Raw genomic sequence first — 72,089 nt, forward strand, 5'->3', positions numbered from 1 at the left:
ATATCATTTTCATTCGGTAATGAGAAATTTTATATGAAATCTACATGCAATATTATTTCATATAAGTTCAACACCTCGTTAATCCATTAATTATCAATAGGATTAGTAGCTTCAAATTCACAATTAATTGCCACATTTTCTATTAACCGTTTATTTAATAGAATAATTAACCAAAGGGGGCATTTTTGTCATTTGACCAACTTTAGTCAAATTCAAACTTTGACTTTTCTTAGTCAAAAAGTCAACTTTTTGACTTTTTACTAATTTTTCCGTCTTGACTAATTATAACCTCCCGAGTATGAATCTGTATTCATTTCTCTAAAATTCAAATCATTTGAAAATAAATTTGGTCAAAGTTCAAAATCAACATGTTGACTTTTTGACCGTTTTCTAAACTTTTCAAGCTTTTAAATATGAATCTATATTCATATTCGTTTAAATATGATTTAAACACAAAACTTAAAGTTTATTTTTACTGACTTATATCTTATATATTTGTCAGTTTCTCTTTCTTTATCTTTATTCGAACAATTCAAAATACTTCAACATACTTGTTCTTAGTTGAATCCATTTGAGCTAGTAGAGGAACCTAATGGACCTATAGATCATGGGCTCCAACGATTTGAGATTAACTGGCTAAACTCTTTTAAACCATAGTTAATCAACATTCGTTAACTAAAGAGTCATTCCACTAAAGACTCTTAGTTGCACTCCCCTCACTATAGATATATTTCTGTCCACCTGATATAACCATAATGGGTAAGTCGATCTTTCACAGATTGTTCGTAATCTTGGTTGGGTCAAAATACCGTATTACCCCCGAGATTACATCTTGCTCTTTAAGATCCACTGATCCACTATTGAACAATTGGTTTAAGGTCCAACCTATAAACCAGAATCCTTCTCGGGCCAATGAGAAGGTGGGACCCCTATTTCAAGACTTGGATTCAGTCCTTAAGGGAACAACCTATCTAATATCCCAGAAGTGGGTAGGAGTGAATTCCATCTTGCACCCTATGTCCCTAGCTATCCACTCGGTTTTACCCCTGAAATGGGAGGCTTATTAGGCCAGCGATGTTGAGCTGCCCTCACCTATGCAGATCTAAGGATACTACCGAATGAACAGAAGTTCATAGTTAGCTCAGGATTCAGATCAAGTTACCTAGGCCATCATAATTTGAAATAGTCAGTTTATAGTTTACGGTGTTATAACTAAATGTGACTAATTCGTGGTTCTAGTCTTATGCAAACCATTTACATAGAACGCCCCTACTCCCATGTCTCTACATGAACGATTCAGGATTACATCGTTTGTACTAACTACGGAGTGGGTAGCATCCATAGTGTTTATCCAGAATAAGGCGCCCAACCTTATTCATACACTATAGACCATTTGGGCTATTAATTTGAACTTAATCTATGTTTATATCTTTACATAAAGTTCAAGTATATATGAAAAACTAGTAAATAGCATCGGGACCTTAAATTTATTGGTTTTAAGAATATAGTATTCAATAATAAATTTTATTGAATCAAATAACAAAGTATGAGTTTTAGGACACAAATTCCAACAAACTCCCACTTGGACTAAAACTCCAAGTAAGTTAGAATTTTATAATGAGAGAAAAGTATATATACATGAGTACAGTAAAAACATATATAAACTAGGGCATAATCCCAATAAGTCTCCCACTTGTCCTAGTTTACAAACCGCGTAAACCTAAATCATGTAGGTGGCTCTCAAACACTTTAGCCGTGAGAGCTTTTGTAAACGGATCAACCATGTTTTGCTCGGAGAAGATTTTTGTTACTATAACGTCTCCTCGATGTACGATTTCCCTTATCAGATGGTACTTTCGTTCAATATGCTTTCCTCGTTTATGACTTCTAGGTTCTCGTGAGTTTGCAATTGCACCATTGTTGTCCCAGTATAAGGTGATTGACAGATGCATATTTGGAACGACTTCCAAATCTGTTAAGAACTTTTTAAGCCATACTACTTCTTTGGCTGCTTCACAGGCAGCTACATATTCAGCTTCCATAGTGGAGTCGGCAATACAAGATTGTTTTATGCTTCTCCATACTACTGCTCCTTCGTTCAGAGTGAAAACTAATCATGATGTAGACTTTCTAGCATCTTTATCAGATTGAAAATCGGAGTCGTGTATCCAGTAAGGATCAGATCCTTAGAACCATACACAAGCATGTAGTCTTTTGTTCTTCTAAGATATTTTAGAATATTCTTAACGGCTGTCCAATGATCACGTCCAGGATTGGACTGATATCTACTAACAATCCCTACTAAATAGCAAATGTCAGGTCTAATACATAACATTGCATACATCAGGCTCCCAACAGCAGAGGCATAGGGAATGTTACTCATATCCTCAACTTCTTGAGGTGTCTTTGGACATTGTTCTTTTGATAAATGAATTTCATATCTGTATGGTAGCAGACCCTTTTTGGAATTCTGCATCTTATATCTTGACAACATTTTGTCTATATAAGATGTTTGAGACATGGCTAGAGTTTTGTTCTTTCGATTTCAAACTATTTAGATACCAAGAACATATTGTGCATTTTCCAAATCTTTCATCTGGAATTGTGTAGCTAGCCATTCCTTAATATCAGTTAGATGACCTACGTCATTCCCAATGAGTAGAATGTCATCTACATACAGAACTAAGAATGCTACAGTAGAATTGCTGATCCTTTTGTAAACACAAGGTTCATCAATATTCTGTTCAAAACCATAAGATTTGATCGTAGTATCAAATCTTATATTCCAGGATCTAGATGCTTGTTTTAATCCATAAATGGACTTTTGAAGCTTACAAACTTTTTGTTCTTGACCTTTTTGTATAAACCCCTCTGGTTGGACCATATAAATACTCTCTTAAAGATTACCGTTCAAAAAGGCTGTCTTGACATCCATCTGCCAAATTTCATAATCATAAAAAGTGGCGATAGATAAGAGTATTCTAATCGACTTTATCATGGCAACAGGAGAGAAAGTTTCTTCATAATCTATTCCCTCCTTTTGTGTATAACCTTTTGCCACAAGTCGAGCTTTGAAAGTCTGTACTTTACCAGCTTGGTCTCGTTTTCTCTTGTAGATCCATTTACAACCAATAGGTCTTACATCATTTGGTTGATCTACTAAAGTCCAGACAGAATTGGAATATATAGATTCCATTTCGAGGTCCATGGCTTTGATCCATTGGTCACAATCCACACCATTCATTGCCTGTTTATAGGTCAATGGATCCTCTATGCCATCATTAAGTACAATGATTTGAGCTTCACTTAAACCCAAATAGCGATCAGGCTATCGTACAATCCTCCCACTATGACGAGGTTCTCTCAACTCTTGATAATGATGTGTTTGACCAATATTCCTAGTTTTATCTACTACTTTAGTAGATGAACTAGGTCTATCTGTAGCATTCTTGAAAATTTCTTCTAATACTAGTTTACTGCAAGTTTGATGATTTCTTACGTGGTCTTCCTCTAAGAATGTAGCATTTGTCGATACAAATACTTTATTTTCTTGAGGATCATAAAATAAACCACCTTTTGATTCTTTTGGATAACTTACAAATAGGCATAATTTTGAACGATGTTCCAATTTTTTAGGATTTTCTACCAACACGTGTGTTGGACATCCCCAAATCCTAAAGTGATGTATGAAGGGATGAAAACCCTTTACAGCGGAAAATATACAGAAACTCAATTTTAATTAGAACCTTAAAAATACCAATACATTGGCATAAAATATTGATTAAACATGCTTTAAAAAATTACAGAGAATAAAACTTACGCTCGTTGACGACTCTGAATCTGCCAATCACCAAATTTTTGGGGCACCACCACTTGAAAACCTTCCTATTCTCTGATTGAGATGGTTTGTGGGAACCAAAATTGGAATAAGGGAATGGAGAGATTTTTTTTTTTTTAGAATGGATAGACTTCTTCGCAGAACTCTCTCCCGTTTAAGAGAAAAAAAAAAATTTGTTACGCAAAAAATTCCCTCTTCTTCAGTCGGAAGAAGAGGGAAGTTAGAGAGAATAATTGGGAACGTGGGAAAACCACCCACGTTCCTTATTAATTTAATAAATTAATATTAAATTAATATTAATTAATTAATTAATTATATTAATTAAATAAATAATTAAATAATTAATATTTCATTTAAATCTTATTTAAATGAATATCTCTCACATAACCTATAGTTTTAATTTAATTAATTTAATTAAATCAAATTTAATTAAATCAAATTAAACAAAACTATTAATTAATTCTCCAATTAATTAATTTCTAAATTAAATATCTTATATTTAATTTAATCCATAATTTGAATCATATTCAAATATAAATTTCTCTCATAACTTATAGTTTTAATATGTATCATATACACATTAAATTTTAACTTATAGTTTTAATATGAATCTAATTCACATTAAACTGATATTTGAACTTATTCAAATATTTTATTCTCTCATAATTTAATTTTGAATCATATCCAAAATTAAATTTATATAATAAAGTCTAATTAAAATATAAACTTTATATTATAATGTATCAATATACATTATATTAATTCCCAAAGTAAATTTGAACATTTCAAATTACAACCAATATAAATAAATCTCATTACTCTTTATGAGCTAGGAAGGGGACCTAATGGACCTACAGATCAGAAGCTACAACGATATGAGATTAATTGGCTAAACTCATTAACCACATTAATCAATATTCGTTAACTGTGTGTACACTCCACTAAAGACTCACAGCTGAACTCTTCTCACTGTAGATATATTTCTGTGTCCACGGATATAGACCAATACCAGTAAGTTAGTCCTTCACAAGTGTTCGTAACTCCAGCTGGGTCAAATTACCGTTTTACCCCTGGGTTACCTCTAGTCCTTAAATACCAGTGCTCCTCTAATGAACAACCTGTTTATGGTCCAACCACTAAACAGAAACCCCTCTCGTGCCATTGAGAGGGTAGGGCCCTTTGTTCAAGTCTCGGAGACACCATTTAAGGGAACACTTATCTACTTACCCTAAAGGTGGGAAGGAGTGAATTCCATCTTGTGTGATTATGTTCCCAGCTCTCCACTCGGTATTGTCCCCAAAATGATAAGAATATTGAGTCGGCAATCTGGCCACTCTCACTCGTATAAATCAAAGGACAATCCCTCGCAAACAGGAGTTCATAATACACTCAGGATTAAGACTAAGTTACCTAGGTCATCCTAATGAAATAGCAATCCAACTAGTTAACGGAGTTACATCTAGTGATTACTATTTCGTGGTCCAGTCTTATGCAAACTCATTGCATAGGATACCCTCACTCGCATGTCACATACATGAACGCATTTGATCAATGTGTCTGTATCAAATACAAAGTGAGCCGTATCCATAGTGTTAACAGGATAAGGTACCCAACCTTAACCCTATACTATAGACTCTTTAAGCTGATCTTGAACATTAATCCCTGTATGTCTCTACATACTGTTCAAGACTCATCAAACAGCTTAGGATGTTAGTTTATTGGATTTGGGTTATTAAGACAAAACTAATAAAATAATCAATAACACTTATTGAAATTAAATAATAAAATACTTTATTAATGACGGTCAATTGATTATATTTACTATCTACGAGTTTTAGGACATAAAACCCAACAAACTCCCACTTGGACTAAAACTCTAGTCCTTATGGGATGTACATAGTAGAGTAATCCTCAAACATTGGAAATGGTAAAATGTACAAGTATATTACATAAAACGTATATATACAAATACAATAAACTAGGGCATCATCATACCCATTACACATCTCCCACTTGCCCTAGGTTACCTAATGTACATATCTCGTAGACCTAGACTTTCTAGATGACCCTCGAACACTTTAGCCGTGAGAGTCTTCGTAAATGGATCAGCAATGTTGTGCTCCGAAGCGATCTTGGTGACGATCACATCCCCTCGTTGCACAATCTCCCGTATCAGATGATACTTCCTCTCTATGTGTTTCCCTCGTTTATGGCTGCGAGGTTCTTTAGAATTGGCTACTGCCCCACTGTTATCACAATATAGAGTGATGGGCAAGTTCATATTTGGAACAACTTCCAAATCATGTAGGAACTTCCTAAGCCAAACTGCTTCTTTTGCTGCTTCACAAGCAGCGACGTATTCAGCCTCCATTGTAGAGTCTGCAATGCATCCTTGTTTGATGCTACGCCATACTACAGCTCCCCCATTTAGGGTGAACACTGATCCCGATGTGGATTTCCTAGAATCCTTATCGGTTTGGAAATCAGAATCAGTGTATCCTGTAAGGATCAAATCCTTAGCTCCATACACAAGCATGTAGTCTCTCGTTCTCCTAAGATACTTGAGAACAATTTTAACCGCCGTCCAATGGTCTAACCCTGGGTTGGACTGATACCTACTGACTATTCCCACTGCATAACAAATGTCTGGCCTAGTGCAGAGCATAGCATACATTAAGCTGCCCACAACTGAGGCATAGGGAATACGTCTCATATCCTCAACTTCTTGAGGTGTCTTAGGACTCTGTTCCTTAGACAAGTGAACTCCATGCCTGAAAGGTAATAAACCCTTCTTAGAGTTCTGCATCGAATATCGAACCAACAATTTGTCGATATAGGTTGCTTGAGACAGTGCTAGCGTTTTGTTCTTACGATCCCTTATGATTTGGATCCCAAGAACATATTGTGCCTCTCCTAAATCTTTCATTTGGAATTGGGCTGCTAGCCAAGCTTTAACGTCAGTAAGGTAACCCACATCATTCCCAATGAGGAGGATATCGTCCACATAAAGTACTAAGAAAGCTACTTTTCCTTTGTTGATTTTCTTATATACACAAGGTTCATCAACATTCTGGTCAAAACCATAGGATTTGATTGCAGTATCAAACCTAATGTTCCAAGATCTTGATGCTTGTTTCAACCCATAAATGGATCGATTCAGCTTGCAAACTTTTTGCTCTTGACCTTGGGTTATGAACCCTTCGGGCTGAGACATAAAGATACTCTCTTCAAGAGAGCCATTCAGAAAAGCAGTCTTGACATCCATTTGCCATATTTCATAATCATAAAATGTGGCGATGGACAAGAGAATCCTTATAGACTTTAACATAGCAACAGGAGAGAAAGTTTCCTCATAGTCAACCCCTTCCCTTTGGGTATACCCTTTTGCCACAAGTCTAGCTTTAAAGGTCTGTACCTTCCCAGCTGAATCTCTCTTTCTCTTATAGATCCATTTGCACCCTATAGGTTTTACCCCTTCAGGTAGATCTACAAGCTCCCACACTGAATTGAAGTACATAGACTCCATTTCAAGGTCCATGGCTTTGACCCATTGGTCCTTATCTACATCATTCATTGCCTGTTTATAGGACAATGGATCCTCAACACCATCATCTGGTATGACAACTTGAGTTTCAGTTAAACCCAAATAGCGGTTAGGTTGTGATACAACCCTCCCACTGCGTCGAGGCATTCTCAACGATTGAGAAGGATGAGATTGACCTGATGTGGTGGTTTCATCAACCCTTGATGAGGGACCAACTTCATCAACAACCCTTGTTGATTCATCAGTAGCTTCACTTAATACTAATTTGCTTCGTGGTTTATGATTTCTCATGTGGTATTCTTCCAAGAAAGTAGCATTTGTCGATACAAACACTCTATTTTCTTGTGGATCAAAGAATAGACCACCTCTCGTCTCTTTAGGGTAACCAACAAATTGGCATAACCTTGAACGAGGTTCCAACTTCTTGGGATTTGTCACTAATACGTGTGCTGGACAACCCCAAATTCTGAAATGACTTAAACTAGGTTTACGTCCTCTCCATAGCTCGAAAGGTGTTTCAGAAACACTCTTCGAGGGAACATTGTTCAAGATATGAACTGCAGTCTCTACTGCATACCCCCAAAACGAGCTAGGCAATTGAGCGTAACTCATCATTGAACGAACCATGTCTAACAAGGTTCTATTTCTCCTCTCTGATACACCATTTTGTTGAGGTGTACCAGGTGCTGAGAGTTGGGATTGGATTCCATGTTCTATCATATAGTCCTGAAATCTCAAATCCATGTACTCTCCACCTCGATCAGATCGAAGTATTTTAATCTTTTTACTTAATAGATTTTCAACTTCAGTCTTATACTCCTTGAACTTTTCAAGAGCTTCAGACTTATGCTCCATTAAGTATAAATAACCATACCTAGAATAATCATCTATAAAAGAGATGAAGTATTCAAAACCCCCTCTAGCTTTTACATTCATCGGACCACAGAGGTCTGAATGTATAAGTTCTAAAGGCTCTTTGGCTCTATAACCTTTTCCAGTAAAAGGTCTCTTTGTCATTTTACCTTCAAGACAAGATTCACATGGAGGTAATGAAACATCTTTTAACTTGTTTAGAAGTCCATTCTTTACCAATCTCCCGATCCGATCGAGATTTATGTGACCTAATCTTAAATGCCAAAGATAGGTATTGTTATTTGGAGAAATTCTTTGCCTTTTATTTTGAGTATTAGCAGTTCTAAACATCTCATGATTTAAAACTGCTTTTGCTTCATTAGGTCTTAATACATACAAGTTGTTTTCAAGCTTAGCTGAACAAATATGTACACCATTCTTATAAATGAACGCTTCATTCATAGAAAAATTAATTGAGTACATATGTTCAATAAGACAAGAAACAGAAACTAAGTTCCTTTTAATTTTAGGAACTATGTACAAGTTTTCCAAAAACATGAATTTATTTCCGAAAAACAACTTAGCATCTCCCACTGCACGAGCTGAAATAACATCTCCCGTTCCAACCTTGAGTGTCATCTCACTGTCCTCAAGCTGCTTGAAGGAACTAGTTTCTTGTAAAGAAGAACAAACATGGTTAGTGGCCCCTGAATCAAGTATCCAGGCATTTTGGTCATTTTCCACTAAACATGTTTCCAAGACAAGTAAATCATATTTACCTTCCTTTTCTTTCTTCTTAACAAGGTACTTAGGGCAATTTGTTTTCCAATGCTCATCAACATTGCAGTGAAAACATTTCCTCTTGATGGCTACCTTAGCCTTCCCTTTGTCCTCAACAGCAATAGTAGGACCTTTCCCTTTCCCTTCTTTCCTCTTTTGAATTTTCTCAGATCCAGAAGGTGAAGGTACAAACCTCCTCTTAGAATGGGCAACATTTACCTCTTGTTTGATCTGAATGGACGGTTGTCCAAACATCTCTCTAAGAGAGTCCATGATCTGACGTGCAGTGACCATGATCTCATGTTTCTTGCTTAGTATGTCAGACATACTAGCCAAGATGTGGAGGCGAGCCTTGTCTTTGGCCTTTGTCCAACGGTCATATGCATCCCTAACACTTTGGGATGCATGTTTAGTGGGGAAAGGAGGACATTCCTCCATTAAGACGAAGCTTAGATCAACGATAACTAAAATCATATTCAGTTTCGATTTCCACGTCGCATAATTTTCACCGGTTAATTGATCTTTTTTAAGCAATGCAATAATTGAGGAAGACATGCTGAAATAGCAAACAATTGACCATATTAGTTATCTTTGTCTTAACCCATTACATAAAACAATCCAATCAATTCAGCAAAAACAAACAATCAAAGAACCCTAATAAAACTAATGATTTAGTTTTTGCAACGATACTTCAGAAGTTTAGAACAAAAATCACCGAAGGGTGATCAATTACTCTTCTTCTGAATTGAGACAATCTCAACTAATTACTAATACCAGAATAACTCTTATTCCTATAGTTCTTAGCTATCGTTGTTCGGTCAAGGATTCATTAACTAACTTAATTCATCCCGTAAGTGTGACCCTACCATTTTCAGATCCCAGAGGTACGCTTCAACAGGCTACTGTTTAGGAAAGACAACTGTTGAAGATTAACCTAAGAAATCCTATCCATTTCTGGAGTTTGCGATGTTCCGACTTATATGATCAAGCCCTCCGAAGGGATGGTCGCTCCAGGACGACACGCAGGCGGATCATAGAAATCTCACGGTGCAACCTAATGGAGGAGACCGTAGGATACGTTGACACGCGTCCTTCTCCCACTTACTATGAACATTTCCCCTATTCACCTTGTTATTGACCCATACAAACACTTTCCGAAAGGAGGCCGCGCCCAGGGCGACACGAAGCCGAGTATGGATCTCACGTGTGAACTCTTAGGGACGTGAAAGCAAAAATAAAAATTGATATATCATATATACCATTTTTCTCCCACTAAAATGTTCTATTAATTTAGGTTTAGTTGCACTTAGCTAAATTCCGGCTAAATGAATCTAACTAAGTCTATTCTTATTATAACACTTATAATAAAACTTTACACTAAAGTTTCTAGGTGTATTAAACCATTTAATTTACCTAGTGACATCTTATGCTAATAGGAATAAGGTTAATTCAACGCCGGTTCCGGGTCAGTTCCCAGGTAGGAGGTGTTCCGTAAACCGTCAACTTAAGTACCCCCAGCCTTAGACAGAACTTTACCGGTGGAGTTCCCTTATAACCTTAAATCCTATTTGTCCTATTTAGTTTCATTAAACTAAAAATAAGACTTAATTCTAATCCTATTAGAATTAATGTGATCTTAGGTCTATTTAATTTTAAACATGTTAAAATTAAACCAAATTAATCCTAAGATCCTACGTTTGCATGCAACTCTTTATTATAGGTTGACGGTTTCTAATAATCAAATTTTATAACTATTATAAAATTAGTTAATTAGCCCTATAATCATACATACTATGGTTTAAATAATTAAAAACAAATTATAATTAAATAAAACCATATTACATGCATACATTATATTAATATAACAATTATATTAAACTATGGATGTAATATGCACAATGCAAATTAATTTTCATCTTTTATTAATATAACAATTATATTAAAAAAAATATGAAAAACAATCAAGCATACACAATACATTAATTTAAATATAACAAATTATATTTAACTAAGTAATGTCATGCATCATGCTTATTCAATTTCATATATTTAAAATATCAACATATTTTAAATTACTCATGAAATTCATAATCATGCATTAAAACCATACATTATAACATTTATAATATATAAAAATGCATGAACATGCTTAACCTAAGGTGGGATTCATCTAAATGACATCCATAAAGCATTAAATAACAATTGAACCTGTAAAATTGGCCTCTAGGATAAAATAAAGCAATAATTACAATAATAAAGCCTTAAAAAATCCTAAAAGTGCTTTCAAAGCTCCAAAACCGGCCTCAAAACCTTCAAAAAACTTCAAACCGGCTAAAAAATGCTTGAACCGGCCTAAAATAGGAAGAACCGGCCCAAAACCCCTTGAACCGGCACCATATGAAAAAATCGGAGCCGAACCGAGCCGACCGCGCCGAGCCGTCCGTACAGCCGAGTGAACCGAGCCGTCCGTACATCCGAGCCGAGCCGTCCGTACACCACGAGCCGAGCCGTCCGTACACCCGAAGCCGAGTCGTCCGTACACCCCGCCGAGCCGTCCGTACACCCGAGCCGTCCGTACAAGTGCCGCCGAGCCGAGCCGCGGGCTCCGTCCGTACATCCAGTGACGTCACGATGACGTCATCCCTTCTTCAACCTCCAGCCGCGGATTTTTTTTTTTTTTTTTTTTTTTTTTTTTTTTTTTCTCGGTTTCCGTACAGAATCGAAAAACTCTCGTTGATGGCCTTCCGGGTGTCCGTTTTGGGCAAATTTGGTGTCAAAAAACTCAGAAAAACACCCCGAATCCAAAAATTGGACTCTAAATTACAGATTTACAAATTAAAATGCCCAAAAACGCAGGGGCCTTTACATTTTGATCTTATCAAAACAGTAAATCTATGGCCAAAATTACAGAAACATTCAATTGCAAAAACCACATTCATAATGCAGAGATCCCACCTAACCAATGCAAATTTTTAAAATTCTCAATTAAAACTGAGATGGCTCTGATACCAATTGAAGGGATGAAAACCCTTTACAGCGGAAAATATACAGAAACTCAATTTTAATTAGAACCTTAAAAATACCAATACATTGGCATAAAATATTGATTAAACATGCTTTAAAAAATTACAGAGAATAAAACTTACGCTCGTTGACGACTCTGAATCTGCCAATCACCAAATTTTTGGGGCACCACCACTTGAAAACCTTCCTATTCTCTGATTGAGATGGTTTGTGGGAACCAAAATTGGAATAAGGGAATGGAGAGATTTTTTTTTTTTTAGAATGGATAGACTTCTTCGCAGAACTCTCTCCCGTTTAAGAGAAAAAAAAAATTTGTTACGCAAAAAATTCCCTCTTCTTCAGTCGGAAGAAGAGGGAAGTTAGAGAGAATAATTGGGAACGTGGGAAAACCACCCACGTTCCTTATTAATTTAATAAATTAATATTAAATTAATATTAATTAATTAATTAATTATATTAATTAAATAAATAATTAAATAATTAATATTTCATTTAAATCTTATTTAAATGAATATCTCTCACATAACCTATAGTTTTAATTTAATTAATTTAATTAAATCAAATTTAATTAAATCAAATTAAACAAAACTATTAATTAATTCTCCAATTAATTAATTTCTAAATTAAATATCTTATATTTAATTTAATCCATAATTTGAATCATATTCAAATATAAATTTCTCTCATAACTTATAGTTTTAATATGTATCATATACACATTAAATTTTAACTTATAGTTTTAATATGAATCTAATTCACATTAAACTGATATTTGAACTTATTCAAATATTTTATTCTCTCATAATTTAATTTTGAATCATATCCAAAATTAAATTTATATAATAAAGTCTAATTAAAATATAAACTTTATATTATAATGTATCAATATACATTATATTAATTCCCAAAGTAAATTTGAACATTTCAAATTACAACCAATATAAATAAATCTCATTACTCTTTATGAGCTAGGAAGGGGACCTAATGGACCTACAGATCAGAAGCTACAACGATATGAGATTAATTGGCTAAACTCATTAACCACATTAATCAATATTCGTTAACTGTGTGTACACTCCACTAAAGACTCACAGCTGAACTCTTCTCACTGTAGATATATTTCTGTGTCCACGGATATAGACCAATACCAGTAAGTTAGTCCTTCACAAGTGTTCGTAACTCCAGCTGGGTCAAATTACCGTTTTACCCCTGGGTTACCTCTAGTCCTTAAATACCAGTGCTCCTCTAATGAACAACCTGTTTATGGTCCAACCACTAAACAGAAACCCCTCTCGTGCCATTGAGAGGGTAGGGCCCTTTGTTCAAGTCTCGGAGACACCATTTAAGGGAACACTTATCTACTTACCCTAAAGGTGGGAAGGAGTGAATTCCATCTTGTGTGATTATGTTCCCAGCTCTCCACTCGGTATTGTCCCCAAAATGATAAGAATATTGAGTCGGCAATCTGGCCACTCTCACTCGTATAAATCAAAGGACAATCCCTCGCAAACAGGAGTTCATAATACACTCAGGATTAAGACTAAGTTACCTAGGTCATCCTAATGAAATAGCAATCCAACTAGTTAACGGAGTTACATCTAGTGATTACTATTTCGTGGTCCAGTCTTATGCAAACTCATTGCATAGGATACCCTCACTCGCATGTCACATACATGAACGCATTTGATCAATGTGTCTGTATCAAATACAAAGTGAGCCGTATCCATAGTGTTAACAGGATAAGGTACCCAACCTTAACCCTATACTATAGACTCTTTAAGCTGATCTTGAACATTAATCCCTGTATGTCTCTACATACTGTTCAAGACTCATCAAACAGCTTAGGATGTTAGTTTATTGGATTTGGGTTATTAAGACAAAACTAATAAAATAATCAATAACACTTATTGAAATTAAATAATAAAATACTTTATTAATGACGGTCAATTGATTATATTTACTATCTACGAGTTTTAGGACATAAAACCCAACAATGTAAACTTCCTTTACGGCCTTTCCATAGCTCATAAGGTATTTCAGAAACACTCTTAGAGGGAACGTTGTTCAAAATATAGATAGTTGTCTCTAAAGCATATACCCAAAAAGAATTTGGCAACTGAGCAAAACTCATTATAGAGCGAACCATGTCTAACAAAGTTCGGTTTCTTCTTTCTGATACACCATTCTGCTGAGGTGTATTAGGTGTAAAGAGTTGTGATTGGATTCCATGTTCTATCAAATAGTCTTGGAATCACAAATCCATATACTCTCCACCTCGATCTGATCGAAGTATCTTTATTGTTTTACCTGATTCATTTTCAACTTCAGCCTTATATTCTTTCAACTTTTCAAAAGAATCAGACTTGTTCTGAATTAGGTAAATATGACCATACCTAGAATAATCATCAATAAAGCTGATTAAATATTTGTATCCTCCTCGAGCCTTAACATTCATTGGTCCACAAAGGTCTGAATGTACGAGCTCTAAAGGGGTGGCTCTAAGACCTTTTCCAGTAAAAGATCTTTTAGTCATTTTTTTCCTTCAAAATAGAAATCACATGGAGGTAAAGAATTATCTTCTAACTGATTTAGAAGTCAACTCTTAACCAGTCTTCCAATCCTATTGAGATTTATGTGACCAAATCTTAAGTGCCATAAGAAGGCATTAGAAGAAACTTTTTGTCTTTTATTTTGAGTTTCAGCTGTTCTAAACATCTCAGTATTTAAGACAAAATTCGTTCGTGTTGGTCTTAACTTATATAAGTTGTTTTCAAATATAGCAGAACCAATGTGAATACCTTTTCTTAAAATGAACGTTTCATTAATTTCAAAAGATATTTTATACATATGTTCTATTAAACAATAGATAGATATCAAATTCCTCTTCATTTGAGGTGCATACAAGACATTCTTGAGTAAAATATATCTATCATTAAAAAACAACTTTAAATCTCCCACTGCTTTAGCGGAGACCATTTCTCCAGTTCCAACTTTGAGAGTGATCTCGCCTTCAGAAAGCCTTTTTCAAGAACTAGTTTCCTGAAATGAGAAACAAATATGATTAGTGGCTCCTGAATCTAATATCCAGGTAGAATTTTCATTTTCCACTAAACATGTTTCAAGTACAAGTAAATCATATTTACCTTGTGCTTCTTTCTCTGCTTTTTTCTGAGCAAGGTATTTTGGGCAGTTTCACAGCCAGTGCCCATTTTCTCCACAGTGGTAACATTTACCTTTTTCTGTAGTCTTCTTTACCTTGTTCTGCTTGGGAGTCTTCCCCTTTCCATTCTTCTCAATCTTTCGATTGGTTTTTTATGGTCCAGATTTAGATTTAGAGGACAGTCCTCTTTTGAACTTTCCTTTTATAGTAGCAACATTTGCTTCTACTTCTTTTCCTTTACGCTTGGTAAGATTCTAGAAACTTAGAGCTCATTCAAAAGGGTTGTCAAGTTAAATTCTATCTTATTCAGGGACGCATTTTTTTGGAATGGTATGAAGCTCTTCGGAAGAGACTCTAAGATGAAACTAACTTGATTAGCCTTATCGATGGCACCACCATTTACTTCAGCAATATTGAAGTGCATCATCATGTCCAGGACATGTTCTCTAACAGAGGTCCCCTCCTTCATACGCTTAGTGTAAATGTATTTGATTGCCTCATGTCTTAGGGACCACTTTGGCTGCCCAAACATTCCTTTCAAAGAATCCATAATCTCTTTAGCCGTGGCTAAGGATTCATACTTCTCTGCTAAAACATCTGACATGCTAGCAAGAATGTAGACACGGGCTTTCTCATTTTCTTTTATCCATCGATCATATACTTTCCAACTAGCTCGGTTTGCATTTGAGGTTGGGGTTAGAGGACATTCCTCAGTTAAGACAAATCTTAAATCATCAACAACTAGCATTGTGTTAAGATTTGATTTCCACGCCGCATAGTTATCACCGTTAAATTTTTCAGAAGCTAACAATTGAACTATCAAGCTATTCATGCTGAAAAGCAAACATACTTTGTTTAGTAAACTATAATCTAAATAAACCAATCATTTTAGCAAAACTTTTAATAATAAACCCTTTTTATTATGTTTTGCAACAATAATTCAAAGGTTCAGAATAACCTCTACCGAAGGGTGGCCGATTACTTGTCCTTTGAATCAAGACAATCTTGACCAAATGCTAACTCACAAATATCTCATATTTACTTAGCATTTAGTTACCGTTTACTTCGATCAAGAATATACTAACTATTTTAGTAATTCTTGTAAGTGTGACCCTCCATTTTCGGTCCTCAAAGATAAGAATCATTATGCTCCCGAAGGTGGAAACACAATATGAAAACTTATCTAAGAGACCCTATCCAAATATGGAGTTCGTGATGTTCCGAATCCTATAATACAGCCCTCCGAATGGCACGTCGCTCCAAGGCAGACAAGCAGGCGCATTATAGGAATCTCACAGTGCGACCCAATGGAAGAGACCGTGAGATGTATTGTCATATATCCCTCACCCACTTACTATGAACTACTTCCCCTATTCACCTTGTTCATAGCTCATGCAAACACTCTCCGAATGGAGTGCACTCCTATGCATGGCCCAAAGCCCTACATGAACCTCACGGTGTGAACTCTTGGGGACGCTAAAGCTAAAAGTACGATACTTTTCTCAAGCTAAAGTGTTCTAAAATTTTGGGTAAATTATTCAAGATTTAATTTAGGCTAACTTAAACAAATCCTAAATCTAGGTAAAACATCTAAGTATAACATTTATACTGGATTTTAACCTACGATGTCTAGGTGATAAACCAATTTTATTACTTTACACCTCTCACGCATGCGCATAGAACTAGGTTAACTAGGCTCAAGAACCGATTACAATCTCCAAGTAGAAGGTGTTCCGTAAACGGTCAACTTAAAAACCTCCAATCCTTAGTCATCTTATCTGACTTGTTGATAAGATCGAATCAGGTGAGCCTCTTGTAACTTAGTTTTACAAGATATCGACCTAAAGCTAATTTATGGAAGATATGGTATTAACCTAGGTGAGCATGCATCTTATCTTTATTATAGATTTTAAAGTCCAATTTCATTTTATAACAATTATAAAACCATTAGACTAACTTATAATCATTCAAAAACAAACTAATATGGCTTAATAATTGAATAATTTTGTTAAATCATATTTAATAAAATTAATTCAATTATCTTTTAAATTAATCAAATTAATTTAATCATTAATTAATCATATTAATTAATTTCCATATTAATTTTCTCTACATGCATGTACATGTTAACCTATGGTGGGATTTTAAAACTATATGTCATATAATAAGCACATACAATTTTAGTAATAATTAAACCATACATCACATGCAAGATTAATTAAAACACCTAAAAATAGATAGATTTTGGCTCTCTAAATTAAGTTAAAACTAAATTATTACAATAATAATTTGATGGAGTACAATAAACGCATAACAACCTTTGCACGATCGTTGAGTAGGCAGACGACATTCACGGGTATAGGCGATTCGCATACCATATGTGATCGCTGAGCAAATCATACAGGATTGCTTAACAGACCATATGCGATCGTTTATAGGTGCCAGCGACACGTGTACCATACGCAATCGCTTAACATATACACGATCGTTTAAGCGCTTAGCTTTACGCGTACCTTACGCGATCGCTTAGCAGATATACGACCATTTCAGAGGTAAACGATCGTTTAGCGCTATCACAACACGTACCTTACGCGATCGCTTAGCGGATATACGATCGCTTCTTACGCAAACGATACGCGTACCTTACACGATCAGTTAACATATAAACGATAGAGTCATCTTAAAACGATATGCATACCATACGCAATCGTTTAGCTGGTAAGCGATGGATTCTTCTTTAAATGATACGCGTACCTTACGCGATTGTTTAGCTGGTAAGCACAATGTTCACTGGCCCAAGCGATACGCATACCATATGCGATCGTTGAGAGGATGAACGATAGGCTTGATGCATCTTCTTCTTCCCGCAAGTAAGATTACAGCCTAATCTCAACTCTAATGACTCAAATAAATTACAGACTCTTTGCAAAAATAAATTAAGCCACCAACAGGGCTAATTACAAAGATTAAAGCAAATAAATAACTTAATTTAGAGCCAAAACCAAAACTAATCTATTTTAGTTCAACCATAACAATTTATCACATAAATTGTAAGAACCCACCATATGCATATGAGTAAAGCTAAGCATGCTCTGATACCACATGATGGAAAAACAAAAACCAAGCAGAGACATGCAGCAGCGGAAGATAAAGATCATGCTTTACTCTATATGCATCTAAACGAGTTAGAAGCTAACATGCACATATTATGCAATGGACCTAAACAAAGAGAGAGGAAGGTAAACAATGTTCTTACCTTTGTAGTTCACAACCTCTTTTTTAATCCAACGTTTCTCCTCTGCCTGAAAAACACGAGCTAAGACAACCACCAAGTTGACCCACTATGCTCAGGACCAAGAACGGAGTTGTGGGACTTGGTTATGGGAAGAATATTGAGAGATGGGAGTGTATCGCTTTGGTGTTATTTTTTTTTTAGAAAAAACTCATATCATTCTCATTCGGTAATGAGAAATTTTATATGAAATCTACATGCAAATTACATGCAATATTATTTCATATAAGTTCAACACCTCATTAATCCATTAATTATCAATGGGGATTAGTAGCCTCAAATTCACAATTAATTGCCACATTTCCAATTAACCGTTAATTAATATAATAATTAACCAAATGGGCATTTTGGTCATTTGACCAACTGTAATGACCCAAACTTTTAAACTAAGTTAAGTTCATTACTCAAAAGATAAACACAAATAAAATACACACTTTTAAATTTACATCAAGATGTTTACAAAAAAAAACATAAGGTTATTAAAATTAACAAAAATAATTTGAAAACATGACCCACGGGTTCTAACAATTTTTAAAGAAACAAAAACAAATAAATCGGACAAAATCTTACGTAAAATGGTTAAAATTTAAAAATACAGTGCGGAAGTTGAACAGTGTCCCCATATGGCATGCCACGGATCTCTCGCTATCACTCGCCAGTTTATTAAGTTCTTTACCTCAACCTGAAACATTAAACATAGAAAAGAGTGTATATAAATATACTCAGTAAGGGACCCACTACTAGTCTCACTGTGTGATCTGTTAACTTTTCATTAGAAACATAAACGTAGCATCGTGTGTCCAACGAAGCACACCTGAGTGGAGTGAGACCGTACAAACACCCCTAAATCGTGCGAGCAATCCCATGAGGACACCCTTAGTCGTACGAGTGGTTTCGTCGGAATACCCCTAGTCGTGCAAGCGACCCCGTATACATAATATATTGTCCCCTAACTGTGCACGTGATCCGTAGGTACAACCCTAAATCGTGCGAGTGATTCCGTAGGAACACCCCTAGTCGTGCGAGTGACCCCATAGATAGGATCACGATACAGGTGGGGTAAGAAACTTATCAATATATAAAGTTAACAAGCACCATAACCCAAAAGAATGTGACATCATTATAAGCATCATAACATAACATGCATATTAACCGTAACATCCTTAAGCATGTGATTAACAGATCATGTATCATAATAGTCATAGACATAATAGTCATCATTAACAACATATCATCGGTCATCACCATCAACTTAACCTCAATCATAATCTATAGCATCGCCTTATGCGTCTTAGCTACCGTCAATGCATAATCGTAAATACATGCAGTCTTTTAAATTCAGTTTGAAGGTCCAGTAGTAGAATCTCTTACCTCAAGATTTGTTAAACGTTTAGTCTCTATCCAGCACAGTCGAAGCTTTCCAATAACCAAACCCCAAAGTTGAGGTTGAAACCTTATTGATAGAATTCCACAGATTATTTTCCAGGGTATTATCCAACTAAACCTTAAAGGGAAAATTTTAAATTAAAACCAAATTAAATTAATTAAAGTCCAAAATCTCCATTTAATGGGTATTACTCAAAACCCATTAAGACTTACCAAATTAGGTGGAAAAAAGACTAAAAATTAAGACTGGCGGCTCAAAATGGCTTGAATAGAGAGGAACTGGCTCGGCTGAGGCAGAATCGGCTCGCGGCGCAGCTTGTAGGGAAGAATCGGCTCGCGGTGCGGCTTGCAAGGAAGGATCGGCTCGCGGCACGGCTTGCAGGCGACGTGGGGGTTCGCGTGCTGCTCGGCTCGGGTCGCACAGTTCACGAAGAAACAGGTCGAACGGTTGACACGGCTTGGGCGACTGACGCGAACCGAATGACGTTTCGACGATGGGACACCGACAGCGAGCGATGATGAACGGAGGAGGCTTCGACGGCTCGGTTAACAGCAACCTTTGCGACAGAAAGCTTCGACGACGACAACAACATCTGTTTCGGACGGAGCTTCAGGGCGACCGTCTACGGAGGAGGAAAACGAGAGGGTAGCGGTGGCGGCAGTCGATCGGAGAGGGGCGGCGACTAGGGTTAGGGCTTTTTCCTTTAGGTTTGTGAATAGGATGAAGGCACGTAGAACGAGGTATTTATAATAATAACAATATCACTAATATTATTATTTTTCTTTCCTTTCCTAAATATCTTTCTTTTCCTTTTTGAATTCTTTCACAAAACAAATCTTCTCTCTCTTCATTTAAAACCCCACGTCCAATCAAACCTTTTCTTTCTCCTCATAAATATCTCTTAATAAAAATAATTATATTTTTCATTATATAATTATTACTTTAAACTTATTTTTCTTTCTCCACAACATCTTTCTCCAAGATAATATTCTTCAAATAAATCTCTTTATCTTCTTTCAACAATACAACATCTTTCCTAAAATAATTATATCTCAACAATTATCTTAATCTTCTTCTTTCCAAAATGTCATATCATTTCCTTAACAAATTATATTTTAACAAATATATCTTTTCGTTTTCCATAATAGTTATATGTATATAAATCCATATATACATAAAATTCCAATATAAAAGATGAAACCACTTCCCAAATTTAATTAAATAAGCACTCAAGATTATTTAATTAAACTCCAATTTCTAACAATTTATTAATAAATCGTTAAAGCAACGTCCATTCTTTTGAACCTAATTACACAAAATTAAGATAATAATTTCCAAAAAAAAATTATCTAAATTTTCAGGACGTTACAGGTGCACCATTGATCCTAAAAAGAAATAAATAGTCCAAGGTCCAAAAACTTAAAAACGAAGTTCATTATCCGCACAATAGTGTTAAATAAGAAAGGGATAAAAGTTTATTATATATTGTATATTATATTACACAATTTAAGAAAAAATTTAATACAACGAAACAATTAGTTGAAGGAGATGACCGAAAAGTTCACAGTATTTTGAAATATGTATGAGTATATAATGATCATATAATAACAATATTTGAAATATGCACTAGTATATAATATATATGAGTCATTGCTTATTTATTTTTATAAAAATGAAAGTATACATAATGTGCACAACATATAATCATTTTAATAATGCAATCGTATGCACTGAGAAAGAGACAAGAAGTTCATTAAATATTTTATATATTTAAAAAATAAGTTATTTAACCGCACACTAGTATTTAAATAATAAAGGGAAAAAATTCTTTATATATTGTATACTATGTTTCGCAATTCAAAAAAAAATAATAACATCAAACTAATAGTTGAAGGAGATGACTGAAAAGTTCACCATGGATTTTTTTTTATTGAAAACTTGAACGGATAAATAAACCGAAATATGCACTCACCGAATAAGTGGATGAAAAAAGGATGAAGACGCCGAATAAGAGACGACCGGAAAAATAAATATTGATCGATGAGATATAAATCAAACAAAAATTGGATGAAAGACATTGAAAAGTGGACGAAAAAATGGTGAAAGATATCGGAAATAGTAAATCGTAGATAGAAAACATTTGTTTAACATGCAATTAAGATAAATACGTTACTTTGTGAAAAATATTTAATATATTATTATCAAATTTAACTAAAATATATACCATGATTAAATTATATATCTAATAAATGATATAATATAAGAAAAATTAAATTAAATTAAATTAAATTATTATATATTAAATTTATTAAATAGGTAAATTTAAGATTCATAATAAATACGATATAAGTTAATTATGGTAATACATAATTTCAAATATATATATATATATTTGTAATTACTATGAGGAATAAAATGGTCATAAATCTTGATTTTGAAAACTAATAAGATTTTGAGATATTGGTGTAAAATTATATGTAAAGTAGGTCTTCTGTCTAAATTTTTGAAAGATTTAGAAGAAAAACCTAATTTGGCAACGAAATTTCAGAAATATCTTAAATTACCAATTTTTTACATGAATAGGAATTTTCTTTTTTTTTTTAGGACTATTTTATCCTTATGATTAACAATATATGTCATTTTCAAATTTAAGAATTATTTATTTCCTTAATTACATTATTGTTATCATAATTATATACATTACAATTTTCTTATTTGTATTTTTAATTAATATGTAATAATTAAATAAATAAATAAACGTTTCTCATTTTTTTTCTCATTGTATAAATGCAATTTCTTTCTAATCAAATAATATATGTTTTAATATGAAAATATTATTAAAAATATATATCTTCATTTAGTTTTTCCCATTTTTTCCTCCGTCATCTTCTGCTCACATTTGTCGGCATCTATATTAATTCGTCGATCAATTTTTTGATTACCTTTCGCAGGATATATCTTCCCTATTTAATTTCTTCACCCCCGAAAGTCCTCAACCATCATTTTTTTTTTGTCAGAAATTTATTACACAATCGGATCTTTCTTCCACCGCCGGAAATCCTCAACCGTCGGAAACTTTAATTTACATTATAGAGCTTCACCGCCTTTTCTATTTGACAAATTCATCCGCCTTCACATATACCCAATCTACTGTATTTTAGATTTAGAATTTCTATTACATTAGTTATTTATATTCTCTGTTTATGTAAATACATACTCAATCTACTGTATTTTAGATTTTGAAGTTCCGCTACAGTAGTTATTTATCTTCTCTGTATATGTAAATATATACTCCTTCATATTAACATAGTACGTACATTCGTTTGGATGGACAGTATTGCAATATATTTAATTATATATATACCCCTTATTATTTACCATAATACATTTATTTTGGCATATAGTAATAGTTTCATATATTTGTAATATGTTTGTCAGGATGACCAGAATTATATTATACTTCGATGGATTTTTCAATGAATCGCATAATTACATTAGTTTTAGTGTGTCTGAGATTGTCATCCTTCCCCTTAATGTAAAACGTGTTGTTGGTCGACCGAAGGAATTCTCAAGAAGATTAGAATTCCTTCAAGAATAGAGTTCAAGAGACACGTTAAATATAGCCGTTTTGGACGTGTTGATCATAACCACAAGAGATGCAAGTTTTCCTTATTAAACTAGATTATTCTTCATTTATTATGTTTTCTACTTATAATTAAATTTTTTATATTGTAATGTTGTTAAAATTTTAATTTCAATTATAATACATTTCCTAAATTTTTCTTACCTTTATATTCCTATATACTTTATAATATTGTAAATATACTCTCCATTATTTTCCTATATTTCAACCACATGATATTCTTTCAACCATAATGTATACATTATTTGCTTTAGTTTTTTAGATCAAACTTTGCAGTTCAAAACGTTACAATATTGCATTTAATATTGTAAATTCAGTTAACTTCAAATTATAATGTATAATATCCTAATATACACTATTTTATTTAATATATACCATCTCAGTCGAAAAGTGTATTATCAGATTGCTTTCAATTTCAATAACTGGAAAAATGCACTATTGTAATATACACTATTTTATTTAATATATACCTCTTTTAATATATACCTCTACTTTTCTCTCACCAACCGTCTTTTTAATTTCTTCCACAATCTTCCTCTAGACTTTCTTACTCTCTATCAATTCTGCCCCCTCACTCTATCACTATCTCCGTCGTGTCTTTCCCACCATTCAAAAACTCCGAACAAAGTGTCACCAATTCCTCGTTCGTCGCCGACGAATTCCCTCTGCCGCCACGCCCATCGATTTTAAAATTGAAAAGCGTGTCCAGGTACGAAAACCACGTCGCATGCCGTCAGAATCTGGATTCTCCAATGCCCGCCGCCGTCGATTAATTAACTCAACAACGAATTCGACTTGTTTTTTTCAAACGAGATTCGCTCGATTTCTTTCTCTAGAGAAAAAAGGAGTTAAAATCGAAAAATAATTGTCAACTCTTGGATCGAGTGTGATCAATACGGATTTCAAAATCTCGTCCATTTTCACAATCGTTTCGTCTTCCATCTTGATTCCGCTGAAATTTACATAGGGAAGAATGCTGCGGAAGAGATGAAGGAATTTTACAAAACCCTAAAGATCGATTGAAGAAAAATTTCAACGCACGAAGGAGAGTATAATGTATCACTTACTAATTTTTTTATTTATTTATTTTTAATTCATAAATCATTTAATATAGGTAGTGTAATAATTTGGACCAAACTTTTCTATAAAATATTAATCCAATTATGACCTTAGTGTAATATATAAGCAAATTGGGCCTATTGTGTAAAATCATAGGCCAAATTAGAATCTTAGTGTAATATATAGGCAAATTAGACCCATTGTATAAAATCATAAGCCAAATTAGAATCTTAGTGTAATATATAGGCAAATTAGACCCATTGTGTAAAATCATATGCCAAATTAGGCTATTTGATTTAAACCCTTTAAATTTTTCTAATAATAGAGATAAATAATTTGGTCTTTCAAACTCTACGTGCAACATAAGGTCCAACTTATAATAAGGTATCCCTATTTAGAACATAGTAGTTAAAACTCCTTGAATTTACATCCTGAAGTAACCTGCTTTAAATCACTAATCCAACATAAAAACTTAAGCTTGTAGATAAAGGAAAATTTAATTATATACGGAGGCTCATTGCCAATGATGACCTTAAATCCTGTAGCCCTTAACGATGGGAAGAGTTAGGGTTTCCCATAGTAGGAAGTTTCCTCTATCAAGCTTGACTGTTGTGATTGATTTAGTAACAGATTAGTGAAGAATTGCTAAAATTCGTGAAGGGCATTCAAGCAAAGATTGAAGTTGGCTATTCTTCACGTACTGATACCGAATAAGGAAAGAGAATTTCGAGACACTTTTTAGAGAAATCTTTCTGTATTGAATGGGTTGAATAAAGGCTGAGATGCCTTGTTTATACAGAAAGTAACCTTTTAATTTTGGACGAAAAGAATAAAGAATAAATCTAAATATTACATAATTTGTACATACGGCACCAAATGGCTCAGATAAAAAAACCCTAACCAACCGAAGCTTCTGAATTTGTGTGAGGTGGTGCTTTGATTTGTTGGCTTGATACCACCGTGGAGCCTACCTGTTATTTCTCCCTAATATGTTGAGCTGGTTTGTTTTCGTATGCCTTTATTTTTTTTTTCTTTTTCATTTTTTCTCAATGAGAGCTTGTTCCTAACTATTAAAAAAAAAAAAAAAAAAAAAAAAAAAAAAAAAAAAAAAAAACTCCCTAAAAGGTTATCTACTACGCACCTGAAACAAGAAAGCCTAAAATAAATATAAAGCTAAAGTGAATATACTTTCAATTGTGTAGTGCGCAGCAGGAAACCACAAAATTAAGGTCATCAACTTGACGGACTCATAAATCTAGCACCATAAGTTAGAGAAGAAACCAATGTATTGTAAGCACTAGCCTTCAGACTAGATCTGCATCAGTGTCCTTGCAAAGTTATTGTCCATAGGACTGCCCAATCATCGTAGGCAACTGCATAAAAGATAAAAAATAAAAATAAGAAATTATTTTGTGTTTGTTTTTGAAGTCCATAAATGATACGATACAATGACAACCATATATATGAAGTAGTTGTATGTTAAAAAGAAAAATGGGGCATAAATTGAAAAATCAGTGGAGTGGAACTCAATACCCAAATTCGAGCATCATTCTGGAATCTCTTCCGGTCATTTTCTCCAAGGTTGGTAAATATAAAAATAGGCTATATTGAAAGTAACGACAAATAACTAACACAAAAATTTACGTGGAAATCTTAATACTGAGAAAAAATCAAGGTAAATTTTTTTTATTATTTTCTTATGCAACAAACCGATACAAGAGGGAAAAGTTGAAAGGCAACAAGAGCCTAAACAAAAAAGGAAAGAATAATTAGGGTAACATAAATTACAAAATTACCGTTGGGTTTTCAGCATACAAGCCCACTAATTCTATCAATCCCCCTCAAGTTGGGATGTAAATGTCAATAATACCTAACTTGCTAACACAAGAATCAAAACTCTATCTAAGAAGGCCCTTGGTGAGAGTATCAACAACCTGTGTTCGCTTGAGAGAATGCAAGGAATGCATATGCTTTTTTAATAAAGTGATTATCAATCTCCAGACGTTTGGCTCTATCATATTGAACTGGGTTGTTAGCAATGCTAATAGCAGCCTTATTGTCAAAAAATAATTTCTTAGACACCTCATAATCCTGACGAAGATTAGATAACACTTCTGTAGCCAAATCTCCTCACATATCCCCAAACTCTAGTCCTGTACTCAGCTTCAGCATTGCTTCTGGCCAAAACCCCTTGCTACTTACTCCTCCAAGGTATGAGATTGCCCCACACGAACGTACAATACCCAAGGTGGATTTGCTAAAAACATACCAGACCCAGTCAAAATTAGTATGGGCCTCAATACACCTTCTATCAATCTTCCTAAACATCAACCCTTTACCAGGAGTTGTTTTCAAATACCTTAGACTTCTGTTAACTGCCTCCATTTGTTCCTCGTAAGGAGATTGCATGAACTGACTAAGGATACTTACAACATCGAAGATATTTGGTCTAGTGTGGGATAAGTAGATCAATTTTCCCACCAAGCGCTGATATTTTTCTTTATCAACTAAATTTTCCAATTTAGCATTGAACTCGATAGGCATATCAGCAAGTCGACATCCCGTCATACCTATTTCAGTTGGCAAATAAGGGCATACTTTCTTTGAGGTAGTATGATACCTTCTTTCGATCTAACTACCTCCATCACAAAGAAGTACTTTAAATTTTCCAAGTTTTTAATTTCAAATTCATCCCCCATCTTCTTTTTCAGTTGGATGATTTCAACGTCATCCCCAAATAACACAATGTCATCAACGTAGACAATCAACACAACAACCTTTCCAGGCTTGGAGATTTTCGTAAACAAAGTGTGATCAAAGTGCCCGACTATACCATTGAAACTTGACGAAGGTGGTAAACCTGTCAAACCATGTTCTTGGTGATTGTTTCAACCCATACAAGGATTTCTGAAGCTTGCAAACCCGATGGTCGAATTAGGCTTCAAAGCCTGGGGGAGGGGGCTCATATAGACTTCCTCTTCTAAATATCTATTAAAGAACGTATTCTTAACGTCTAGTTGATATATGGGTCAATCTTCATTCACAGCAACAAACATCAGGACCCTAACGGTGTTTAACAGTGCAATGGGAGAAAAAGTCTCAGAGTAGTCAACTCCATAAGTCTGAGTGAACCCTTTTGCAACTAATCTAGCTTTGTGTCTGTCTAAAGTTCCATCTACTTTGTACTTGAGTGTAAACGCCTATTTACTTCCCACAATTTTATGCCCTTTAGGGAGAGCACAAAGCTCTGAAGTCTTGTTTCTTCAAAAACTTTCATTTCTTCAATAACTACAGCTTTCCAACTTTCCATTTAGGGCACTCGAAGGCAATGTGGATATTCTTAGGTATCGTGGTGGAGTCAAGATTGATTGCAAAGGCTCTAAACTGAGGTGTGATTGGTTCTCTAAGAGACGTAATTACAGATGGAGTGCTTCGTGCAGGACCATATTCATCAAGATTACCTGAATAATCATGTTCAGTCTCATCATTTGCAACTTCTGCTCTAACCTCAATCTCATAAACACTGCCATTTTCACCCATATCTTCAAGAACAGCAATATCAGACTTGTCATTCTTGCCCATTTTATTATCAACATATAAGTCAATAAGATTAATCATACCTTGATCTCGTAATGGTTCAAGATCTTGGAGTAGAATCGGCTAAACAGTGGGGGACCCAACTTCCTTTATGAGATTTCTCCTATAGTAATTTATTTAGGAAACTTGGTTTATAGGTAAGACCATATTGTGAGGATCGGGGTCAGATAAGGGATTGGTAGACTCAAAGGGGACCATATAGTAGACTTTTCACTCACACTCTCACCCTAAAGTAGGTTAACGGGAAAGAAAAGACGATCCTCAAGGAAAGTGACATCCATGAAAACAAAGTATTTACAGGAAGGAGGATAGAAACGTTTATAGCCCTGTTAATGAAGGGGATACCCAACAAACACACACGACTGAGCCCAAGGGGTGAATTTGGTATGGTTAGGGCCATGGCTATGAACGTAGGTCGTGCACTCGCAAACCCGAAGGGAGACCGCAGGAATGAGACAAGTAGAATGATACGACTCTTTAAGACATTCTAAGGCGGTTTGTAGGTGGAGAACACGAAAGGGCATCCAATTGATAAGATGAGTTGCAGTAAGAACAACATCGCCCCATAGATAAAAGGAAAGGAAAGTAGACAACATAAGAGAGCAAGCTACTTCCATAAGGAGACAGTTTTTTCGTTCGACAACCTCATTTTATTGGGGGCTGTAAGCACAAGAACTCTGTTGGACAATCCCTTTGGAGGACAAAAACTTATTAAGGGTATGGTTTTAAAACCCACGACCATTGTCACTCTGTAGAATTGCAATTTTTGCATAGAATTGTGTTTCTACCATGTGATAGAAGTCTCGGAATATGGAGGTGACCTCGAATTTGTTAGAGATGAGAAAGACCCAGATAAAATGGGTATGGTCATCAATGAAGGTCACAGACCATCGTTTCCCAGAGGAGGTAATAACCTTGGATAGCCCCCAAATATCATTATGGATAAGAGTGAAAGGTTGGGTTGGTTTATATGGTTGTGAGGGAAAAGAGACCTTATGTTATTTAGCCTGAATACACGCAACACAAGATAAGGTAGAAACATCAACTTTAGAGAATAGATGAGGAAATAAATATTTCATATATCGAAAGTTCGGGTGCCTCAGACGGAAATGACACAACATATAGTCTTTATCCAAAGTAGTAAAGTACGAAGATAAAAAACTAGTCTTAGATGCCTACTAGAGGAAGCATCATCATCAAGGAGGTAAAGTCCCCTACATTGTCGGGTAGTGCCAATCATCCTCCCCAAGCTCAAGTCCTAAAAGGAAACAGAACCAAAATCAGGTAAGAAAGTTGCTTTGCAGTTTAACTCACAGTAATCTTGCTTATAGATAGCAAGTTATAAGAAATCTTGGACGCATGCAACACATTACGTAAGGGTAGCCTTTCAAAGGGAAAAATTTGCCCCTTTCCAGTAATGGGGCTAGGGAACCATCTGCACTGCAATTCTGGTTTTTCATTACCGACACACGAAATATAGGAAAAAAAAACTCTCAAAGGAACCTGTAAGATGATATGTAGCACCCGAAAAAAAAATCCAACGATTTTTCCCATCAACACTGATAAGACTGAGCAGCTGAAGCATACTTGATTGAGCAACAACTCCTAACGTGGACAGACTAAGATTGTTCCGCTTTCCAGTGTGACTAGATGGTTGAGAAGTTCCAACAGACTCACTCACATAAGCTCGCTTGGAATTCTGTTTGTCATTTGGAGGACATTTCTTCCCTCCTGGGGGCAACTGTGTAATTTCCAACACTACTCACAGATAGGAACTGGTTTTCTGTTGTACTTCTCACTATCACGGGTAGATGATCTCACACTAATGGTAGCAGAATCTAGGGGTGTAAATAGGTTGGGTTGGGTTAGGTGCATTCCCAACCCAACCAAACCGAAAATATAGGTTGGCAACCCAAATAACCCAAACAGTATTCCTAACCCAACCCATAAAATATGGGTTAGATTGGATTGGGTTGCATTGTTTCATAAACCCTTGAAAAACTGAGAGGTAGACTGAGAGAACGCAGGCGCCAACGCAGTAAGACAACATAACAAAACGCCAACGACAACACAACAAAGATTGAGAAGGGGAGACGATCGGAGACGGTGAAATGAGAAGCTAATGGCGACAGAGACTGAGAAGAGAGGCATAAGATGAGAAGCCAAGACGAGAGGGAGAGGGTGAGTTAGAGAGATATGAGGCACGGCGTGAAGTTGTGTTGAATGAAAAGATGCCTTACCTAAATTTACTATTACTAAATTAATAATAAAATATAATAAAAATATAAATATATAAACATAAATATATAAATATAAATAAATATATATAAAAATATAAATAAATATATATAAAAATATAAATAAATAAATAAATAAATAAATAAATAATATATATATATATATATATATATATATATATATATATATATATATATATATATATATATACTATTGGGTTGTGTTGAACCAAAATTTTCAACCCCCAACCCGAAAAAAACAAAAATTTTGAACCTACCTCAACCCAAATTTTAAACTAACCCAACCTATATTACCAAACCCAACCCCTATTAATATGGGTTGGGTAGTGCGGGTTACCCCTAGCGCAGAAGTGGTCAGAATGTTCATAGCACTTGTACGGCCCTCAAGACGGAACTCAAAACAAACCTCCATTAAGGAAAAAATAGGTCACTGGCCTAGTGTATAACACGAACTACATCAAACTTCGAATTGAGACCAACAAGGAAGACATATTCTGTCAACCTTTTCAAGTCTAGAATGTTGTATATCATCACTGAGATAATTTCAAACAATTTCTCTGCAAAAATCCATTTCTTACCAAACGAGGGAAAGTTTGTTAAAATAGAATGTTACATCCATAGTCCCCTACTTGCATTCATGGACTTGTTTTCATCGTATGGATAGCTGAGAGGCATTCTAAGGCTTTGAATATAGTTTCTGAGTTGTGTCCCAAATATCCTTACCAGTCGTAGCATATAGTAAGGGCTTGCCAATCTGAGGCTCCATATTGTTGATTAACATGGCCCAAATGAGAGAATCTTCTCCTATCCAGAAACGTTCCTGGGAATCACGTAAAGGAGGGCAAGGTATCTCTCCTGTTGGAAGGCCAAATCTGTGGCGCTCCTCAAGGATCATTTTCACAGATTGTGACCAAGAGAAGTAGTTCGAACCATTCAGCTTTTCCCCTCTAAAGACTCTTGTAGACTTGCCACAGAACCAGACATGTAAGTAGAAGACAAATTAGGGAACAAAGTTATCGGATTCTCATAATACATCGGTAAGTTAGTTGGAATGACAGGACTAAGTGTGTGTGCAAAAGCTCCAAAAGCTGCTCCAGATGCTGCAAGTTGTTGTCGAAACATAGTCAATTTTTGTTGGGTGGTATCCTACACTTTTGGTTTAGATTGAGCCAAGGACTCACTAACTTCAAATTCCGACTAGGTATGGAGATTACCAACACCAAAATGGTAATTGGGTAGATTTTCCAGTGAGATATAGGTGTCGGTCAGGTAGTGGTGAAATATCTCACGGCTTGGATGGTGCAAGGGACGTACTAGGGTTTGCGGCAGCCTGGAATTTAGGATTTGCAGCAAGGTGGTGGCTGGCAACAGCTTAGAGGCCGTTTGAGGGAATGGTTGGGTAATGGAGGGTTAGTGTTATGATAAAATAGTGTTATGATGAAACTAGTGTTATGATAAACCTAGTTTTATCATAACATGTGTTTGGGGAAAGGGTTTAAAAAGGTAGTTTTATGTTTAAAAAGGTAATTTTATGATAAGATGTGTTTGGGAGAAGGGTATAAAAAAGTAGTTTTATGGAAAAATTGAAGAGATAGAGTTATGGGGAGTTGAAAAAGGTTTAAGAAAAATGAAAGAGAAGAAAGAGGAGTTATGATAACTCTAAAACAAGGGTTATGATAACCCTTTCCCCAAGCAAGGATTGGGTTATGGTCACCTTTGGGCCAAACGACCCCTTAGGATATGGTGCTAGTAGATTTTTTTTTTTTTTTTGGTTAAGATGTTGGTGCTAGTACAGATACGCCTCCTAATCCCTCAGGATTCTTTATTATTCTTACTGTATAATTCTCAAATTCAAAGGAGTAACGAAGGATGGGCTTCAAAATGCAAAGAAACCGAAAGAAGTAAAAGTGAGATTGTAGTGTGCAGAAGTTCACTAGTACATAATATGTCCAAAAATTTTCATCTTCCGCCTTATTGTAATAGCATTTTGTACAAAATAATATGATTAAAAGCTATTTTATCCCTAATTTGTTGTAGTACAAATTGATAGATTATAAGTATACATAACAAGAATATAAATATCAGAACTAAATTTGACTTTTTACCTTCTTATGTTGCTTCTAGTACATTGTTGTCCACGCGAGCTTTAGAGCCTGAGAAGACTTCCTCTGTTATGGAAACTACAACTCAATCGTGGCCACACAAGTTTGTTACCTATGAAGTTGCATGGGCAAATCTGATTCATTTGTCGGGATATCTATGCAGTTCACACCAACAAAAATACAAAGCTCAATGCTGCCAAACCAACAAAATACTTCAGAATCAATCAGGAACAAAATACACAACTAGCATCACAAGTTATCCACATTCACACTAGATAGATCACTATTTCAAACCTATCAATCGTAATGAAAGCTACTGACCTATGTATCAAATTCACCTAAACAAAATGTAAAGATTTCAAAGAGATATAATCTTCATGAACTGAAAATAAACTAAAAGTCAGATTAGATACCACATATAGTCATATTGATCCTGCTCTGTTTCTCCTTAGAGAAGGCAATCATTGATTACTAAAAAAAAATAAGGAGAAGAAGAAGAAGAACCAATAAATTAGAAGACATGATAATCTAAATATGACACCTTGCTTTCTTCAGTAGCACGCTGCCTGCTGGTCAAGGTGATATTCTTTTCTTGTCGTTTCTGAATCTTTGAGATTGACCTTTTAATCAAAAAAGTTCAGTTACGCTGTTTTTCTAAGAGCTGCTGACCTTCTCATCATCCTTTGATGACCACAAAACCGAAGACTCAGCATTAGTTGAACGGGACCGCGCGGCCACATGTTTCTCAACACCCCGAAGAAGCCATCACCACCAATCTGTAAAATAATCCATCTTCAAACTCTAACTCAAGAACAAAAGCAATCCAAATGAAATCCAAGTCCTACTGTCAAATGGATTTCACAAATTAGAAAAATTTTTGGAAACAAATTAGTGCAGAAGGAATTACAACAAGCTTTCAAATGGATTTCACAAACCAGGAAAATTTTGGTCGTGAAAAGGTACGAGATCGTGAAAGAAAGATGTTGTCACAAACATAGAGGACATTAGATACAAGGAAACGTGTTTGGACCTTGAAGAGAACTAGAAAAGTTACAGAGCTAGAGATAAAGAAGAGAAAGGAGGAGGAGAGCAAGAAGAGATGAGGAGGAAGCTAGAAAGGAGCAAGAAAACTGACGGGGATGTGAGAGAGAGAAAAATGAAAAATAAAATAAAATAAAAGAGAAAGAGGGGGGGATTACACTTCCAAAATCCCGCCCCTCCTCCTCCCACTTTTTTCGCGGCCTTTTACAAAAAATTGCCTTTTTTTCTTTCAATTCTATAGCCTAAAATGCAAAAAGCTATATTCAAATGCTATAAAAAGACCATATTTTTGTAGTGACTTAAATCATTGATAGATAGCGATGGCCTTCTATCACTATCATCAGTGATCAAAAGTAATATACTTTATCACTATTGCCGGAAATTGAAAATAATATACTTATACTTCTATTACTATCCACAACTATCAAACAACAAATAGCTTCCCAAGTACCAGATCTCCAAAACGTACATACTTGCTCCTCATGTTTCCCCAAAAACGCAAATCTCATATTTCTCTATCCAAGTAATTGTCAGATAATTGTAAAAAATTGAAAAATCAAAGTAAAAGAATGAAAGATTATCAACATTTTTGGTACTAGTAGCTACCCTACAAGCTCTTAATCGAGAAAGAACTACTTCCCTAAATTGAGGACCAACTCCCAAAAACTAATCAGCAAGTTCTGTACTTATTTTCAACCATAGGAAATGAGGCATTAGGATTTTTTGTTGTTTGTCGTGGGGTGGGGGAATCAAACCACTAACCTCAAAGTCGATAGTATAAACTTTATGCCAGTCTAGTTAACTCATTTTGGCAATTCTTGGCTGTGAGTTGACAACAGCGGCATGTATTTGGGCATGAAAGCTTTAGCTTGCAATGATTCCAAATGATCATGAAGAAGTAACTTAGTCCTGTAGTAGAGATGAGCACCCAAATCATACCCAGAAGCCTCCAGTCTATTTGCAAGAAAAAGAGCATCGTCTTTTCTGTCCAAATCTAGCAGATGGCACAGCAGTCGATTACAAATTGGAGGCATCACAAAGAATCTTTCTAGTGTAAAAAGAAAAACATCCACGGCCAATTCGAGTTTTTCTACCGCGCACAACCCACAAATCAATTTCACACAGCTTGCCGAACTTATATTCATTTTGAAGTCCTTGAAAACAGAAAATATAGCAAAGGCTTCGGAAACCCTCTTGGCTTTACACAATCCTATGAGAAAAATGGTGTATGGAGCTACGTCGAAATTTTTTGATTTCACGTCCATTTCAAGTAGTCTCCGGATTGCTGTTTGAAGCTCTTCATTGTCAAAACTTTCCTCTACTACTCTGACCTTTTCGTCTTCCCAGCCACGAAAATTCCTCAGATACTTCATCCAAACACTCAAAGTTAGTGGTATATTCTTTTCTCGACACAACCAAGTCATGATGGTCCTGTAAGTAGAAGAATCAGGCACGCAACCTTTCTTTTCCATTTGTCTAAAAATCCCTAGTGCATCCTCATTCCTACCAACTCTATAGAGCCCATCTATTAAAGTCCCGTATGTAACTGAATCTGGCATGTGTCCTCTGGTTTGCATCTCTTTGAAGAGCTTGAAAGCACCATTAATATTTTCAAACTTGCAAAAACCATTGATTAGGATGTTATAAGTCCTAATATCTGGCAAAACCCCACTGTCAACTAGCTGCATAAGAAGCTTGTAGGCCTTAAGAATCAATCCCGACTCACATAATTGCTCCATCATAACTTGGAGACTGGCAATATCAAGAACCTTATCAGTGCCCTGAGAAAGCCGAAGAAACAAAGAAGGTTTTCTTACTATCTCCATTTGGTAAAATAATAGGCGAGCTTCCTCAAGCCTACTGGCTTTGCAAAGTCCATTAATGAGAGAATTGAAGGTCACAACAGAAGGAAGGCATCCAAGCTTCTCCATTTCTTTGAATATATGTTGTGCCTCTGTTATTAGCCCACTCTTGCACATACCACAAATGAGAATTGAGTATGTGTGATTAGTCGGGAAACAACCATGGTTTGAAATCTCGAGTCTAAGAGACTGAGCCTTATCCAAATAACCTATATCACAAAACCCTTTAATTAAAGCATTATAACAAATAGTATCTGGCCTAAGCCCTCGTTCTTTCATCTCACCCAACAGTGTCACTGCATTGGTAACCCGGCCTTCTTGTGATAAACCTTGGATCATAATAGTATACAAAATAACGTCAGGCTTGATGTTTTCCCTCAACATTTTTCGGTACCACTTATGTGCTTCTTCATATCTCCTAGCTCTAAACAAGCCATTAATTAAACAACCATACCCATCAACTTCAAGATTATGGCCATCCTTTATAAGTTGTTGCAACAATGTAAAAGCCTCATCCAAATATCCTAACTTACAAAACCCATTAAGCAAAACATTATAGGTCCTTAAATCTCTACGACGAGCTCCCATCATACTGAACAATCTTTGAGCATCGAGAATTTTCTTAGCTCGGCACAGTCCAGAAAGAACTATCGTATAAATTATCTTATTCGGCAATATTCCTCTACCAGTCATTTCATCAAAAAGTACAAGGGCATCTTGAGTTTTACACGTTTGACAGAATCCATGAATCAGTATGCCGTAGGTATCCACATCCGGATTCAAATTACACTTCAGCATCTGGTTATACACTGCTAAAGCTAACAGAAATGCTTCTTTTCGCACCAGAAAACGCAAAATCAAATTGAAAGCAAAAAGGTTGGGCTTACAGTCAAAATCCCGCATCAGACCAAATGATTCAACGGCCTTCTCCTCCATACCCGCTTCTGAGTATGCCTCAATCAACACAGAGAAAGCATCGGATGAAATCTCAATTGCTGATTCCTTCAGCTCTTGAAGAACTTTCCAATATAATTCGAAGGCATTGTCCTTTATTAACTTGTCAATGATCAAATGCTTCAAGGCGCGCCAGCGGAAATGCGAACTCTCTAACGACCAAATAAAAAGTCGAAATCCAAGTAGGGTATTCGGCTGTTTTCGAAGGACGGAGGTAATTATATAAGACGTTATACGGGACGATATGACTTTCAATCCATCTTCCATAGGGTCAACAGTTTCGATTATGGTGGAGACCTCAATGGAAGTGCCGATTGGATTAGTACGCGAATGATATGACTGGAACAATGGAGGTTTTGGGACTACATGGATGATTATGGGTCGAAAAAGATTTGGTCGGAGCTTCATCGACAGTTAATTTTGTCCCGCAGAAGTCTCCTACCTACACTTGCCTCCACCGAGAGATCTCTCCTCGCGGAACAACATAAGTCGCCCGTCTTTAGGTTTTGTTGTGGCGTTTGTGCTGGGTGATTCTTAAAAATTCTGATAACTAGCACACTTTTAGTTTTTTTTTTCTTTTTATAGCACACTTACAAATGATCAATCTTGGCGATTTTAACACTGAAATTTTTTTCAAATTTTAAAAAACTCATTTAAAGTTCTTGATTTGTCATTTTCTTTATTACCCAACTCAAATATCACCCGCTACACTTGCTTATTAGCATCAATAGACACACGTCAACCACCAAAACCAGAAAATAACCTCTAATGGATGCCTCAAGTGCTATATATATATATATATATATATATATATATATATATATATAACTGAAATGACCATCAAGATCCTCCTCCAAATTGTACTAAGAGTTCGAATTAGCAATCTTCAATGCTTCTCCATACCGAGTTAACAAAGTGTAAGATTCTTTAGGAGACCCGTTATCATGGACAATACTGCTTCTCAAGCCCTTCAAACCCTCTCGTACGACAAGTCAATGCTAAATTCCTTTCGAAAATCTTGAGTTATTTCTTTAGGCTTGTGGCACGACTAACATCTTGGTATTTAGACCAGATTAGTTCGGTTATAACTCAACTCTTTGCTTGTTTGTGATCTTGTTCCTCAATATTTTTTGGCATGTGTGCATACTTTCATACTTAGAAACTTTAGACATGTCAGAATATTTCAGTTTAGTAGCCCTTAGTTGCCATGAACAAGCATAATTGAAGCATCTAAGGGCATATAACATCTTGTTCAATCTATAAACATGAAAGGAAAAATTCTTCATGATGGCAAACACCGCAAGTTTCTTCGCCGAATCTTTCTTATTTAAAAACAAGTAACTGACATGTACATCTTTGAGGTATGACTCAACTGAGACGAACACGGTGAGTTCCAACAAATTTTCTACACGCTTTCACTTTTTGGCTCTCATTGATGGAGATTCGTTGTCACTATCTACTAGACATTCATCACCATGCTTAACCAGTCTACTAGACTCACCCAATTATAGGCTGAAACTACAGTCAATCTCTATAGTCATCAGTATATGATCACTATCTATTGAATCAATATTGGCTCTAGGACGAGTATTAACATCCGAATCAGACACATCTAACGCATCAATATCATGATCTAATGAGTCATCCATTCCCAATTCAATGTCATCGTCATGGAAAACATCGTTTGAAAACTCTACGTTGACCATGCTACCCAATCCATCTCTATCGTCTCCCAAATCTAAAGGACACACATTCATAGTCAATTAACTCAAATCTCGAACCACTTCATTTAATTCAGGTGTGCACTCAAGGTCAGGATTAAGGGAATCCAATTTCTTGCTTTCTTGGGCCATTGGAATATTACACACTTGGGTCGTAGTACTCCTAAGGGATGATTTTAATACCTTAGAAACCAAAACAGTAACTTATGACACGCCATCCCCATTAAAAAAGAAACTTAAAATCTTCTTGATTGCTAATAACGAAAGCCCCTACAAGAGGTTTCACTTTATATATACACCTAATGACCAAATCATGCTTAACAGAGTTTATCCCACTTATTCCATAGATATTCCCTAAAAAAATCCTCAAACTTGATACGAACATCCACATTTAACCCTTTGAGTTGTCCTCCGACATACTCTTTCTCAGTATCCTTCCATTCACCACTAAAACCAACAAATACATGAGGCATCTTGAAAATATGTGAAGAAAATTAATAACACAATTGTAATCTCAAGGGAAAATATTAAAAGCTCGGCCGAGTTTTGAAACCCTACACTAATCTCAAGATAAATCAATATAAAATTCGGCCAAGATCTATCAATCAACACCGAGATTACGTAGGAAAATCTATTGCAATAATAATAAACAACCTCTTCAGTATGGGAATGACAATGGAAACGTAATTTCGCCTAGTTTTTTCTTGAGTTTTTCAAAAAAATATTGAAACAGAATGTTGAACTGAGAGGAAAGTATCAAACACTTTTGGAAAAAAAACTTTCAAAATCACTTTCTTTCTTGGGATTTGTTGTGTGAGACTTTCAAACTTCTTCAACAAGGCACTAACTATTATAATAATAAATTAAAAAAAATCTGACTTGAGGGTATTTTCGTCAATTCTATATGAATCTTGTGATGAACTTCACTGAACAAGGTAGAATAGGGCACGAGTTCGACTAGGTTAGTACCAAGATCCATAAGACATCCTCACTTCTGTCTTAAATCTTTGTGATTCTAGGAAGAACATTGCATCGAGATTTAAAACATATACTTTTCTATTTTAAAATTTGGTGGATCTCTGGACAACAATGCACCAAGATCTTAAACATTAACCCTAAAATTACACAATCCAACGACTTTCTAGTTTATAACACTTCTTGGTACCTATTTGTTGGACATAAGCCGTAGTTGAATTGTGATCTTGTAGTGTCTAGGTCAATTGCTATCACAAGTGAGGGAATGACACGTGTAATTGTTTGGAGAACTCCGTCAACAATAGTTTCGTCGATGTAGTTGGACATAGAGTTGAATACATATACCTTACAATGCTTGGTGTCAACCGTAACCATCAACCAATGTTGTTTTATGTTAACTGGCCCAAACACCCAATAAACTTTCAACCACGATATGCGTCCTCAATGACACCAATGGTATAGTCAAAGAAGTATCTCATAGTAGGATCGATCCATAGTTGGGCATGGAATTTTGATTCGTCCAAACAACCTTGTTGCCATCTTCCATCAGAACCCCTCTGTCATCAAAATGTCCAATAGTCGTTTCATTAACCTGAATTGCATCCTTAGAGAACACAAAAAAGAAAAATTGTAAGTAGTATATCGTTCATCAATCTAATTACAATAATTTAATTATAAGTAGAGAGAAATAACCATGAACAATGAGTTCAATACCATAAACTGATAGATGCATAGATCCGCCCTTGAGAGCATGTTCCTCCGCACATGCATCATCAGTAGATCCACGGTCTACAAAATAGTAAATTATTAACAACATAACATATAAATAGAAAATTTCACTGCATAACCCTAAACTTACATCTTTGGTGGCCCATATGTTATTCTCCAATGTTTGGAAGAAATCCTTTTTTCGAAATGTGTATACAATAATTCGCTTGTCGTGTTTAGTCTTTGGATTTTTCCTCCTGGACAAGTACGCTCTCCACAGATTTCCATCAACCGCCAAAGGGGATCGTATCTTGGTATCCACCTCTCTTTGACTTTTAGAACGAGAACTATTTGTGAGGGTTCATCAGCCGGTTCTCTTTATTTCTTTCCCTCACTAGGTGGGAATTTTACCGGCTTCTTCCTCTTATGTCATGGTGGAGGTACTTCCTTGTCCTACAATCCATCAAAATATAGTTAATCTTAGGTGACCTTAAAATGTAACCGAAAAGTTTTACATGTCATACATACCTCGTCCTTGTCTATTGATGATTTGATCAGTTTCCTTTGTAAGGATTTAAATGTTGAAAGGACCACATTCAGATTGTTGTTCGTTGGATGGTAGGATTGCAAGAACTGGTACAACATCTTTAACCATACTACAATTCATGGGGAATATTGAATGGACCCCAACTTCTTTAATCAAATCAACTGATGGGTCTACCCCTGGATCAACCGAATCTTTGCCAGTTTAATGATCGACTCCATCGACATCTAGTGATGGGACTACAACTACATCAACCATATCAATGTCGGGGTCCACGTGTATAGCCCTATCCTCACCACATCCTTCTTCGTGGTCGTTTCTGTCGTTGGTGTCTTTGGATGTTAAGTGAGGGTTATGAGACACGCTCTGAAAAGAAACATAAAATTATATTAGACATAGACGATCATGAACCGATCAATTAAACTGTAACGCCCCAAATTAAGATAATTTAATTTTTAACTAACTTAAGTGTAATTTTTGAAAATTTTGGATGTAATTTTTCTTTCAATTGTTGGAATACTTGATTTTTGGAGATTGGAATTAATTAGATATTTTGGAAAATATCTAATTGCTTAAAGATGGAAGTTTGATTAGAGTTGGTTGTTTTAAGAGATTTTCTTTTGGGAGAAATTTAATTAATTATGTATGATTGTATAGTTAATTGAAATTTAACGATAAAATAATTATATTATGAAGATAATGTAATTAGTTAAGGTTATATATTATTTTTGGAAAGAAAAAGGGTTATTGGATTTGAGAGAGAGGGAAATTTGAGTTTAAAGAGAAGATTTGGTGTAATTTAATGAAGAGAGAGTGGGAGATTTTGGGGAATTAAATTAAAGGAAAAAAGAAAAGAAAATAATAATAATTTTATATTATTATTAAATTTATTTAATTAGAGCATTGGGATGCTTGGTGGCTTTTCACCATCTTCTTCCTCAAACAACTCAAAGAAACCCTAAAAACCCTAATCTCAACCGCCGCCACCTGATTTTTGCTGATCGTCGCAAAGAGACCGAGCCGACTGACCTTCCTCCGCGCCGTGGATTTTGTAAGGCAGCCGATTCGCTGACCCAAGTCGTTCGCGTCCACCTAGCCGAGAGCCGTCTCCGCTGCATCATCCGTGAAGTCGATCCTCTCCTCTGTCCTTACCTTAGCGTTCGTGCATCGCCGTCGAAGCCCAGTCGGCCGCCATTCACGTTTCGTCAGCCACCGCAAGTTATTCCATCAAAGTTGAACGGCGTCGCGTAGCCAGCTGTCTCCGTCAGTCGTTACGTGTGCCATCATCGGAGCTCCATCCAGTCGCATTGGAGATCACCGAGAACCTGAGCCGCTGGCCGCACCGTGTGTTCGCTGGAAGCCGAGCCGTCCCCAGCCGCCTGAGCCATCCCTTCGTGAACTAAGCCAAGCTGCACGTGACTTCAGCCGAGCTGCCCTATGCGTGTGAAGCCGCTTACCTAAGCCATTTCTGCCTTCTAGTCGAGTCATCCAGTCTTCTAGCCGAGCCACCTCGTTGTTTCTCCTTAGCCAGGCCATTTTTGACCTCCAAGCCTATTTTAGCCTTTTCACCTATATTTTTAGTAAGTTTGATTTGGAATTTGGTAAATACCCAAGAAAGATTTGGTTGGACCCTAAATAATTTGATTTTGGATTAAATTGAATTATTTTCTTAAAGGACTGGTTAGATTTAATTGGAAGCTGAGCTGGGAATTTGTCCAACTAAGTGTAAATCGAATTCGACCTCGACTTTAGGTAAGTTAAATTAACTAGATTTTAGATCCTTAGTCAAATGTGAGTGAAATTATCGAACTTAGTAAATTGCCCTTTCTGTTTAGGACTTGACTTTTGAAAAGCTTTACCGTGACAGTTAGGATAATTTCGGTTTTAACTAATCTCCAGGGAAGAGATTCTACTACTAGACCTTCGAACTGAATTTATAGAGACCCCATGTATTTATGGTTATGCATTGATGATAGCTAAAATGCATAACTCGATGCTATTGATAATGACTGTCATTATATTGATGATTGAAGATGATGGCTGATATTATGTTTATCGCTGATAGTATATTGATGACGACAACTGTGTTATGTCTTTGATGACAATGTTTGATTAGAAATGATGTGACCAATACTTATGCCATGTTTATGATGATGTATGTTATGTTACATGTTACGATTAGGTTCTGCTGTTAGCTTTAACTATTAAAGTCGTACCCGCATGGGTGTCCTTCGGAATCACCACCTTTTATGACTGTGTAGTCCGACGGGATCACCAGTCTAGTATGACATAGACATAGACATGATTATGAGTGATTCGATGGGGTCACTCACAGCCCGATTGTCTTAGTATTTCCTTCGGGTACATTAAAGACCAGTTTGTCCTAGGTGTTCTTTTGGGTTCACCGAAGACCAAATATGTTCCTACGAGATCACAGATTTGCACGTGTTCAGGAACGTGTCAGTTTAGGGGTACCACTTTACAGGATACTAATAGGAAGTTAACCAGCACCTAGCGGGACTAGTAGTGGGTCCCTTAGTGAGTATATTTTTATACTCACTCTTTCTTGTTTAAATTTTACAGGCAGAGGTAGAGCTAAGGGCAGAGGGAAGCTGAAAAATGACAAGAAGTGATCGTGGCGAGCCATAGGGTCCCTTACTGAGTTGCAGTCTACTATAGTGCCACAGAGGAACTTGAGGTCAGGAGGTCTTTTCCAACGGCATTGCTAGGAGCTTGCTGTTGTAGGAAAAACTTTGAGAGAGTTACCTGCTTGTCGTAGCTGTGAGGGATCTTATGGAGGTCGTTGCTTGTCAGGAAGTGGAGTTTGTTTCAGGTGCAATTAACTAGGGAACAAAAGAGGTTGTCTTGGCTGAAGCAGTGGGAGATCTGAAGTTATTTAGATAGATATTTTATACTTAATGTTGTTTTGTATACTTCTCAAGAAGTTGAGAAATTTAATATCTCTCTCTTGTATTTCAGAACAAATGTATAGAATATTTTTGAAATCAAATTAAATGTTCATATTTCTATAAAAAGTATTCAGTTTTGTTCTGTTGTACTTATAAACAATTTATTTAAGTTAAGACCAATTGAAGCAAAATTTGTCTTTGATACTGAAATATTTAGCATAAAAGGCAAAAAGGTTTCTTCTAACGCCTAGCCTTTATAGTACTTAAGATTCAATCACATAAATCTCAATGCGATTGAAAGATTGTTTAAAGAGTAGACTTCTAAATTAGTTAGAAAATAACTCTTTACCTTCATGTGAGTCTTATCTTAAAATGGAAAATGACCAAAAAGATCTTTTACTAGAAAACGGCCTCAAAACCAAAATACGATCAAAGCTCATACATTTGGACCTCTTAGGACCATTGAATATCAAAATTCAAAGAGGGTATGAATATTTCATCAATTTTGCTAATGATTATTCAAGGTTTGGTCATATTTACCTATTGCATCACAAGTCTGATTCTCTGAAAAGTTCAGGAAATATAGGACTGAAGTTAAGATTCAATTAGGTAAAACTGTAAAAAGACACTTCGATCAGATCAAGGTGGAGATTATGTGGACTTATGATTTCGTGACTATTTGATATAACATGGAATCCAGTCACAACTCTCTACATGTAATACACCTAAATAGAACAGTATATCAAAAAGAAGAAACTAAGCCTTATTGGACATGGTTCGCATTATAATAAATCATCAAACCACGTAGTAAATTAGTATTGAATAGGATTTCCAAAGATGTTATAGATAAACCTAGTTCATCCACTAAAGTAGTTGATAAAACTAGGGAATCTAGTTAGTCACATCCTTCTCAAAAGTTGTGAGTGCCTCGAAGTAGTGGGAGAGTTGTTTATCTGCCTGACCGTTACCTTGTTTTTATTGAAAACTAAATCGTCATAGTCGATGATGGTTTAAAATGATCATTGGCTTTATGAAAAAGCAATGAATGATGTAGATTATCTATCTGATGTCTAGAAATGACTAGCTATGCACTTTCAAATAAGAGATTTGGAAATGCACAATGTGTTCTGAAGCTTCAAATTGTTTGGAACGACAAGAACATAATACTAGCTAGTCTCAAGCATCTTATATAGATAAAAATGTTGTCTAAATATAAAATGCATAATTCCAAAAGAGTTGGATTGTCGTTAAGTATATTTTTAAAATAGTTTAGAAATTTAAAAGACTAAGTGCTTGTGTATAGAAGTAAGGATCTAATCCTTATTAGATACACTGATTTTGATTTCTAAAGATGCTAGAAAGTCTACATCAAAATCATTATTCACTTTAAATGGAGGAGTAGTACTGTGAAGAAGCGTAAAGTTAAAGCGTACTACTTTATTTGGGTAATTGTGCATCATAGTGACGTTGTAGGAACTCCGATAATTGTTGAGCAAATTTGTGGCTATTTAATTTACAAATTCCTTCACGGTTAAATTGTTTGAAGGTCACCTAAATAGTTTAGGTCTACGAAGTTTGCACACAAGGACTAGTGGGAGAGTGTTTGGGTATATGCCCTAGTTTGTTGTACTCATATGTTTATTGAAATCATATGAATAATTCTCTCATGGTTAAATTCAACATTATTTTCTCACACTAGGAGTTTTAGTCCAAGTGGGAGTTTGTTGGAATTTATGTCCTAAACCTCGTAATTTGTATTTAAAACCTCGTAATTTGTATTTAAAATAGTTTAGAAATTTAAAAGACTAAGTGCTTGTGTATAGATCCTTATTAGATACACTGATTTTGATTTCTAAAGATGCTAGAAAGTCTACATCAAAATCATTATTCACTCTAAATGGAGGAGTAGTACTGTGAAGAAGCGTAAAGTTAAAGCGTACTACTTTATTTGGGTAATTGTGCATCATAGTGACGTTGTAGGAACTCCGATAATTGTTGAGCAAATTTATGGCTATTTAATTTACAAATTCCTTCACGGTTAAATTGTTTGAAGGTCACCTAAATAGTTTAGGTCTACGAAGTTTGCACACAAGGACTAGTGGGAGAGTGTTTGGGTATATGCCCTAGTTTGTTGTACTCATATGTTTATTGAAATCATATGAATAATTCTCTCATGGTTAAATTTCAACATTATTTTCTCACACTAGGAGTTTTAGTCCAAGTGGGAGTTTGTTGGAATTTATGTCCTAAACCTCGTAATTTGTATTTAAAACCTCGTAATTTGTATTTAAAATAGTTTAGAAATTTAAAAGACTAAGTGCTTGTGTATAGAAGTAAGGATCTAATCCTTATTAGATACACTGATTTTGATTTCTAAAGATGCTAGAAAGTCTACATCAAAATCATTATTCACTCTAAATGGAGGAGTAGTACTGTGAAGAAGCGTAAAGTTAAAGCGTACTACTTTATTTGGGTAATTGTGCATCATAGTGACGTTGTAGGAACTCAGATAATTGTTGAGCAAATTTGTGGCTATTTAATTTACAAATTCCTTCACGGCTAAATTGTTTGAAGGTCACCTAAATAGTTTAGGTCTACGAAGTTTGCACACAAGGACTAGTGGGAGAGTATTTGGGTATATGCCCTAGTTTGTTGTACTCATATGTTTATTGAAATCATATGAATAATTCTCTCATGGTTAAATTCAACACTATTTTCTCACACTAGGAGTTTTAGTCCAAGTGGGAGTTTGTTGGAATTTATGTCCTAAACCTCGTAATTTGTATTTAAAACTATATTATACTCAATAAAGTGGTTATTGAGGACTTATAAGTGAAAATAGAATATTATAATCTTGAAGCCAATAAACTAAGGTCTAGAGGTTATCTAGTGTAGACTTGAACTTTATGTAGAGACATAAACTTGGATCAAGTTTGAGTATATAGTCCAAACGGTCTATAGTGAATGAATTAGATTGAACGCTTTATTCTAGAAACACTATGAATACGACTCGCTTTGTAGTTAGTACAAACGAAGTGATCCTAAATCGTTCATGTAGAGGCATGGAAGTGGGGACATCCTATGTAAAGAGTTTACATAAGACTGGAACCGTGAAATAGTCACTTTTAAGTTATAACACCGTTGACTATATAAACTGGCTATTTCATTTATGATGACCTAGGTAACTTAATCTTAATCTTGAGCTAACTATGAACTTATGTTCAAACGGTATTATCCTTAGATCTGTATAGGTGAGGGCAACTCAACGGCGTTGGCTCAATAAGCCTCTCATTTTAGGGGTAAGATCGAATGAATGACTAAGGACATAGGGTGCAAGACGTAATTCACCTCTACCCGCTTTAGGGTTAGTAGATAGGTTGTTCCCTTAAGGACTGAATCCAAGTCTTGAACAAGGGATCTCGCCCTCTCATTGGCCCGAGAGGGACTCGGTTTATAGGTTGGACCTTAAACAAAATATTCAATAGTGGATCAGTGAGACTTAAGGAACAAGATGTAGTCTCGGGGGTTAAACGGTATTTTGACCTAGCCGAGGTTACGAACAACCTATAAAGGATTAACTTACTGATCATGGTTATATCAAATGGACACAAATATATCTATAGTGAGAGGAGTGCAACTACGGGACTTTAGTGGAATGACCCGTTAGTTAACGAATGTTGATTAGCTCGATCTAAAAAAGTTTAGCCAGTTAATCTCGGATTGCTGGAGCCCACGATCTATAGTCCATTAGGTTCCTCTGCTAGCTCATACGGATTTAACTTAAAACAATATGTTGGAATAATTTGAATTGTTCAAATTAGATAAAGAGAGAGAAACCGATAAATATATGTGATATAGTCATCGGTTGTAGAGCTTTATGTTTAAATGTGATTTAAATGTTAAAAATATGAATATGGATTCATATTCGGAAGCTCGAAATTGATGGAAATGGTCAAAGTTGTGAAAAGTCAAAATGTTGACTTTTGACTTTGAAAAGTCAAACTTTGACCGGCTTTATATTCAAATGTGATTTGAATTTCAAGAAAATGAATGCAGATTCATGCTCGAGAGGCCGAAATTATTCAAGATTGACAAAATGGTAAAAAGTCAAAATGTTGACTTTTGACTTAAAAAAGTCAAAGTTTGACTAGAATGGTCAAATGACCATTTTGCCCCTTGACCAAAGTTAGTGGGAAAATCCAACATTTTGTTGGATAATTCCACTAACTCTTAGTGGGCTATGTGGAAGCTTATGGTGATGACACCAAGCCCACTAAGAGAAAATGGAATGGTGAATCAATCCACTAAGGGTTAGTGGATTGTGAGGTGTTGGGTTTTGGTGGTCTAATTACATGCAAATTTTGCATGTAATTTGTCTATTTAGGGGACAATTTTTAAATGGAAGAAGATTTTTTCCAATTTGTAATTTTGAATTACAAAATAAACCTTTCTCCCAAAATCTCAAACTCTAATTTCCTCCTCCAATTTCCATTTATTTCTCTAATTTTTCCTCTTAAACGGGTCCCACAACCTGGTTCCAAGTCCGAAATAGTGAGTCACTTCTAGTGGTGGTCCAATTCGAGTTCGGAAGAAGATTTGGAGCTTCGGGAAGCTACAAAGGTAAGTGTTATATCTTAGTCCTAATTAGTGTAATTAAGGTTTTTTGTTTTAAGCATGTTAACATCTAAATTAGTTTAGATGCATCTAGGGTAAAATTCTGATCTTATTTCTGCTGTGTTCATATGCTTTAATTTATGTTGTGTTCATATACCACGTGATCTTATTCCATCATGTGGTATCAAAGCATGCTTTAATTTTACTCAATTACATATGGTGGGTGTTCCAATTTATTTGATAAAATTGTGTTGTGAGAAGAACTAAAATGGATTAGTGATTTTGGCCCTAAATTAAGTGTTTATTGTATTAATTATTTTAATTAACCCAGTTTGAGGCTTAATTTATTTTTGCTAAGGGTCTGTAAATTTATTAGAGTCATTAGAGTTGGAAATTAGGTTGTAATTGCATCAACGGGAGAGAGAAAAGCTGGAAATTAAAGAAATTTGAAAGACAGACTCGAATTTTTTGCTCTGACCCGACCGGCTGCCTCAGACCCAACCCGTAGTACCTATGCAACCCGGCCCTCTCTCCAGTGCTCGCAGCCCATCCAGTCCAACGTCCGCACGTGGCTCACTCATTTCGACCTAGCGCCTGCACGTCCGCTCTCTGCATCTGACCCGCTCCAAAAACTGGGTACGACCCAGTTTCTACCTCGCGCCCGCCGCGTGTCCCGATTCGTTGTGCGCCTCGTATCCGGTTTTCATCACCTGGTTCGCCCCTTCATTCGACCCGAGTTTGACCCGGTTCCCCAACCCGCGCGCACCTGTCTTGTTGGCTTGGTCCGGTTCAAGCCTAAGTGTTGCGTCTTAGGCCGCTTCAAGGGTTTTTGGATCAGTTCAACCAGCTTTAGTGGTTTTTCCAGCTTGTTCGAGTTGTTCGGGAGTGGTTTATGTACTCCACCAAATTATTATTGTAATAATTTAGTTTTTAGCTTAATTTAGGAACCAAAAACCAATCAATTTTAGGGTGTTTAATTAATTATGCATGTGATGTATGTTTAATTAAAGCTTAATTTGTATGTGCAATGTATGTCATATAGATTTAAAATCCCACAATCGGTTAACATGTTCATGCATTGAAAGTATGTTATAAGGTTATAATGTATAGTATGCATGTTGATTAATTAATATGGAAATTAATTAATTTGATTAATTAATTGTTTAATTAATTAAGTTAATTTTAATTAAATATGATTTAATGAAATTAATTAATTAATTAATTATTGTTTTATTTGTTTTAATTAAATATGATTTAATTAAAAGTTTAAAATTAAAAAAAAATCCATATTAATTAGTTTGTTTATATAATAGTTATATATTGTTAGATGAATGTTATAGGTTTGTCTAAGTTTTTTATAAGTGTTATAAAATGAGTTAGATGTTTAAAATTTATAACAAAGATAAGTTGCATGCTCACCTAGGTTAAAATCATATCTTCCAATTTTTTCATAGAATTAGGTCAATATCTTGTAAAACTGGTTACAAGAGGCTCACCTGATTCGATCTTGTCAACAAGTCAGATAAGATGACTAAGGTTGGAGGTTCTTAAGTTGACAGTTTACGGAACACCTGCTACCTGGAGATAGTAATCAGTTCTTGAGCCTAGTTAACCTAGTTTTATGAGCATGCGTGAGAGATGTGAGGTAATAAAATTGGTTTATTACCTAGACATTATAGGTTAAAATCCAGTATAATGGTTATGTTGGATGTTTCACCTAGACATTAGGATATGTGACAACATATCTCTTAAACCGTAACACTTCAGCTAGAGAAAAGTAGTGTACTTTTTAGCTCCAGCGTCCCTAAGAGTTCACACCGTGAGATCCATGCAGAGCTTTCGGCCGTGCATAGGAGCGGATTCCCTTCGGAGAGTGTCTGCATGGATATTCAAGGTGAATAGAGGAAGTAATTCATAGTAAGTGGGTGAGGGATATGTGACAACATATCTCACAGTCTCTTCCATTGGGTCGCACCGTGAGATTTCTGTAATGTGCCTGCTTGTCTGCCCTGAAGCAACTTTCCCTTCGAAGGGCTGTATTATAGGATTTGGAACACCGCGAACTCCATACATGGATAGGCTCTCTTAGATTAGTTTTCATATTGTCTTTTCACTTTCGCGAGCATAATGATTCTTATCTCTGAGATCTGAAAATGGAAGGTTACACTTACAAGAATTACTAAATTGTTAGTATATTCTCGACCAAACTAGCGGTAACTAAGTGCTAAGCGAATATGAGATATTTAGGAGTTAGCATTTAGTCAAGATTGTCTTGGTTCAAAGGAGGATTAATCGACTACCCTTCGGTAGAGGTTATTCTGAACCTTTGAAATATCGTTGTAAAACATAACAATATTGGGTACGTTATTAATATTTGCTAAATTAATTGGTTCTTAAAAGATTATAATTCTTCACTAAGTAGAGTTTGTTTTACTTTTCCAGCATGAACAACTCAATAGTACAACTCTTAGCATCCTAGAAACTTAATGGTGATAATTATGCGACTTGGAAATCAAACTTAAATACAATACTAATCGTAGATGATTTAAGGTTTGTCTTAACTGAGGAACGTCCTCATGCCCCTTCCTCAAATGCTAATCAAAATGTTCGAGAAGCATATGATCGATGGGTTAAGGCCAATGAAAAGGCCCGTGTCTATATTCTTGCCAGCATGTCTGATGTTTTGGTAAAGAAACATGAATCCTTAGCCACGACTAAAGAGATTATGGATTCATTGAGGAAGATGTTTGGTCAGCCTTCATGGTCTCTCAGACACAAAGCAATTAAGTACATTTACACCAAACAAATGAAGGAAGGAACCTCTGTTAGAGAACATGTCCTAGACATTATGACGCACTTTAATATTGCTGAAGTAAATGGTGGTCCCATCAATGAGGAAAATCAGGTGAGCTTTATTTTACAATCTCTTTCGAAGAGTTTTGTACCGTTTCAGACAAACACGTCTCTAAACAAAATAAAGTTCACCTTGACCACTCTTCTAAATGAGCTCCAACAATTCCAGAACCTTACCATGTGTAAGGGAAAAGAAGTGGAAGAAAATGTTGCTACCAGAGAGAAAGAGTTAGTGGGAGGATCATCCTCTAAGACTAGAGTTGGAACTTTAAATATGAAGAAGAAGAGAAAGGGGAAGACTCCAAAGAATAATGAGGGAAAGAAAGTTGCTAAAGGTAAATGTTACCATTGCAATGAGGACGGGCATTGGTTGAGAAATTACTCGAAGTACCTTACTGAGAAGAAAGCTGAAAAGGAAGCACAAGGAAACTAGTTCTAGAAAAGCTTATAGAAGGCGAGATCATCCTCAAAGTTTGGAACAAAAGAGGTTGTCTTGGCTGAAGCAGTGGGAGATCTGAAGTTATTTAGATAGATATTTTATACTTAACGTTGTTTTGTATACTTCTCAAGAAGTTGAGAAATTTAATATCTCTCTCCTGTATTTTAGAACAAATGTATAAAATATTTTTGAAATCAAATGAAATGTTCATATTTCTATAAAAAGTATTCAGTTTTGTTCTGTTGTACTTATAAACAATTTATTTAAGTTAAGACCAATTGAAGCAAAATTTGTCTTTGATACTGAAATATTTAGCATAAAAGGCAAAAACATGAATTTATTAAATAGAATATGATTTTGAATTACAAATTATGAGTTTTAAGACATGAATTCCAACAAAAACACATGAATTTCCAATTGAACTAAAGCAACATTGCACCGAGATGGCACAAGAAAAGGGTTTTACATGCATTATGTGATGTATCTCGATCCGATCTTGGGCGAAATCGTCCCTAAGATTACTCGACAAAATGCATGTCAAAACAACAAATCTCGGGACTCCTTCAACAAGTCTTGGGTCAATTTCATCGATCTTTCCTTATCTGCACGGGCTCGGATTAATGAAATTGTCAAGATTCATAGAACAAAACCACCTACATTAACTTAAAATTTAGTTCTACATTAAACTACAATAGAAAACTAAGTACAAAACATCTCATCTGCATCTGATTTCACAGAAAGCGCTATAACATAAACTAAAAACTAAACCATAAACTAATGGAATCCTTCAAAGTAATTCACCACCATAGATTGAAGTTCAAGGACGACTTCTTGAAATTTTATGGAGCAAAAATCAAGGAAATGTCTTCAATTTTAAGAGCAAACTCATCTAGTCTCGACCGAAATGAGCTAGCATAGTGTTTAGGGTTTATGGTTTCATGAGAATACCTAACGTTCAGGCTTCCAAGGGTATTTTGGTCATTTGATAAAATCCTTTATTTTAAAATTTAAAAACAAAAACACATCTCAGGACTGATCTTAGTTGAGATGGACCGATAAATTACGTTAAAAGAGTTTTTAAAAATTTGTGAATAATCTCAGTGTCGAGAATGATTGAGATTGACTGAGAAAAACAAAATTACGAGTTTTTTTAAAGTGTACTACTTTTGAAATGTAAAACCAAAAGTGTGCTAATTCTTAAAATTTCATGTGATTGCTCCATTTAGGTACCCAAACAAAAAATGAACAATTTTCAAGAGTGAATGAAAAATGGTCTTGATCTTACTTTACACCTCGTTAATTTACTAATTCGTCCCTAAAAATCATATGTGCATTTGATCCTTGCTACTCGATGCTTGATACTTGATGCTCTATGCTTTATATTAAATGCTCTATGTTGTATACCAAATACTTGATCCTCGATACTAAGCTACTTTATGCTTGATGTTCAATGCTCAATATTTGATGTTCTATGTTTTATTTATGTTATTTATATTTATCACTCAATGCTTGATTCTTAAAGAAATATATATATATATATATAAGGAATAAAGAGGAAGAGTAGAAATGATACAAAAACGAAAAAAGAACTTCAGAAATAAGACAAAAGAAAAATATATATAAAAAAATAAACAAGTAATGCAAAATTAAAAAAAAAAAAAAAAGAAGTGAAGAAAAGAATTGTTAAAAAGAAGAGGAAAAGAAGAAATGAAGAAAAAAGACAGAAAAAAAAGAAGAGAAAGCATTTAAGGTCAAAGTGGTAAATTGAAGAAGAAAGCATTTAAGGTCAAAGTAGTAAATTTACACCATAATTACATAAGTAAAAGCCAATTTTTCATTCGTTTTAAAAAAAGTACCCACTTTTCATTTGTATCTTTTGTTTTAGACTACCTATGCAAATTTCCCATTTTTGCATTCACAACACATTTAAGGTAAAAAATTGTAACAATTAGAACTTCCGATTCAATAACAATGTAAAAATGGCAAAAAATAACTCATTTAAGGTTTTACCTAGCAAACATTTATAAAAGTCGTTTAAATACTTTTCTTCTGTCCATCTCCAGTGTGATACGTACACAGATTTAATTAAAATTTTCATTTTTTTCTAACTTTCCACTTATTTGAATCTACTCGTTACATCTATATCACGGGTGAAATCATAGACATATTAAACATCAGATTTTGTTATGTTTGAACTTTTCAGTGAAATAGTACATATATCTCAAATCTTATATGCATCTTTTTCAAAATTAAAAAATGTTGAATCAATCTGAAAATTATATTTTGATAATCAAAACCTCATTTTAAATTTTAGCAATTCATATAATTTTGTGAAACATAAATTTGCTAAAGGTTTGAACACATAAGATTTGGAAGGATTACATAAAAAAAAATAGAAAATCGGTGGGTAATGTGGCGAGATGCACCGAGAAGAACCTGGAACAATAGATAAGTTAAAAATAAATAAATCTTTAACTAAAAAAGTATTTGAATAACTTTTCAAAAGTAGTGCTAGTTTTTTATGGTGAAACTTCATTTGCACTATTTCTGATAATGCTTCCTATAGAAAAGGCATCGATTGGATGGTTTATAGATTCTCTGTTATTGATCGGTCAACACTTCAGAGGACAAATTGATGTCATTTGGTTGTGGGTTAGTTATTGTGAGTATTTTTGACCTCGAGACGACTGTCGAAGCTCACTAATAATAGATTCCTATCCGTGTCTATAACTTAAAGTTTTGTTTCGCTATTTACAATAATTCTTCTTTAAAAAAGTTGTATATCACTAAAATTTTGATGATTTATTGCAGTAAGAAAAGAACAATTATTTGGTTTTAAAAAAAAAAAAAAGAGTAAAAATAATCAACGAATCAAATCTCGCTAGAAAAAAAAATCATGAATTCCAACTAAACTTTCGATCAAAATTCATAAATCTCTCTTGATCTCTCTTATCTATTTTCCTCTCTTTAACGAGAATCTGCATCTCCAATAGAAAACTTTTACTCAACTGGCACAAACTCATTTCGATGACCCTAGCAACTAACCCATTTTGACACTTGCAACTTAAAAGCACACAAAGGATAGAGAGAAGAACGGGAAAAGGAAAAGGATACAAAATAAATATTCTTTTTGTTACGAATAATCACACATGTTTATCAATGGTTGTAGAACCAAATAATCACTATTGTGCCTTGCTCACCCTAATGATGGACAATAGTATACATGGTGACAAGGTTATTGTAACGCCCCAAAATTTTGGATGTTTAATATTATTTGATTTGTGATTATGTGATTTTGTTAGACATTAAGGAAATACCTAAGGGGTGGTGCTTGGGAGTTGTGTTAATTGGATGTATTTGAGGAAACTTGATTAATGAAATTTTTGGTTGTGTAATTAATTAAGTTTTGAGGAATATAATTATTTTGCTTGGATAATAAAAATTGTTAAAGATATTGTTTGTAGTTAAAGATGATTGGTTGGTTGAGGAGGGAGATTACGTGATTTATTTGGGAAAAATTTAAAAGAAGATAAAAAGGGAGTTTTGGTGAGATTTATTTGAGGAGAGAGAGGATTTGTTGTTTTGATTTAATATAAGGAAAAGGAAAGAGAATTTTATGTGGGTATTCTATTAGTGTTTAAATAGGCATAGGGATTCGTGCAAAAGAAAGGAAAAAAAAGAAAGAGAAAAGAAGAAGAAACCCTAAATTTTCCTCTTCCTCTAGCCGCTGCCGCCGTCGACGAACGTCGTGGTGTGAGTAGCCTTCGAGTCGGTCCGTACGCCTTCCCAATTCACAGATCCGAGTCGAAGCCACGCCGTCCCGTCGCAAGGCAAATCGACAACCTTCGTCTTCAGCCGCGCCGACTCGCCATCTGCCGCCTGTTTTTTGCCGTCCGTCTCCGTCCCGTCTTCGCTAGCCACCATCGAATAGCAGTCGGCAAGTCACCTGTCGTAGTCTGTCGCGTCGACCGTCTTTTGCGAGCGGTTTCAGTCGTCCCGACCCGCGCCTCTCTCTGCAAAACCGAACCCGACCCGCGCCTCCAGCTGCTTCGTGCCTCTAGTCCTCTGTGCGCTCGCTTGAAGTCGAGTCGCCAGCTGCCAGCCGAACGCACGTCCCTGCAAGCCACGCATGAGGAAGCCGAGTCGCCCCCAGCCGAGCACGCACGCGAGCCGTGCGCGTTCCCCTGAAGCCGTGCGCATTTGCCCGAGCCGAATTCTTTAATCCCAGCCGAGTCGTCAAGCCTATTTTTGGTTCTTTCCCACCTATTTTTGGTAAGTTGATTGGGTTTTTGGCATTCCCAGCAAAGACGTAATTTTTTAACCTAAATAATTTAATTTGGATTAAATTAAATTATTTCCCTTAAGGAACATATTGGACCAATTGAGTTTAGGAGCGTGGGATTTCTTCAGTTAAGGGCTCAAGCGTTGCAACCTCGACCTAGGGTAAGTTATTTCAACTGAATTTTTTGGATCTTTGGTCGTTTGGTGATTAAGTTATGAAATTTGGCGTTTTCTAAACATTTAGGACCTCGCTGCTTGAAAAGCGTGACTTTGCGGTTAAAACTCGTTGAGCTAATCTCCAGGTAAGAGATTCTACTACTAGACCTAGGAGTGGAATTAAGAGGTCGCATTTATTCTTGAGTTGTGCATATTGATAACTAAATTGTACAATGGCATGGTAATTAATGAGGATATGATATGACATGATGATCTGATGATTTGATACGATATGACATGACATGATGATATGATTTGACATGATGACGTGATGATGCTATGTTACGTGTATGCTATGGTTAGGGTGCATGTTAGTTTATCCTATTAGAGTCGTACCTGCATGGGTGTCCTTCAGAATCACCACCTATTTAGGACTGCGTAGTCCGATGGGACTGCCAGTCTGGCATTGATATATACATGATTCAAGTGATTCGACGAGATTGCTCGCAGCCCGATTGTCTTAGTGTTTCCTCCGGGTACGCTACAGACCAGTTTGTCCTAGGTGTTCCTTTAGGTTCACCGAAGACCAGATTTTGTTCCTACGGGATCACATGTTGCACGTGTTCGGGAACGTGCCAGTTGTTGGGTACCATTTTCAGAACTCTAATAGGAAGTTAACAGGCACCTAGCGGGACTAGTAGTGGGTCCCCTACTGAGTATTTTATACTCACTCTTTCCATTTCGATTTTCAGGTAAGGGCAGAGGTAAGGGCAAGGGCAAGCTGGCGAGCGACCAGAAGTGGCCGTGGCGAGCCATAGGGATCTCTTGCTTCTGCTTTGTATCCGAGTTCAGACCTTAAATGTTTGCATTTTAATTTATTCCTTATTTGTTATTTTATTTCTTTAAATTTAGATAGGGCCCGAGTTAGGATTTTATTTTTATACATATCTCAAATTACTTTTGATTAGTTTTGATTAGGCTTTTAAATAAAAATTTTGAGGTTTTGTTTCATTTTATCCAAACTTTACAAATTTTATTTGTCTTTTAAAATTAGTAATGACTTCGACTTAGTATAAGGAGTTTGGTTGCTACAGTTGGTATCAGAGCCTATGTTTAGGTTATGTAGACTGACTTACGATGTAAGTCTTTGTTTTATTTTGTTTTATTTTACCCCTATGGCTATACGGTCCTTCGTCACTCGCCAGGTATGTTTTAAGACTTTGCTAAATGTTATGGTTACAATCTTACCTGAATAAAATGAGTATAGTTAGTATAGGTGTTGTTTGTGAAAAGTTTCTTCTGGTGAAACTTCAGGAAAAGATGCTGCCGCGTAGAGGTGCCCGTCGAGGGGTGGTAGGAGAGGCAGAGGAGCTGGACGTATCCAGCCAGAGGAGCAACCTACTGTGCGGGCAACCAACCCTAACGCACCTGTCACCTAGGTGGATCTCGCTGCAATGAAGCAGCGATATCAAGACATGCTACAGGCTGCTTTAGCACCTTTTCTCGCTTCCCAGCAGACCTAGGCCGCCCCTGTTCAGGCCCAGACTGTCCCTCCTCCAGCCTCTGTGGGAGCTCAGCCCGCGCCGGTTCAACTGTCGGCTGAGGCCAAACACCTAAGAGACTTTAGGAAATACAATCCTAAAACGTTTGACGGATCCATGGACAACCCCACCAAGGCCTAGATGTGGCTGACCTCTATAGAGAAGATCTTTAGGTACATGAAATGCCCTGAGGACCAGAAGGTTAAGTGCGCAGTTTTCTTCCTGGAGGACAGAGACACCGCGTGGTGGGAGACTGCTGAGAGGATGCTGGGTGAAGATGTCAACAAGATAACCTGGGAGCACTTCAAGGAGAGCTTCTATGCTAAGTTCTTTTCTGCCAACGTAAAGTACGCATAGCAGCAAGAGTTCCTGAACTTGGAACAAGGGGACATGACTGTGGAGCAGTACGACGCTGAGTTTGACATGTTGTCCCGTTTTACCCCTGATGTAGTGAAGGATGAGGAGGCCAGGATCGAGAAGTTTGCCAGAGGTCTCAGACTAGACCTCTAGGGTATTGTTCGAGCCTTCAGACCAACCACTCATGTTGATGCTTGACGCTTGGCGCTAGATTTGAGCTTGCATGAGAGAGCTGATCCGTCTAAGGCTACCGGCAGAGGGTCAGCCCTTGGACAGAAGAGGAAGGTGGAGTCGCAACCTGACTTGACACTGCAGCAGAATCTGAGGTCAGGAGGTGTATTCTAGCGGCATCGTCGGGAGCTTGAAGCAGCCGGGAGAACCTTGAGGGAGCTACCCGTTTGTCCTAGCTGTGGGAGAGCTCATGGAGGTCGTTGCTTGGCCAGGAGCCGAGTTTGCTTCAGGTGCAGGCAACCAGGACATACCGCTGACGCTTGCCCTCGGAAACCCATTGAGACTACCCCGCACCAGCCTCCCACTTCCCAACAGGGAAGAGTTTTTGCCACTACCCGTCAAGAGACCGAGCGAGCTGGTACAGTCGTGACAAGTACGCTCCCAATCTTGGGACACTATGCTTTTGTGCTGTTTAACTCTGGGTCATCCCATTCGTTCATATCCTCTGTGTTCGTTCTGCATGTTGGTTTAGAGGTAGAACCGTTGAATGGTATTTTGTCTGTTTCTACTCCATCTGGGGAGGTTTTGTTGTCTAAAGAAAAGATAAAGGCATGTCAAGTGGAGATAGCAAACCAGAGGTTAGATGTGACCTTACTAGTGTTAGACATGCAAAATTTCGATGTAATCCTAGGCATGGATTGGCTGTCTGCTAACCATGCAAGTATAGACTGTTTTCGTAAGGAAGTCGTTTTTAACCTTCCCTTTGGGACTAGTTTCAAATTTAAGGGGGCAGGAATCGTATGTGTACCCAAGGCCATCTCAGCTATGAAGGCTAGCAAACTACTCAGCCAGGGTACCTGGAGCATCTTGGCAAGCGTGGTAGATACCAGAGAACCAGAAGTTTTCCTGTCCTCCGAACCAGTGGTAAGTGAGTATTCCGATGTTTTCCCCGACGAGCTTCCAGGACTTCCGCCTCCCAGGGAGATAGACTTCGCCATCGAGTTAGAGCCAGACACTGCTCCTATCTCGAGGGCCCCTTGAATGGCTCCAGCTGAGCTAAAGGAGCTGAAGGTACAGCTGCAGGAGTTGCTGGACAAGGGTTTCATTTGACCTAGTGTGTCACCTTGGGGAGCACCAGTGTTGTTTGTGAAGAAGAAGAATGGGCCGATGCGCCTTTGCATTGACTACAGAGAGCTGAACAAGGTAATAGTCAAGAACTGCTACCCCTTGTCCAGGATTGATGATTTGTTCGATCAGCTGCAAGAAGCCACAGTCTTTTCTAAGATCGACCTGCGATCAGGCTATCACCAGTTGAGGATCAGGGATAGTGATATTCCTAAGACCACTTTCCGTTCCAGATACGGGCATTACGAGTTCATTGTGATGTCTCTTGGTTTGACTAATGCTTCTGCGGTATTTATGGACTTGATGAACAGGGGTTTAAGGATTTCTTAGACACGTTTGTCATAGTTTTCATTGACGATATTTTGATTTACTCCAAGACTAAGGCTGAGCATGAGAAGCATTTGCACCAGGTTTTGGAGACCCTTCGAGCTAATAAGTTGTACGCCAAGTTCTCCAAGTGTGAGTTCTGGCTGAAGAAGGTGACTTTTCTCGGCCACGTGGTTTCCAGTGAGAGAGTTTTCGTGGACCCAGCAAAGATCGAAGCGGTTACTAGTTGTTTTCGACCGTCTACAGTTAGCGAGATTCGTAGTTTCCTGGGTTTAGCAGGTTACTACAGGAGGTTCATGGAAGACTTCACTCGCATAGCCAGTCCCTTGACTCAGTTGACCAGGAAGGGGACTTCTTTTGCTTGGAGCCCAGCTTGTGAGAGTAGCTTCCAGGAACTTAAGCAGAAGCTTGTGTCTGCACCAGTCCTGACAGTGCCAGATGGATCTGAAAGTTTCGTGATCTACAGTGATGCCTCAAAGAAAAAACTGGGTTGTGTTGTGATGCAGCAGGGTAAGGTAGTTGCTTATGCCTCTCGCCAGTTGAAGAGTCATGAACAGAACTACCCTACTCACGGCCTAGAATTGGCAGCAATGGTTTTTGCACTGAAGATATGGAGACATTACCTATACGGTGAGAAGATACAGATTTTCACTGACCATAAGAGCCTAAAGTACTTCTTCACCCAGAAGGAGTTAAACATGAGACAGAGAAGATGGCTTGAGTTGGTGAAGGATTATGACTGCAAGATTCTGTATCACCCAGGTAAGGCAAATGTAGTAGTTAATGTGCTGAGTAGGAAGGTTGCACATTCAGCAGCGCTTATCACCAAGTAAGCTCCCTTACTCAGAGATTTTGAGAGAGCCGAGATTGCAGTCGCAGTAGGGGAAGTCACCTCACAGTTGGCTCAGTTGTCAGTGCAACCCACCTTGAGACAGAGGATTATTGTTGCTAGCTAAATGATTCTTATCTGGTCGAGAAGTGTCGTTTTGGTAGAGACAGGGCAAGGTGAGGATTTCTCCATATCCTCTGACGATGGCCTTACGTTTGAAGGACGTTTGTGCGTGCCAGAAGACAGTGCAGTCAAGACAGAGCTTTTGACCGAGGCTCATAGTTCTTCATTTACTATGCACCCTGGAAGTATAAAGATGTACCAAGACTTGAGGTGTGTCTATTGGTGGAGGAACATGAAAAGAGAAGTGGCAGACTTTGTCAGTAGATGTTTGGTGTGCCAGCAGGTGAAGGCACCTAGACCGAGGCCAGCAGGGTTGCTGCAACCCTTGACTGTGCCAGGCTGGAAATGGGAGAGCGTTTCGATGGACTTCATTACAGGACTGCCCAGGACTCTAAAGGGCTATACAATCATTTGGGTTATTGTTGACAGACTCACGAAGTCAGCCCACTTTGTTCCAGGGAAATCCACTTACATTGCCAGTAAGTGGAGACAATTATATATCATCGAGGTAGTGAGACTGCATGGAGTACCTGTATCTATCGTTTCTTACAGAGATGCTCGTTTCACATCGAAGTTCTAGAAAGGACTTCAGCTTGCATTGGGCACGAGGTTAGACTTTAGTACAACTTTTCATCATCAGACTGATGGTCAGATAGAGAGGTTGAACCAGATTTTAGAGGACATGTTGCGAGCCTGTGTGCTAGAATTTTCAGGGAGTTGGAACTCACATTTGCATTTAATGGAGTTTGCCTATAATAACAGTTATCAGGCCACCATTGGCATGGTGCCGTTTGAAGCTCTATATGGTAGGTGTTGCAGATCTCTTGTTTGTTGGGGAGAGGTAGGTGAACAGAGCCTGTTAGGCCCTAAGTTAGTGCAGATCACCAATGCAGCCGTACAGAAGATTAGAGTTTGTATGTTGACAACACAGAGCAGACAAAAGAGTTATGTTGATGTACAGTGTAAGGACCTCGAGTTTGATGTGGTAGACATGGTTTTTCTGAAGGTAGCACCTATGAAGGGTGTTCTGAGGTTCGAGAAGAAGGGGAAGCTAAGTCCACGTTTTGTAGGGCCATTTGAGATACTGGAGCGGATTGGTCCTGTAGCTTACCGTTTGGCGTTGCCCCCATCATTTTCTTCTGTACATGATGTATTCCATGTCTCCATGCTGAGGAAGTATGTCGCAGACCCGACGCATGTAGTTGACTTCGAACCATTGCAAATTAATGAGAACTTAAGCTACGAGGAGCAACCTATTGAGATTTTGGCAAGGGAGGTCAAGAGGCTCCGTAATCGAGGAATTGCACTGGTCAAGGTTCTTTGACAAAACCACGGAGTTGAAGAGGCCACATGGGAGAGAGAAGAGGACATGAGAGCTCAGTACCCCGAGCTGTTCGAGGATTAGAACTTTCAAGGACGAAAGTTTTTCAAAGGAGGGAAGATTGTAACGCCCCAAAATTTTGGATGTTTAATATTATTTGATTTGTGATTATGTGATTTTGTTAGACATTAAGGAAATACCTATGGTGTGGTGCTTAGGAGTTGTGTTAATTAGATGTATTTGAGGAAACTTGATTAATGAAATTTTTGGTTGTGTAATTAATTAAGTTTTGAGGAATATAATTATTTTGTTTGGATAACAAAAATTGGTAGAGATATTGTTTGTAGTTAAAGATAATTGGTTGGTTGAGGAGGGAGATTATGTGATTTATTTGAAAAAAAATTAAAAGAAGATAAAAAGGGAGTCTTGGTGAGATTTATTTGAGGAGAGAGAGGATTTGTTGTTTTGATTTAATATAAGGAAAAGGAAAGAGAATTTTATGTGGGTATTCTATTGGTGTTTAAATAGGCATAGGGATCCGTGCAAAAAAAAGGAAAAAAAAAAAGAGAAAGAGAAAAGAAGAAGAAACCCTAAATTTTGCTCTTCCTCCAGCCGTCGCCGCCGACGAATGCCGTGGTGTGAGTAGCCGCCTAGTTGGTCTGTACGCCTTCCCCATTCGCAGATCCGAGTCGAAGCCACGTCGTTCCGTCGCTCGCCGTCGCAAGGAAAATCGGCAACCTTCGTCTTCAATCGCACCGACTCGCCATCCGCCACCCGCTTTTCGCCATCTGTCTCCGTCCCGTATTCGCCCACTGCCAAACAGCAGTCGGCAAGTCGCCCGTCGTAGTCTGTCGCGCCGGCCGTCTTTTGCAAGCGATTCCATTCGTTCCGACCCGCACCTCTCTCTGGAAAACCAAACCCGACCCGCACCTTCGACCCGAGAACCTAACCCGCGCCTCCAACCGTCTGTGCGCTCACGTGAAGCCGAGCAGCCAGCTGCCAGCCGCACGCGCGTCCCTACAAGCCGCGTACGAGGAAGTCAAGCCGCCCCCAGCCGAGCATGCATGCGAGCCGTGCACGTTCGCCCGAAGCCGTGCGCATCTACCTGAGCCGAATTCTCTACTCCTAACCGAGCCGCCAACCAATTTTGAGCCGCCAAGCCTATTTTTGGTTCTTTCCCACCTATTTTTGGTAAGTTGATTGGGTTTTTGGCATTTCCAGCAAAGACGTAATTTTTTAACCTAAATAATTTAATTTGGATTAAATTAAATTATTTCCCTTAAGGAGCATATTGGACCAATTGAGTTTAGGAGCGTGAGATTTCTTCAGTTAAGGGCTCAAGCGTTGCAACCTCGACCTAGGGTAAGTTATTTCAACTGAATTTTTTGGATCTTTGGTCGTTTGGTGATTAAGTTATGAAATTTGGCATTTTCTAAACATTTAGGACCTCGTTGCTCGGAAAGCGTGACTTTGCAGTTAGAACTCGTTGAGCTAATCTCCAGGTAAGAGATTCTACTACTAGACTTAGGAGTGGAATTAAGAGGTCGCATTTATTCTTGAGTTGTGCATATTGATAACTAAATTGTACAAGGGCATGGTAATTAATAAGGATATGATATGACATGATGATCTGATGACGTGATACGATATGACATGACATGATGATATGATTTGACATGATGACGTGATGATGCTATGTTACGTGTATGCTATGGTTAGGGTGCATGTTAGCTTATCCTATTAGAGTCGTACCTGCATGGGTGTCCTTCGGGATAACCAAATCTAAACAACCGTATACAAAAAAATAGCAAAATCTGAAAGATCGTGTATAAAGAATTTTGAAAAAAAATCATTTAGATTGGAGTAGCCAAATGTAAACGATCGTGTAAAAAAAGTAAACGATTGTGTAAAAAAAATAAAAGATAGTGTATAGAGAATCTTGAAAAAAATCATTTAGATTGAAGTAACCAAATGCAAACGATCGTGTAAAAAAAGTAAACGATCGTGTAAAAAAAATAAAAGATTGTGTATAAAGAATCTTTAAAAAAAATCATTTAGATTAGAGTAGCCAAATGTAAACGATCTTGTAAAAAAAGTAAACGATCGTACAGAAAAAATAAAGGATCATGTATAAAGAATCTTGAAAAAGAACCATTTAGATTGGAGTAGCCAAATGTAAACGATCGTGTAAAAAAAAAGTAAACGATCGTGTACAGAAAGAATTTAAAAAATCATGTACCAAATTTTGAAAAAACAATCGTTTAGATTTGGGTCCCCAAATCTAAACGATCATGTAACTAAATTTAAATGTAACCAAATTAAACGATCGTGTAACAAAATTAAACGATAGAATTGAAAAGAGAAATTATAGTCATATTTAAACGATCGCGTACCAAACAATAACCAAATCTAAATAATCGCAAATATATTATGCGCGCGTTGTTGACGACATGGTTGACGGGGCATTTTTTGTATTTTACACGATGGGCCTCCGGACTTTTTCCGTTTTCGAAATTGGTCTATATAGTGTAAATATTTTACCGCTTTGTTATATTTTTTAAAAGACCCCTGTATATATATATATATATATATATATATATATTGTCTAGATTTTCTTATTTGATATCACAATAGCATATTCATTCAGTGTTTCAATTTTTTTTTCTCTACATTAGTTTGTATGTGAGAGTTTTTCTTTAATTACTTGTTTTACATTTATCTTGTTTTGAAGATATAACTTCAACAAACTTTAATTTAGTTCCTATAAGTGGTGTTGCCCATGGGAAGAAACCTGAAAATTTTGGTGGTGTTGATTTCAAACATTGGAAACAAAAAGATGTTGTTCTATCTTACCACTTTAAATTTGGCAAAGTTTCTCACAGAGGATGCTCCCATTTTACCTAAAAGAGCAACTGACAAAGAAAAGAAACTTGCAGTTGATGCATGGAAACATGCAGAATATCTTTGCAAGAATTACATTTGAATGGATTAGACAATACACTGTACAATGTGTACAATAGTGTTGATTCAACAAAAAATTATATGGAATTCATTGAAGAAGAAGTACAAAACTCAAGTTGCTGGTGCAAAGAAATTTATTGTTGGAAAATTTCTAGATTACAAAATGGTGGACTCCAAAACTATAATTAATCAGGTTCGGAAAATCCAGGGAATTATACATGATATACATGCTGAGAATATGATTTTGAGTGAGTCTTTTTAGGTAGCATCAAAATATTTGAAAACTTGTCACCCTCATAGAAGGACTTCAAAAATTATTTTAAGCATAAACACAAAGAGATAAAACTTGAGGAACTTGCAGTTCACTTTAGGATTGAAGAGAAAAATAGAAAGGCAAAAAAATGTACTATGGATAGTACAATAGATCCCGAGGCCAAATTGTGGAAAATAGACCAAAGTAACAAAAAAAGGAAGTTTTCTGGTGAAGGTTCAAATAAAAACTGCGATTCACAAAAAAGTTCAATGGCAAGTGCTTCAACTGCAATAAAATGGTACATTAATCTAAGGATTATCGTAAGCCAAAGAACATTCAGAAAAAACATGCTCACGTTCATATCACAGAAGTTAATGAAGTATCAAATAGTATTGCAGATACCTTTGTGCAGTCATTTCAGAATGCAACATGGTGTGTAATTCTAAGGAATGGTGGGTAGACATTGAGGCTACTCGTCATATTTATGCCAACAAGAATATGTTCATATCATATGTGCCAATCTCTAGTAAAGAACAATTATTTATAGGTAACTCCTCTACTTCAAAGGTTAAGGGATAAGGAAAAGTGATTCTCAAGATGACCTTTGGCAAGGAACTCACTCTCAACAATGTACTTCACGTTCATGATATTCACAAGAACTTAGTTTCTTGTTCATTGCTTAGTAAGAATGGCTTAAAGTTAGTCTTTGTATATTATAAATTTGTACTTGCCAAGAATGAGATGTATATTGAAAAGGGTTATATGAGTGATTGTCTCTTTAAATTAAATGTACTCACAATTGTACCTAAAAGTATTATTAATAAGAAAGTATCTACTTTTGCTTATATTGTTAAGTCATTTGTTTGGCATGGCAGACTAGGACATATCAATTTCAATTCTTTGCGTAGGCTAATTAATATGAACTTGATTCCAAAATTCACTTTTGATGCAAATTATAGATGTGAGGTGTGTGTGGAATAAAAATGACTAAAGCACCTTTTCATTCAATTGAGAGAATTACCAAATCTTTAGAGTTAATTCATAGTGATATTTGTGACTTGAAATTTGTGCAAACTAGATGTGAGAAAAAGTATTTTATTACTTTTATAGATGATTGCACATGATAATGTTACATTTATCTACTGAAAAGCAAAGATGAGGCAATTGAAATGTTTAAACTTTATAAAGAAGAGGTTGAAAATCAACTTAGCACAAAAATTAAGATAATAAAAAGTGATCGAGGTGGTGAATATGGTCCTCCTTTTGAACAATTTTGTTCAGAACATGGCATTATTCACCAAACTACTGCTCCTTACTCACCTCAATCCAATGGAATTGTTGAACGGAAAAATCAAACACTTAAGAAAATGATGAATGCACAATGTTTATAAGTTCAGTTTTACCCCAAAATTTGTGGGGAGAAACTCTGTAGACAACAAATTACATATTAAATAGAATACCTCATAAGAAGTTACAAAATATTCCTTATGAAAAATGGAAATGCAGAAAACATTCATATAAATTCTTAAAAGTGTGGGGGTGCCTAGCAAAGTTTGTCGTGCCTAAACCTAAAATGGTTAAAATAGGACCAAAAACTATTGATTGCATATTCATTGGTTATGCTAGTAACAGTTGTGCATATCGATTTCTAGTTCATAAATCAGATATTTCAAATATACATGTTAATACAATCATGTAATCAAGGAATGCAACATTCTTTGAGAATGTTTTTGCACATAAAATGTCTTGTGAAGCAAGGTTACAAAAATGTTCTATTGATGTTGTAACGAGTGAATCTCATAATAGATCAAATGTTGAGTTAAATAAGGATGAGGAACTCAGATGAAGTAAAAGGATGAGGAACTCAGACGAAGTAAAAGGATGAGGATCTCAAAATCATTTGGGCCAGCTTTTTTAACATATTTATTAGAAAACGAACCTCAAACATTTAAAGAGGTCATGTCCTTTCTAGAAGCTCCATATTGGAAAGAGGATGTGAATAGTGAAATTGAGTCTATTATGCATAACCATACTTGAGAGCTACTCGATCTTCCATTAGGAAGTAAACCACTTAGTTGCAAGACTTGTCGCTAAAGGTTACAAGCAACAAGAAGGACTTGAAAATTTTGATACATATGCACTAGTCACTAGAATTACTTCCTTTCGCACATATCAATATCAATTTTGCATGGATTTGAGATACATCAGATGAATGTCAAAATGATATTTTTAAATGGTGAGTTAGATGAAGAAATCTACGTGCAACAATCTGGAGGGTTTGTTTCCCCCAGTCAAGAAAAGAAAGTTTGCAAATTAATTAGGTCTCTTAATTGACTAAAACAAGCACCAAAACAATGGCATGAAAAATTTGACAGTGTAATGTGGCCAATAAATTTAAAATCAATGAATGTGACAAATGTGTATATGTCAAAAGCAATTAGAATTGTCATGGCATTGTATGCTTGTATGTTGATGATACGCTAATTATAGGTAGCAATATGACACGGGTGTCGCATATGTTATTCTAGGTATTAAAATTTCTAGAACCTCACAAGGATTAAAGCTATCTCAATCACATTATGTTGATAAAATACTGAAGAAATATAAAAAACATGGCATTATGATTGCAAAGACCCCAATTGATGCTAGTCTCAATCTAGGTAAAAAATAATGGAGATAGTATAGCACAATTAGAATACTCATGCATCATTGGTAACTTAATGTACATCATGAGTTGTACACATCTTGATATAGCGTATATTGTAAGCAAGTTAAGTCGCTATACAAGTAATCCAGGTCAAGATCATTGGAAAGCTATCTTTGGAATTTTGGGATTCTTAAAGAATACTATAAATTATGTATTATACTATACTCAATATCCTATTGTACTTAAAGGTTATAGTGATGCCAACTGGATATCGAGCACTAAAGACTCCAAATCCACAAGTGGTTACATTTTTACCCTTGAAGGTGGGGTTGTATCTTGGAAATCTTCCAAACAAACATGTATAGCACGATCCACAATGGAATCTAAATTTATAGCTTTAGACAAGACTAAAGAAGAAGCATAATGGCTTCGAAATTTTTTAGAAGGTGTTTCCCACTAGTCTAAACCGATGCATAGTGATAGCCAGGTAGCTATTGGAAGGGCACGAAATATTATGTATAATGGTAAGTCTCAACATATACGACGAAGACATAATACAATCAGACAACTACTCTCTAGTGGAATTATCACAATTGACTTTGTGAGGTCAAAAGATAATATTGTGGATCCACTTACTGAAGGCTTAACTAGGGAGTTGGTTGAAAGTTCATAAAAAAGAATGGGATTAAAACCTATCATATGAAGTTAACTAGAGAGGCAACCCAACCTAGTTGACTGGAGATCCCAAAATCAACAGGAAAATTGATCTCTAGATAATATAATGAGCATTGCATTATAATCTTTCACCCATTCTACGAATGCAGAGGTAGTGCTAATATGGTTTTAGGGTAAGCATCATGCTTTTAATGATTTCTATAAGTGGTAATTATTAATAAAATGTAACTACTCAACTCTTTATATTAAGTTGAGGTCATTACTAAAAAGAAACAATAACAATAGACACTTTCTTGAAAAGAGGAAGATTAAATTTTCATTAAAATCATAATACTAAAACATTGATATATAGACGCGAAAGCAAAACTGAGTCCCTATGGCATGTCACGGGCCCCTTTTGTCACTCGCTAGCTTTTCTTTACCTTTACCTCTTCCTGAAATATTAAACATAAAAAAAGTGTGAGTATAAACATATACTCAGTAAGGGACCCACTACCAGTCCCGTTAGGTATCTGTTAACTTTCCATTAGGATCTCGTAAGGAAGTACCTATAAACTGGCATGTTTCCAAACACACGCAATCTAGTGATCCCATAAGAACACATCTGATCTTCGGTAAACCCAAAGGAACACCTAGGACAAAACTAGTCTTCGGTGACCCGAAGAAATACCTAGAACAAACTGGTCTTCAGTGAACCCGAAGGAACACTTAAGACAATCGGGCTGTAAGTGACCCCGTCAGACCACTCATGTACATAACATATCATGACAAACTGGTGGTCCCATCGAACCATCCAGTCATAAAAAGGTGGTGATCCCAAGGGACATCCATACGAATACGACTCTAATAGACAAAGGTAACAGCACACTCATCCATAGCATGTGTGGTATATCATAAACATTATAACATGGCATGAATATTAATCATAACGTCCTTAATCATGTGATTAATATATCATGCATCATCATCAATGAAAATTAGTCGTCATCATCAACATAATATAAATCATAAATATTAATCATCAACATCAATACATTATGCATTTTAGCTACATCAATGCATAATGAAAAATTACATGCAAGCTCTTAACTTCAGTTTGGAAGTCTAGTAGGAGAATATCTTACCTAGAGATTCTAGCCAAACAAAGTACTCCTTATGTGATAGTAAAAAATCTCCAATTAATTTGATCTTAATCATAAAAGGATACTTCGGTATCTTAATGAATAAAATTAGCAATTGGCTATCATCAAAAAATTCTCCCAAATTAATTAACTTAAAAAAAAAATAGGTTTGAAACCAATTCAACCCCAATTGGGAAATATCTAAGATTAAATCTTTAAAAATTAGCCAATTGAACCTTTAAAGAAACCCCAATTGGATCTAAAATTAAATAAACAAATTATTAATTTAATTTTCTTATATTACCAAGGTTACTCAAATGGAGGTTGAAAAATTCTCTTATTCTTGATAGGAAAATTCATCACTTTAAATCTTCAAACTTTGCCAAAAAGACCAATCATAACTAAGACTAGTGAGGCGGCGGTGGCAGAGGGTTATCTTAGTGAAGAAGATTAAAAACTTTTTTCTTTTTTCTTTTCTTTCCAACTTAAGCATTCCAATGTCGTTTATAAGCCCAAATAACAACAATAATATTTATTGTTATTATATTCTTTTCCTTTTAGGATATATATTCTGATTATCTTTTCTCAATAATTTTCTTAAATACACAAAATCTTAGGCATCTGTAATCATTAATAATAATAATAATAATAATAATAATAATAATAATAATAATACTTCTTTATTATTGTTATTATTCTCTCACCAAAATATAAACATATATATTTATTTAAGGGGACTTTTCAAAAATATAAAAAAAAAGCAACAAAATATTTACATTATATAGAACAATTCCAAAAATGGAAAAAGCCTAGAGCCCACAGTATAAAATACAAAAAATACCTCGTCAACTACGCTGTTAACAAAGCACGCATAATATATTTGCGATCGTTTAGATTTGACTATTGTTTGGTACACGATTGTTTAGATATGGTTACAATTTAATTGAAAATCGTGTAATTTGGTTTACATTAAAATTTGGTTACACGATCATTTAGATTTGGGGACCCAAATCTAAATGATTTTTTTTTTCAAAACTTGGTACACAATCGTCTAGATTTGACTAAATGATTTTTAAAATTTTTTTTGTTATACGATTATTTATTTTTTTTATACGATCGTTTAGATTTGTCTACACGATCGTTTATTTTTTTTATACGATTTGTCTACAATCGTTTAAATTTGTCTACCGACGATTTATTTTTTTTACACGATCGTTTACATTTGACTACTCCAATCTAAATGATTTTTTTTCAAGATAAATACACGACTTTTTAGATTTGTTATTTTTTTGTATACGGTCATTTAGATTTGGTTATCCAAATTCAAACGACGTAAAAAAAGAAGGGGAAAAGAAGAAAGACAATTGAAAGAAATCACAGCAAAAAAAAAAGACGATGGAAAAATTTAACGATGTAAAAAAATAATTGAAAAATAAGAAAAATTATGGAAAAATTGTAGAAAAAATAAGAAAAACGAAAGAATCGCAAGAGGAAGAAGATGAAAGAAATCGCAGAAGGAAGAAGATGATTTGATCGCGAAGAAGAGAACAAGATAGAAGGGCAAACCTGGAATATTTAAAAAATGACTAACTTTATAGGCTTTGTTACACGAGCTGTAAATAGTTTGATATTTTGTTACATGTATGTAAGTTTCCCTTTATTTAAACCATGTTCTCTCTTCTAAATAGATATATGATCTTTTCTCGTCCAATGAAATCAACAATCTCTCTCCTCATGGATTATATTTTTTTTCCAAATAATTATAATTATATTCTGTCGTATAATTAACTTTATTTTTCCATATTAATTGTTTATACAAAACTAAATAATTAATATCATATTCCACCAAAAATCCAAATTATTATATATATATATATATATATATATATATATATATATATATATATTTCATTAAATTTAATTCCACCAAAACCAACTTTTTTTCTCCAATATCTCAAATTAACTTAAATCCTCAATTCTTTTAATCAACCAAATCTTCTCCAATAAATCACTCATAAATTCCAACATGAATTATTTTAATCCAAAAATTAATTTTTAGTTTCAAGCCTTAATATAACACCCAAATAATTTAACATAATTAAAAAAAAAAAAAAAAAAAACTCCTTAAAGATTTGGAATGTTACATTTCTTTTCGAAATAATTATATTTCAATATATAATTATGAATTTTTCTTTTAAATAAATTTAATTCCTTCTCTTTTTTTCTTTACCCAATCATATCAACTTCTTTCAAGAATCAATATCTATCTTTCTCCAAAAAAAAATTAATTATCTTATACAATAATTAATTATTATTTTTCTTTCTCTAAAATAATTAATTATCTTCCATAATAATTAATTATTATTTATCTTTGAAAAATTTTCATAAATATAACAAATTACTAAAAAAATTTCGGCTGGGGTAACAAAGCCCATAAAGTTAGCTATTTTTTAAATATTTCAGGTTTGCCCTTCCATCTTTCTTCCTTTCTCCACTGCGATTTTTTTCTATCGCCTTTCTTCCTTTCCTCTCCTTTTCCGTTGCGATTTATTTCCATCGTATTTCTTCTTTTTCCCTTCTTTTTTTACGTCATTAAGATTTGGTTAATTTAGATTTGAGTAACCAAATCTGATTTCTTTTTATTATCTTTCTTCTTTTTCTCTTCTTTTTTATGACTGCAATTTCTTTCCATCGTCTTTCTTCTTTTCCTCTACTTTTTTTACATCCTTTAGTACCCAAATCTGATTTCTTTCTATTATCTTTCTTCTTTTTTCTTTTTTTTTTTTCTTTTTTGCTGCAATTTCTTTCCATCATATTTCTTCTTTTCCTTCTCTTTTTGTTCGTCGTTTAAATTAAGGAAATCAAATCTAAAAGATTGTGAAAAAAGAATCTTGAAAAAAAAAAATCGTTTAGATTGAAGTAATTTGATAGTGTACCAAATGAATTAGAAAAAATCATTTAGCCAAATCTAAACGATCGTGTACAAAAAAGAATCTTGAAAAAATAAACGATCGTGTAAACAAATTAAATCTAAACAAACGGTGT

General features: G+C 35.7%; 1 protein-coding gene across 1 annotated transcript; it reads right to left on the minus strand.

The window, feature by feature from the left end:
* Positions 1-25,314: 25,314 nt before the first annotated feature.
* Positions 25,315-36,950, minus strand: LOC103496265 (pentatricopeptide repeat-containing protein At1g79540). The gene is made up of 4 exons (XM_008458049.3): positions 34,340-36,950; positions 33,078-33,312; positions 32,540-32,729; positions 25,315-25,952 (listed from the first exon to the last, which is right to left on the minus strand). The coding sequence occupies exon 1, from the start codon at positions 36,799-36,801 to the stop codon at positions 34,381-34,383; it is 2,421 nt and encodes an 806-aa protein (XP_008456271.1). The 5' UTR covers positions 36,802-36,950; the 3' UTR covers positions 25,315-25,952; positions 32,540-32,729; positions 33,078-33,312; positions 34,340-34,380.
* Positions 36,951-72,089: the final 35,139 nt, after the last annotated feature.

Source organism: Cucumis melo, chromosome 11 (assembly GCF_025177605.1).
Source record: "Cucumis melo cultivar AY chromosome 11, USDA_Cmelo_AY_1.0, whole genome shotgun sequence".
In the NCBI taxonomy this organism is placed as follows: Eukaryota; Viridiplantae; Streptophyta; class Magnoliopsida; order Cucurbitales; family Cucurbitaceae; genus Cucumis; species Cucumis melo.

Bases quoted from the DNA above. Each gene is read 5' to 3' on its own strand.
- LOC103496265 (XM_008458049.3), bottom strand. From the start codon at position 36,801: ATGAAGCTCCGACCAAATCTTTTTCGACCCATAATCATCCATGTAGTC.